This window comes from Anoplophora glabripennis, unplaced genomic scaffold (assembly GCF_000390285.2).
Source record: "Anoplophora glabripennis isolate ALB-LARVAE unplaced genomic scaffold, Agla_2.0 scaffold280, whole genome shotgun sequence".
Lineage (NCBI taxonomy): Eukaryota > Metazoa > Arthropoda > Insecta > Coleoptera > Cerambycidae > Anoplophora > Anoplophora glabripennis.
In genome coordinates, this window is record NW_019416356.1 from 392,227 (window position 1) to 459,900 (window position 67,674).

Below are 67,674 nucleotides of genomic sequence, written 5' to 3' on the forward strand. Positions count from 1 at the left end.
TCTAAAAATATCCAAAAACTGGTCCCGAAAAATAAAAATGAGCATCACTTTCAGTTTTTAGAAAATTTTCGAAAATCGCCCTTATTTAGGGTTTGAAAAGACAAAAAAATGAACAAATTAAGAATCATCAACAGTTGTAAAACCCCAAATATTTCTATGTTGTTATCAAAATAATATTATGAACGTGAAAATATCTAATTTTGTATTTGATACGGTCTTGCCCGGACTGAAAATCAACCCCTTAATACCCCTAAAGGGGTGAAACCATTCCCTAAACGCCTAAAAATGCAAAAAATATATTAAAAGTTACAATTTTTCTTTCTTTTTCTTTTATACGTGATAATTGAACCGTTAATAATCCCAATCACTAGATCCGAAAGAAAATACCCCTAAACGAGGGCAAAACCACCCCTAAGTTCAACCATATACGTATAAAAGAAAAAGAAAAAAATTTAAAGCCTACCCTGTAGGCCTGTAGGTATATTAACGCCTTATAATTCAATTGAAATTAGTTATTATTGTATTCTATGTGAGTTATTTATATTAGAATAAAAGAAAAAAAATTAAACTTTAAATGTTCAGGTCACAATTTTTATTGAAGCAATTTTGTGTTCACGAAACATTTTATCCTTTTATTCCAATATCATTTATTATTCCAATATCATTTATTATTCCATACGTCTGATTTATTTATTTTCGGGAACTGGAACCTGTAATGATGCAGTTATAAAATAGGTAGTTGGCTATGAAAAGGCGGCAGTCTAAGGGACATACACAGGGCCTATGTGGAGGAGTTTGTAACGCAATTTACTATTTTCGTTTACCTCCATACAAGAGTCGATTAGATGTAAAAGCATAAGCTCCCAGTGGAGGAGGATCTACCTTAGATCGATCTTCAATAATACGATTATAATAATAAGAAATAACAATACTTCCACATATAGCGCGTATCAACCCTCTATACGCTGGTTAAATCGGTACCCCGTGCCATTTTTTTTCAGTTCAGAGAAGGGATACACCAGAAGTTTACTGAAACGGGCATTAAATTGTTACAGTTGAGTGGAGTGGTAGGAGTATGCATAATTTTAGGGAAAATGTGTTGCAAGAGATAATAATTTCGTTTTGGGTAACAAAATGGTTCAGGGTAACTTACAGTAACGCAAAAAAGTGATATAGAAATTAATAAGTAGTAAATATATGCTAAATGAGGACTGTAGATTGGTTATATCACATCATACAAAGCTACAGTGGCCGAATATTCTTTCAGTTTTCAGAATATGTTGCAGCATACAATAAATCGTGGAATGTTTCACATGGTATGACATTTTGACTGTGGGTGGATGGGGTTGTAGTTCACAGAGTATTTGTTTCTCCTAGTTTTATTTATTTTCTTACGAATTGAAGCTATTAAAATTTTAACCTTGTCGTATATGGGAAATAATTGAAATGATTGGCCAAACTTTAATGGCGAATGCTATCTCTCAAATTAGTAAAAAATTTCCTATAAATATGTATCCGGAAAAGCTTCGTTTTCGCGATTCAATGTGTACAAAATTAAAAATAAATATGTGATTTAATTGAAATAATGAAACATAATTGAAGGAAAACTTACAAATATAATTTTGTTTCATTCATTGAATACATAATTATTGAATAAATAGGTGTTATTGTTTTTAAAAAATAATTTGATATTTTGACACATTTAGGAAAAAATATCTTAGACATCCATCATTTGTAGGTATAGGAAACAGTACATTCTAGCAAGATGTAGCAACAACATATTTTTGTAAAGTGTAAAACTTTTTGTAATAATAGCGTTTCTCAAATCTGAATTAGTTCAGAAAAAAATTGCGAAAGAACACATACGTCTATGAAAAATCAAAACCTAATACCATAAATTGCTTCAGTCGTTTTTTCAGCTTTAAAACTCTTGCATTTTTATATTTCCATTAAAAGTCATTTTTTAACTTTGTTTTGTCTTTGAATTAACAGATCTTTAGATCTAGAATTTCATCAAAAATTATTATAAACTTAAAAGAAAACCATATACCTACTTCTTATTATGATTACATTTTTGTCCAAAATACTTTTTTGTATGCGATATTATTTGTTTCAAAAAACATATATTTTATTATTAGCTCTCGTATATTTTCACTCTATTTTAACGAAATTAAGCTAATTCAAACAAATTAAAAAAATTTTTACTCAATTTGAGACTTAAAGATTTAAAAAATAAACACTTTTAAAATATACTTAAAAAACTTAAAAAATGTGTATATTAAAGTTTACTTATGTATGCAGGGTGGTCACTTTTAAAGTGTATGAGTTAGTATTTCCTGAGCTAGAAGATATACAGGGTTAGTTAAATTACAAGAAAGTTACACATTTTAAACAGAAATATCAAAATTTTCGCGTATTTTTTCATGGCTACTATGATGAAATTAAACAAATCATAAAATGGACGTTTTTTGGCCTTTAATAAAATCTCTTCACTCAAGTGGTATAATCGTTGAAATCAAATTTAAGCCTTCATCTAGTGGTGGAAAAATTCAATATGGCGTCCATAAAAAAATCTAAAGTTTGTTAAAAAAATACATAAGGATCTATCCAACAGATAGAGCATATGGCTTTATGTATACGTACCAGTTTTCATTACTCTACTTTCAATAACAAAAAATAAGAAAGTTTTCAGTTTTTTTAGCTTATTTCAGGAACGGTGCAACTTATCTCCAATTTCTGTTGATAATCCAAAATGGCATAAAATATGCAACTTTCTTGTAATTTAACCAACTCTATATATCTTCTAGTACAATGTAAGAATGACCCCTCTTTGTATATAGTACCAACGAGCTAGGTTGTTTTAGGTTTTTATTTGCTTTTTACTTTCTTTTTTATTGATGTAATTGTATTTACCTTTAAGGCGATGTTAATTAATTAATTAATTAATAAGTACATAAATAAATATTCCTGTACTCATATATAAGGAAAATATGAACTTATTCTGATTAAAATTGCACCTAGTGTTTTTAGTTTACAATGAATAATGTAGAAACCGCTAAGGACAAATAATACGAGATTTATGTACTTCGGAAAAGCTTTCGACAATACAATATTTAAGAATGTAGCTATTAACATAACAGTAATACATGCATACAGAGAGCAACAAAATTTGACTACTTATTACTTATTAGAAAGGTCATAAGATATTTTATTTAAAACAATTTGTAAAATAACACCTAAGTTATACCTGATTATATGAACATTCACTACATCGGAAAATTGATGTTACTACTGCCCAAACACATTTATTTCGGTGAAATGAAATATAGGATGGTATTTAGAAATAAAATTACACTAGCACAGGCTCCTTCGCCATTTTCTCGAATCGACCAAGAAAATTCTTTAAAAAAATTATATTTTTAGTTACAAGTGGCTGTTTTAAATTAATATTTAGTTTAGTTTTTAGAAATATAAACAAAAACTTTTCTAATGATATTTCTAAATTCGAATTTTGTTGTATTATGTAGGTGTTATAGGTATAAATTTGGAATATAAACGTGTTTTAGTGCTAAAACTGCTTCAAATAAATAGAACATAAAATTACATGAATTTTGCAATACTTAAATAAATAAACAGACAAAAAACTAAAATTGCTGCAAACAAATAACATTAAATGAATGATGATACAAGCTTTACATTTTTAACCTAATTTAAAAGTATTCGAGACTATTCTGCAAGTGATGAAATGATTTATTTTTATTTTCGATTTAGCTGATAGTATTTCATTTTAATTTTTCATTTAATTAATGTTTCAAAGTTGTTATTATTAGAAAAAATGCATTTAAATTACATATTTGTGACATATTATAGTTTACATTTTTTTAATGTAAAGTTCAGTATTTAAAAAACATATTTCTATTTCATATTAAACATTTTTTTATCTGTTTCTTGCGTTCTATTAGTATGAATGAAAAATATAACTTTATTAAAGAAAATAAAATAAATGCAACTATTTTTGTTATAATATTGTACAACTTAGCCATTTTTATAGGAAAAAAGAGGTTTTCAGTAGCTAAAGGCTCCAATAATGTTGTGGCCTCAATTTCTATTATTTTCTAAATTTATATCAAGTTTAATTTTGGAATTATTTTCTATTTATTCAACTGTGTCGCAGGCTTTTATTAAATTAAATGGCTCGTTTTTGAATAAAATGAAAGATATCTTTATTTTTCGAACCAACTAAAATTAAATGCACTTCTCCAATCTTCAAAATATTCAGTGGCATCCAATTCTATGGTTTTCAATTATGGTGTTTCCCATGCAAGACCTGATTGATAGATTTGTGCACCAACTTAGCAAATTTTTGGAAAAAATAATTATTTTTGTATCTAGAACGCGAAATGGTACTTTTGCGTTCAATAACGTAAGTTATTTCGCCGAGCTTAGCGAGGCAAAATATCCATACGAGAACGCCAAAGCCTTTCGCGTTCGAGATGTAAACAATATTTTTTCGAAAACTCAAATAAAATAAGACATTTGTGTTATACAGGGTGGGCCACCAGTAACGCCCCGATCGCTAGGGACCAAACGGCAAATGTTACAGAAACCTGTTTAGGTGGGTATGTGTAGGTTGATTACGGTTACATTTTAAAAATATTTTGAAATATACAGGGTGACCAGGAAAAGCGTACCATATCAAAGTTTTGTATTTTTATATGGAACACCTTATATTTTACTGCATTTTTGAAAGCACCGTAAGAAAATAGGTGAACTTTATTAAAGGTTCTGCATACCTAGGCCTTACAGTTTGGGAGATATTTCAATTTTAGTGAAAATGCAGGCATAGCGTAGAAATTGAATACTTATTAGCAATAAAAAAATAATTTTAAGGAAGCAGCTTTGGAGGGTCTATTTTAGATCCTTGAAGTTATAAATTGTTATATTTGTCGTCAATTAGTATTATACAGGGTGTTCAAATGACTGCTGAATACTTCTCTCAACTTTCAAACAGCAATAACTTGGTTATTTTAAATGGTACACCCAGTATATTTTTACTTTGGGAGTTAGGAAATTTAAAACTCTTTCAACCTATGTATAGGTTCCCTATACCTATCTCTAACGGTATTGGAGATATTTGTGTCGTTTCGTTCTTTATCGATTTTTTTTTTGTAAGATGTATCCACGTGTCTTTATCGAGGTCTTTATTAAATTGGTTTGGGTTCTTCTTGATGACGTCTCTTTAAATATGTTGAGAAAAATGAAGATGCAATTAGATGCTTATAAAATAATATTTTTTATTAGAAAACTTTTTTGAATATTGTCATATCTAATCCTTCCCTTCAATATCATCGCAATTAGTAGGTGGATCATTGTGTACAAGATTTTTTATATAGCTCGCAACAAAGTCCATTACGGTGAGGTCTGGACACCTACGTGGCCACTGACATGCACCATTCTTACTTATCCATTTATTACTAAAGTTTCGATTTAAATTATTTCTCATCATTGTGCTCCATATAATTGCATCCACAATTTTCTCCGTATATTTAAAGAGACGTCATCAAGAAGAACCCAAACTAATTCCATAAAGACCTCGATAAAGACACGTGGATACATCGAACAAAAAATTCGATAAAAAACGAAACGGCACAAATATCTCCAATACCGTTAGAGATAGGTATATGGAACCTGAAACAGTTTGAAAGAGTTTTAAATTTCCTAATTCTCAAAGTAAAAATATACTGGGTGTCCCATTTAAAATAACCAAGTTATTGCTGTTTAAAGTTGAGAGAAGTATTCAGCAGTTTTTTGAACACTCTGTATGATACTTAGGTGCGACAAATATAATAATTTATAACTTCGAGGATCTAGAATAGACCCTTCAAAGCTGCTTCCTTTTTTGTGCTTTCAAAAATGCAGTAAAATACAGGGTATTCCATTTAAAAATACATAACTTTGATATGGTACGCTTTTCCTGGACACCCTGTATATTTCCAAATATTTTTAAAATGTAGGCATAATCAACCTACACATACACACGTAATCAGGTTTCTGTAACATTTGCTGTTTGGTCCCTAGCGACCGAGGCGTTACTGGTGGTCCACCCTGTATATAAGTCACGTTGGGAAATGCTAATTTTCCCAAGTGACTTACATGACGTAACACACGAGTGCCATACAAAATTTTATCCAACACTTTCATAGAATTTCGTTTTAATAATAAATAAAAGTAACTTAAAATTTCAAATTGTCAAGATAAGAAAAAGTAATTTAACGAAATGAATGTATTTTTAAATATTACAAAGGATGCGAGTGTCAACCTAAATTGTGTCTGTAACCAAGGGTTTCATAACTCACTAATGACTTATGACTTATAACTCACTAGTGAGTTATTTGCCACATTATTCCTTTAAAACCAAAGAAATTGTAGTATCATTATATAGGGTGTTTCAGGATTAACTCGACAAACTTTAAGGATATTCCTCATAAAAAAATCAGAAAAAAATCAAGTATAAATTTTTTTCCATAGACGCTTCATTTTCGAGATATAGGGCGTTAAAGATTTTTAAAAAAATCCGAATTTTTTAAATAACTTCTAAATGAAGAAGGCTATTTAAGCCAAATTTGGCATCCAGAAGCACCCTTCCGAAAAATCAATTTTGCCATGAAACTATAAGAGTTAGGAAAAAAGTGAGTGTACATTTTTTGTCAATAACAAACTGTTCTATCTAAAAACAGCATTATTTTTTATTTTCAGTAGAGCCTTATTAATTTTTTTTATTATTTAATGAGTCTGAGTCCCCATAACTCCGTCACTGGTTGCTTGCGGGACTTCTACTTCTACGGGAAAATGGTATCTTATAAGAAGATGTGTCATGCCAAATTTGGCTTAAATAGCCTTCTTCATTTAGAAGTTATTTAAAAAATTCGATTTTTTTTAATCTTTAACGCCCTATATTTCAAAAATGAAGCGTCTCTGGAAAAAATTTATACTTGATTTTTTTCTTACTTTTTTTATGAGGAATATCTCCTTAAAGTTTGTCGACTTAATCCTGAAACACCCTGTATACAAGTGTTGGATAAACAATATTAAATAATTATTTGAATTTTCTGCACAAAAATTATTAAATAACGTATGTAGACAACATGTATAATTCCTCTCAGTGCAGTACGGCCTTAATTGGCGTAGATGCCAATATTTATTACTAATAATAAAAAAACATTTTTTATCGAAATACATGTTATACTTACTAATCCAACTCCAACACGATCAAACCACCTTCCCAAAGAACAAAACTCCGCCAATTTTACAAAAACTTTCAACGAAAACTGCGAATGCGAATTTCCATTTTTTCGCCCGTCCCCCCCGCGTAGCTACCTGCGTCGACACCTACCTATGAGCAGAGGACGACGCGGCGGGCTAGTCCCTACCCTCCTGACGGGGCAAGCACCGGGATATATAAACCCTCTTGGCCGCGGTGGACCACAAGCCATCTCCGACGACCAGAAAGCAACATGTGGTCCGCCAGCGTGGTTCTTGCCGTGCTTGCCGCGCTTGCCTTCGTCCAAGCTGCACCGAAAGAGGTGAGTTTTTGTGCCTTTTTCATTATTTTTCCGATGGGTTAGTTAAATCTATAAAAGATCATCTTACATGTGCTTGGGTATATATCTGCTGTTTAAAAAATATATTTTTTAATAATTCGGGGATGGGTGATAAAAATGTTGAGAAAAATTGGATGTTAATTGTTTCGTGATCAAATGCAAAGCATGTTTCTTGTACTGAAAAAAGTAACACTAATAAAAATTACACAAAATGTTACAAAGGTTTTTAAAAAGTGCACGAACAAGAAAGATGTAAATAAAAAACACACACACATTGTGCAAAGTATATTTATTTACAATGTCTTGTTATTTGTGATGTTGTACTGGTACACTTTAAAATGTATAATTTAATCTTTTACATGTTTTTACTATATTTGATATACACATAAGCCTAAATTTAAACTATTGTGTTGGTTCAACCAATTAAATTATACGCTTCCATATAAATTAACAATTTAAATAGGCAGCGATTAAAAAAAGTGTAAAGTTACATGCTTAATGTAATTTTACTTGTGTCACATAATTTTACGTAGCATTAAGGTTGTATATAAGATTTTTATGAGTGTGGAACTATTTTTTCTCGAAATATTAAATTCTTTTATTAACTATTAAAAAAGAGAATTAATGTATTTTTTCAATGCATTGTTCACATTTTTGGTAATTATTGTATGTTTAAAACTATACTAACTATACTTGTGTGTAATTTTATGTAAAATTTTTGTGAGCATGGAATGATTTTTCCCGAAAGTCTAATATTTTTTATTAACTATTAAAAAATAATAATAAACTAATGCAAACAATTAAAGAGTCAAAAGAATTTCAGAAATTTTTCCGTGATTTTTGACAGACTATTTAGGTGAAAAATGGTGGTATCGGGAACTAAAAATTTTTGAACATTTTGAAGCTCTAAGATTCTAGTTTTTAGATCTTTCGACCGAAATTTTGTAGGAGTTACGGTTATCATGCAATTCTAAAAAATAGCGCGACAAAAAAATTTTGAAAATTTTATTTTTTTTTGTGCGAGTCCACGGACTTGGAAAATTTTTTTCAGCTAATTCATTGCATGGACCAGATAGCCTGTTTATTCAGCTTCAATTTCCTTTTCTTTCAATTTCGATACGACCATTTTTCATCGAAATATCGGACTTTTAATGGAAAAGGATCTTTTTGTCTTCAATCATCGATATCTCGGCGACAAATGATCGTACAGAGAATTGAAGGGCAGTTTCGAAAACTGGAGTAAATTTCATAACATGCTACTGCAACTTTTCTGATTTTTTTATATTTTTTCACGAATTTTAAAAAACAGGAAAAAAAGTGGTAATTTATGGTTTTTATAAAATTCACGGCTAAATTATAAATATTCACGAAATGACTAATGTTAAACATGACTTTTACAGTTCGATATACCCAGAAGAACCCATCAAACTTTTGAAAAAAATTAAACGTTTTTTTAATACTTAAATACTTCATAATCATGATTAAAATGGAAAAAAAAAGTTTTTTTTAGGTTTTCTTACATTTTAACTGCAAATAACGTTTAAATTATGGGAAAAAAAATTCGAAAAATTTTCGAAAAAGTTTTTGAAAGTTGAAATTTTTTTTTGTTTTTTGAAAAACCTTCCGCATATGAAGAAAACAAAATCCAATTGTTTCTAGCACAATTCGGCTTTTTCGTTCTTTGCTTCTGTTCATCAACTTTTAATTAAATTAAATATATTTTTTTTTTCAAAACTACCCTTTTTCTTCTCTGAAAAACAAATTTCATTTTTTTTCATCAATTTAAACGTTATTTGCGGTAAAAATGTGAGAAAACCTCCATTTTAATCATGATTATGAAGTGTTTAAGCTCAAAAAACGTGACCCTTTAAATTTTTCAAAAGTTTGACTGTTTGAAACAAAGAAACGGTTCGCTAGATCGAAATTAAACTTCAGAGGGTTCTTCTGGGTATACCGAACTGTAAAAGTCATGCTTAACATGAATATTTTAAATTTAGCCGTTACTTTTCTAAAACCATAAATTTTTACTGTTTTTAAAAATTCGTGTAAAAGATGAAAAAAAATTTTTTCCGAACAGTTGCGGCAGCACGTTATAGGAAATTTATTCCAGTCTTCGAAACTGTCCTTCAATTCTCTGTACGACTATTTGTCGCCGAGATATCGATGATTGAAGACAAAAGGATCATTTTTCATTAAAAGTCCGATATCTCGTTGAAACATGGTCGTATCGAAATTTTAAAACAAGGAAATTGAAGCTGAATAAACAAGTTATCTGGTCCATGCAATGGCTTAGCTGAAAAACAAATTTCCAAGTCCGTGGAGAAAAAAAAAAAGAAAATTTGTAAAAATTTTTGTGTCGCGCTATTTCTTAGAATTGCATGATAACCGTAGTCCCTAAAAAATTTCGGCTGAAAGATCTAAAAACTATAATCTTAGAGCTCAAAATGCTTTTTTAATCCCCGATACGACCATTTTTCACTTAGATATAGTCTATCAAAAATCACGGAAAAATTTCGGAAATTCTTTTGACCCTTTAATTTTTTGCATGACTGTATTACTTTTTTCAATGCATGTTAATGTTTTTAGTAACTTTATACGTTTAATTTATAAAACTGCAAACGAATATCAATTTCTTTCTTCGTGATAACAATTTTGAAAAAAATTAAACTCAAATGTCTCATTGTCCAAAGCATATTTGTACTGAAAAAAGCAAGACAAATGTACACGTATATGTTGTCTAAAAGTATATTTACATTTTACAATGTATTTTTGAATTTTGTGTTGCACTATTTTAAATTTTAAAATGTTTTTTAAATATTTTTATTTTTTTTATCCACATATAAGTGTGAACTAATTGAATATTTTTTAAATTTTATTTTATTTTTTGCTCTCGAATTTTTGCCTTATTTTAAAGATATTAACCTAATTCCAATAAATTCAATTGCCTTTCTAAAAATCCCACCAAGGTATGCAAAAGATATTTACGTCATAGGACAAGATTTCTGACTGATAGTAGTTATTTTCCGCAATTTCATCAGTTAGGAATCTGGTCTATAAGGCTGGGGTATCGAAGAACATAACTAGACTTCATTTGACAGGATTTTTCACGGAAAAATTTGAACTTATTTAAATACGGTTCAATTAAATTGAATTGTTTTGGTTCAACCAACTAGATTTTATGCTTCGATATAAATTAAACTTTTCAATAGGCAGCAACAAAAAAGTGTAAAGGTACATACTTGATGTAATTTTACTTGTGTCAGATCATTTTACATTAATATACAGGGAGTTTTCAAAGGAAGTAGCGCAAATGGTACCTGTGAATCTACAATTAAAAAGAGCGCGTTTTGCAAAAAATTAACCTTACTTCACCCCTTAGATTTTCAACCATCCGTTCTTCGAAAATTTCTGCACCTAGGAGGTGGTTGAAATAGCATCCCCTAAGTTATTTTTTGCTACAACTGTTTGTACGTCTCAAATAGCCTGTTTTATTTTAAATCTTTTACCTTTCTTTGCCAATTTTTTGTTTTAGAACTAACCGTTTATTTTTTATTGTTTGCATACAGCAATCAAAACTGGGATTTTCCTGTATAAAAGTTAAGGTAATAATTGGATATTCGTAATTTTAGATCAGATAAGCCAGATCAGAGTTAAATTACATACTAGACATTAGAGATTGTATTTTTAATTAATGTATCGCAGATATTTCCAAAACCAGTCGATACAAAATGACAAAAAACTTTTCACAGTTCAGTTTTCTAATTAACAATTTGAAACTACTGTTGAACTTTTTAATTCTTTCCATTTTTCGGAAAAAACGATGGTATATAAATATAAACTAATTTACTCTTAAATTCAACTGAAACTATTAAACCCATTTATTCGAAATTTTGGTGGATGCGCTGGTGATCGAGGGTGTTAATGATCTGTTCTGTTAAACTTTAATGTCGGATTCTACGTCACCAATCAATAAAAAATAGTTGTATATCAAAACTTTGATAAAAATGATTTTAGATTCAACAATCGTTTTACAAAAAAAATGCAGCCTTAATTCAGTAAAAGTAAACAGATTTTGATTTAAATCATTCTATTAATCCTTTTATTCGTTCTGTATCAATATGGACACTTTCAAGAAGTTTCTGACTACGGCAAAGCATTTAAAGCTAAACACTAAATATATTGCACTTTTTTACCAACGTTTCGAGAGTTTTTTTACTTCTCTTTTCAAAAACATAGGTGAATGCACTAAACTAAAAATATATATGTATATTATGACTTCAAGTAAAAAAAACATAATTAAAAATCTTCCTTTATCTTTGAAGACAATTTTCATTATTTAAATGTTCAGCGATATTTTTATAAAATTATTATGTTTCCCTGTGTACCAGATAGTCCACAAAATTCATTTATAGGTAATTCGGAGACAAGAATGAAAACCGCGAGTTGATCGCCTATTTTAAAACAAAGTAAACGTCATCTATCCCCGCTATTTATTTTGAAGATCAAACAAGGCGAGTTTAATGGTCTCAAATGCCACTTGATCGTGCTAGGCGCTATTTGTTTTACTTAATTGTGCATTGGCTTCCACTTAATTCAATTCGGACACCTGATATGGTATATCCGGATTGCGTTCGCAGTTTTAGCGGTCTGTCGCGTTTGATCTTTTATGAATTTCGCTCGAATTAATTATCTTTATTGCGCAGATGACACTCTCACACAACCAGAATGACACTCTATCAAAATTGGTTAATTTTTTATATCAGCTATGCAATTTGTTGAATATTAATGATAAAAGCTATGATTGAAACGAAAAGCTTTTAGAAAAAATTGTATTTTGTAAAGAACGATGTCCAACCAAAGCGAGGTTAATCGCAGATAGAAACAAGAATAGGATTTACTCATTTTTTTTAAATATTATTTAATTTTTTCAATGACACCTGTCAACTATGTATTTTTTCATTTGTACAATTTGTATAGAACATTTTTATATAATATATTAAATGAACGTTATTGGGCCGATGTCGACAGTATATTTTCCGAGGGAGTTATTATCCTATAACTCCCGTGATGAATATTAATTCCTGAGGTGGTTCATTTCTTTCAATAATTTCCTTATATTTTTTGTCCATTTAATTTTTTATCAATTATTAAATAAAAGAGCAATGTACTGTTTTGCACGAATGATTTCCACTTTTTTCTCAAAATATGGGCCATTTTCACTTATCAAACAATGTTTTTAAAGAGTACACGTCAAAACGACGATTTAACAACTAAAAAACAAAATATAAAAAACAGAAAAAAAAAAAAATTAAATTTCATTCTTTTTCTCGCTTATTTTTGGGAATTTCCAAAACAAGTTATATGAAAAAGTTGTCATTTTGATACGTAATATATAGGGTTAAAAATCGCCCTGTATAGTTTATCAAAAATTGGTGAATAAACTTTGAAGGAGTAAAAGATCCAAAATATGCACATTTTAGGCCCTATCAAAAAATATATTTGAGCTTTATGCAGGGTGTCCGCAAATTTCACAGACAACATTTAACTGCTCGACGACTTCACGACGATAAAGAAATACGATCTACAAAAAAAGTTAAATAAAAACTTTTTGGTTTTTGAGTTACAGGCCTTCAAAGTTGTCAAAAATAAAACTAATTTTATTAATAACTTCATAACACTTTTGCCGATCGCGTTAAAATTTGGGACATTTATTTGGACCATTATGGCATATTATTTCTTAAAGTTTTAGTCAAATCGATATACTGGATGTTAGTTTTCTCCGGTTACATCTCCTTTTTAGCGGCCAAAACTTTTACAGTGGTCGTATTTTTTTTAAACGGGCAGCAACATTGAAAAGGTTGTTTTATATAAAAAAAATATTGTCTCTTGAGAAAATCGCTTACAGAAAGCCATTCTTGAGAAAAATGGCATTTTGAGTTCAATAGGCGACGAAAACAACATGTCGATGGCTGTGGTTATCAGGTAACGTCATTATTGTCGTGTTTCTTTAGGATTCTCATCACCCCACACATGCAAATTATGAAGTGTCCGCAGTGTACCAAAACAATGAAACATTTTCATAATTTGCATGCGTGGAGCGTTGAGAATCCTAAAGAAACACGACAATAGTGACATTATCTGATAGCCACATCAATCATCATCTTGTTTTCATCGCCTACATCGCCTGTAACTCAAAAACTAAACATTTTTTATTTATTTTTTTTTCGTAAATCGTATTTATCGTCGTGAATATGCAGTTAAACGTTGTCGGTGAAATTTGCGGACACCCTGTATAGCTTTAGTCGTATTTTTCAGGATTTTTTTTCTCTATAAATAGCATCTTATCAGCTACTTTAACAGATCGGTAAAATTAAAGTAAAATTGTGGAATTTGGTGACGAATAATAAAAAATTTCATTTATCTCTTTTCATTTTGATGTTACTACAACTACAAAACACTGACAATTTCATTTTCTTTTTTAAAGTTTTAAAAGTATGTAACTGCTTCAAAAATAATTCTTATGTAATTACCTATAAATTCTTTTATCACCTTCATACAGGGTGTTTTGACTATTCCCGTCGTTTTCGAGAAAATTAATAGCATATTCATATTCAGCATCCCAAAATTAGAAAAAAAATACTGGTTTCATACTTTTCCTTTGATGGACCAAAATTGCATGTGTTCTTTGGCCAAGTATTTTAACTACACCCTGTATTGGATTTAGAAAGTTTGTATAATTAATTTGAATTAGCTTAATGCTTCTGAGGTAACGCAAAACTAATTCCAAATTCAAGACGATTAAAACGTCGCCACCCAAACGTTATCAAATAAAAGAACAATTAAAAGAGTTTAAAGGTGGCGGATTTTTTCGGGGGCGGGAAAATTAGCAGGACATAACCGTTTACGGGTGTGATGATAATTGTCAATTATAAATCACGTCGCCGGAGGTTTGTTCTAATTCGGCGTAATTACGAAAAGGACACCTCTCGGACCCGCTCCTCAAAAAGGTGAAACTTCGTAACGAATTTAGCAGCCACCTCCGGAATATTTCAAGAGATGAAAGATAAAGGAATGTATTCTTAATACCTTGCCGCTCACCTCGAACCGAAAAAGTAGGAAACTGGTAATATATAGGCGGTCAGAGATGCCAACGCTTGTTTTGCTAACTTCTGCGCGGCGAAAAAATTGTCTAAAGTTGGCAGACGTGCCGGGAATAAGGTAAATTGATAATGCGGGGGGCGGGACGGGTTGTTCTTATTTTACTTTAAATTGCTTGTATGTGGTAGCCCTGTAATTCACCCAAAGAAACGCAAAAAGTACGAACTGTAATTTTGGACTTTTTTGCAACAATTCAAGAGATAGAAGAATATTATTTACAATATTAAAAAATATTAGCAATTGTAATCATGTAATAATACTTTCGTATAATTCCAGAAAAAAGTGGTAGTCCTTTTATGACAATAAAATTTAATGATATGGTTCTATGAATTCTACAATATACGGGATCTATTCAGAAAATAACCGAACATTTTGAATTGCGCGCTAATGGAGATATTTAATGATATGCGGTTGGCAGCACTGCGTTGCTCATAACCTCCACTGTAACCACATTAGTCCGGTCAAAATAGACATTTCAAATGACGAAAATTCCGACAGAGCTAAATTTTGGGGGAGACCTTGGGTACACCATCAGAAATAAAGTGTCAAATGTCCCCATCGATCCCATGTGTGCTAAAAAAGTTATTCGGGGTCAAAGGTCAAAATTTGAGGTTTTTTGATTTTTTTTCGAAAACGGTAAGTTTTACCAAAAAAGTAGTTGCGACAAAAATTATGGATCTTAAAATTATCTACAAAAATGTTTCTTATACTTGTTTCCTAAGAATCACCATTCCTGAGATATCGCGATTCTAATAGTTGAAGGAGTCACGTTCTACATGATATGCACACATTTCCACACCACCCGTGAGGTAGTGTACTTTGGCGCGTTTTTTTTAATATGACAGGGATAATAATCTTTTAACTGCATGATGATTATTGATATTGGTTATTGACTTTAACTGTAGTTCTATTTCTTTTGATATTTTAATCTGATTCATAGTCTTCAAAGTCGACTTCAACAGTCATGTCTTCTTCGATTTCTTCTTCTTCTTCTCCTTCTTCTTCCTCTTCTTCTTGCTGGATGTTCATAAATTGTTCAAATGAAGATGAATCAGCTGTCTCTTCATCGAAATCACATGAATCTTCGTCTGTTGTATTCAACTGGACATTTGAGCAAGACTGGCTTTGGCAATTTAGTATACGCTAGAGAACACAGTAACCCTACTCTTCTACAGCCGCATTTAGCACTACAACCTTTTTTGCAATTGTAAAAAATAGTGTTTAGGAGTTTTTCCGGAGCAGGTGGGAGTAAAGTTTGAATCGGTTCCAAAGTATTATATGTTAATTCCCAAACCCAGTCGACTAGATTCAGTTGATTGCCTAGCCATGTCTGAACTTGATAGTATACTCGATACAAGTGTTGATTAGCAGAAGCCGATGTTGGAGGAAGACAAGATAGTTGTACTTGTTTCTTGTTTCGTGTATTTTTTACAAAAGTCTTTACAATTGAGTAGCCAGATGTTATTCAAAGCCATGCGGGTAGAGGGGATTGACTAAGGGACTGAGTTTCTTTTGAGTGTATATTCTCAGAATAGTATAGTTTATACATACATGTAAAAGACACAAATAGGCATTTTTACTTGTATTAAGTGCCTGACTATGTATATACGTGGCATATACAGGGTAGGAAAGTACCGATGGTCTATCTGAAGTTACGTGAGAGCGATAAAGTAAGCCATAGAAATCCATGTGATAGACAAGGATGGGTATAGTGAAGGCGTCTAATAGTCACCGCCCATTTCGTCCTTCCACAAATAAGAAGTGGATCTTATTTGGTCAATATTGGGCATTTTGATAATTTTACACATTTTTGATAATATTTGAACTAATACTGATAGTTTCACTCATCAAATTTTATTTGTACCTACTCATACTAATAGAGGCATATTTTTTCACTCAATCGAGTGGATAGAAATTGATACATTATTGAGTGAAATTGAGTGAAAATAAGTTAAATTTTTCTTACAGTGTAAAGAAAACTAAACCACAAATAAATTTCAAACAACTATGATTTTGTGAAAAGATAGTGTGAGAGTTATTTTCGATTTATTTAGTTGTGTCGTAAATTCTGATTTTTTTTGGACTTTTGGTCTTTTTGTACTTAACTGAAGGTCCGTAATTTTTTTAGGAAGCAAAGAGGTAAATTGTTTTAAATAAGGTTTATTCTCTCACCAGGAATTATCACCCATTCGCTTCCGCAACAATGCAACAATTAATTAAGTGTGAAATCTAGATAACATATTAGGAGCTGTCAAAATAACTTGGTAATAATTGCATTCATTGTTTATATAAGTGACATTCACGTTATAAATAAAATGCAATAAAACACTATATTTATAGAAATTTGGAATTAAATTTAAATTACCTTTAGCGCACGTAAAATTGCAATAGATAATAAAAAATTTATAATTAAAATAAAATATCAAAGTGACCTTCGATCCCTAAATACAATATTTTCCGCCAATAAACTGACTTAATAAAAATAAATTTCACTTATAATGATTTAAACTGACACTTAATTTTACAGACTGCGTAAGTTTCGAGAGTATATTTTTTAAATTAAAAAAGTTGTACAACTTCAAGTCTGACTGATGCTGCCAAAACCACACTTTTTACTACGCGAAATAATGTTACGTTCAAAGGATTAATTTACTGGAATCGTTCTACTAATTTTTAATACAGAAATTAATATCCTATCGGTACTTTTTGAACGTGTAGTTTTTTATAATCGAGTAAACACGGATTTTTTAATGATTTTCAGTAAAAAAATAACGTGTAGGTTTAGTGTATCGCAACCTGACAATTTTAATGCTACTTTATTCGTCGTGGTCAACATAAAAAATAAATTCTCAAAACCATCCAAATTTTTATAAATGTATAGTGGTACATAACAACGACATACGTTATTAATAACATCGTACAGCATGTCCCGGATAATTATGATGGGTCATCGGCAATTAATATGACTAGGAGGCGCGCTGCAACCGATGCACCAGACAAACGAGCCGCAGTTATGACTTGGACGTGACGTAACCAAAATAGGTGGTTAAATAAGGGAGGGTTGTGCAGTGGCGTCAAGAAGTATGTGATTTTTTAATTGTTTTGTGCAAGGAAGATAATCTAGAACACCAAATAAAATAATTGCCATGGTTATTTTTATATACAGTGTGTCCCCAAAATTCATTTTTTTTCCAGTTGAGATTTAAAAAATCGCTGAAACAGGTCAATTATAGTCTGTTTAGAAATGAAAGAGAGTAATAAAAGCTTATTATGTATGCAAATCGTAAATAAATGTAGTACTGGTGCTTATATTCAATATTTTTTATATTATGTATTTTCCGTATAGATGAGGTGTACTTTTAAAAAAACTTTGTGCGATCGGACTGTACTAAATTGTAGCAAGTAGCTAAAATTTAATCCCCACAATCCGTCTTTGTCTATGCCGCTTCAATTTCTCGGTCCATTTCTCTTATAAGTAAACAATATAAAAACAGCATTTCAAAACATGAGGCTACTTTAAGCATCATAACCGGGTTAAGAGGGTTTTTAGTAATTCAAATAAAATTATTCAATATTATTATCAAAATATTTATTTAAATTTAATGAATTGACTTTTATTCCACACAAAAATATATGTATTTTGAAAATTCAAATTATGGTGAGTAAATGTAGTGTTGTATAAATGTACAATAAAGAAAATAAAAAAGTAGGTATATTAAAATTCATCCTCTGAATATTCTGATGAATTATCTTCGTCTCCTAGATTGATAACGATAGGTTCCACAGTAACGTCAATTAAATTATCGAGTTCCCACATTTTCTCCTCTTCTTTTTGTACATGATGTATACATCTTTGCCAGTTATCTGCAGTTACTCGTTCCAAGGAATTTTTTAACAAAATTTTCACGTCATTTAATTTAAACGTCGTATTATTTCGCGCTACATCTTCTTTTAGCTGTGCCCAAACTAATTCGATTGGGTTAAGTTCACAGTGATAAGGTGGTAACCGTAGTACCGTTATTTGGCGATTTGTTGCCATTTCATCGATAACATATTTTTTTCTGATCTTTATTAAGATTGACAAGTGTTAAAAGTTTCTTTTTCACCATATTTGTTTCAAAAGAAATGTTTTTTCCGGATAACCTTTGAATTATATCGGTATCTTGCCATACTTTTGTTACAGTATATCCCTCGTGGACCCAAGTTTCATCTACATAATAAATATTCCTCCCTTCGTCACGGAATTTTCTAATTGATCTTAAGTAGGATCTTCGCCAACAAATAATGTCATCTTTATCGATAAGAACTGACTTCCTGTTCTGCTTTTCTAAGCAAAAATTCAACTCTCGTAAGACGGCCCATAATTTGCTTCTACTGATATTTGGCAAATCGTTGTCCTCTGAAAGTTCACTTAAAATTTTGTTTAGCGTTGGTATTTCTTTTTTAAAATAAAATGAATGTACTTTTCTGCGAATGACATTTTTGAAGAAATCATCTATAACGACTTTTGACCTCCCTGTAGATGATTTTGGGGGATTTACAGTATCTTGTTCATTCTTTGTTTCCTTTAAAAGTCTGTAGATAGTCGATTTTCCAATCCCTGTCGTTTTTGTTAGCATTAGTGTTACCCGATAATTACCTGAAACGAAATATTACCAGGCCCATGGCCGGTTCTTATCTCGGGGTTTTATTACTCTCTTTCATTTCCAAACAGAGTATAGTAAATAGAAATTATTTTTTTTTGCAATATTTTCTATTTTTTATTTTTTAACCAGCCTGTAGACAATCTGCCCCCCATTTTTATGACTGTGGAAACTAATATGTTATTGTAAATAATATTTAGCATCTATAGTGATAAATTCAGCTTGCCGAAACAAAAAGTCGCGAAATGGTAATTTCCCAGCTTATTTTCCTGGCCTCATGAACAATTAGGAATCTTGCATCCGATGTCTAGACATTTATAGTCTTATTCCCTACACGATTCCTTAATATGGATTACAATGACTAAGATACTACTATTTATGACTAAAATACAATCATATACTTACTTTTCTTTTCTTTCCAGGGTTCCTCATATAGAGAAACAGCAGGAAGGAGTCCAAGTAAGTTCGCCAAAAGATTATCCCAAATACTAACACTTTTACAAACAAGCACCAAGCTACAGGGCCCTAATAATCATATTAACCTTTCGAATTTTGCGTAACGTAAATATCGACGTAATTTTAGAGCTTTTCTCCCCAGCATTCCATCTACTTTCTTTCCATATTCAGTGTAAATATTGCCGTACATGTTTATAATCTTAGCTTGCCATGCATATTGTTTTCTTTCAATACCTTTTACGCACTGTTCTTGAAATTGATATCACGCGAGGCACGGCCCAGTTTCGCACATGGCTTACGAAAAAACACCGCAAATTGTATTTGCTAGCTACACTGTTGTTTTGGCGAAAATTTTGGATAAAATATATTATGAACACTAAATAGGAAGAGTGAATCTTAAAGTAATATTTTAAACTTACAAATATTTACGGAGAAACTAGTTCTTTTAAAATCGCCCCACCCACATTACATTTTGAGAACTTCTGTCCATGAGGAACGTAATCATTTATGTGTTTGTCAAATCATGTGTCAATGAAATTATTTAGAACCAGACCTGATTTTTTTTGTTTTACAAGTTAAATCTAACTATAATGTGCCGTACCTAAGGGATTTTAGTTTATTTTTAACTAAAATTTATTAGATGGTTTATTTTTAAACTAAAATAACTGATTTTATGAAGTAGTCTTAAAGTCTTCTTGAAAAATATACTACTTAGATATTTAATTGCTATAAAATACATTTAGTCAAGAACGCAGTCAAGCTAAACGTGTTACAATCTTCCCATCACCATGAGTACAACAAAAGACAATGCTTCACAGGTTTTCATAGCAGACATAACCTCTAAATACAGCATATAAAAAATTAATAAAAAATAAATTGCAATGCACAAATCACAAATATTAAATGTGAAATGGGGAATAGATATTTTGATTTTCTACAAATATACTTTAAATAATATAAAACACCTCACTACTTGAACGATTTTGAAAGTACTGACTCGTTTACCGCAAACCGCAATACTTGTCTCGAAAATCATATGGTAAATTGAACACTGAGATTATAAACTAGATGCGAATATGTATACAGGGTGATTCAGAACTTACCCAAAAATTTTTAAATATACAGGAGACTTACAAATACAATTTTGTAAAAAAAAATTAAAAAGGGCAATTTGAAAATGAAGTGATTTAAAAATACACTTCTGCACAACACTGGAAACTGGTTCACTGTAAAATCTGACCTTACGCAGGGCAAAATATGCAGTCGGCGACCGGCACGGCGGCAAAGTGTAATAAAAAATGAACGGACAACAAATTGAAAGAATTTCTTTCCCAATGAAAGAAATAAATAAAATTTTATATCAGTAAATTCAACTGCTTTTTACATACCTGATGTTACAACTGTTCAAAATTTTGAGCCGGTTTTAGCCAGTTTCTACGAACTATCACAAATGTTGTCTTGCTTCACCATAAATTAAAACGATATCCATCAACTCCGAGTTGCTATAAACGTAAGCCATTTTTGACGCTTGAAAAACTAATGTAAACACTATCGCAACAACGATAATACTAAAATCGGATTTCAATATTCGGAATCGCTTGTGGCCACGTGGGCGAATGATGCTAGAGACTGCAGTAGCCCAGCGATGTAAAGGTTGAAAATACTACAACTTCAATAATTTTTTTCTCGGAAACAATAAGGATTTTACAAATTTTTACGATATAGACTTCATTTTTCATGAAGTATCTATTCCCAAGTTGTGAAGCATCATGTACAGCCAGAATTGTCGAAAACCATTACCGGGTAAGATTAGCCGATAAACATTTTTTTTAGAGTAATTTCTTGAACATATCGTCTAAAAAATGTTTAGTTATTTAACTTCTTCCTATTTTATATAAAAAGTTAAAAATTAAGAGTTCTGTGTAATACCGATAACATGATTCATCCTAGACAATTTATGTTATGCGTAAATATCACAGTGATGTGGGCGGTTCTCAAAAAGTTTTCTTTCTATGCACAATACTCAAAATGACGTTTTAAAATTTGTTTAAATCGCTTTTGCCGAATTTGATTGATGTTCAATCGCTAATTAAAACGGACAACTTAAGACCTTCTTATACAATAAGATTTTAATCTATATTACGCCAAATATTTATGCAGCCCTCTTCATATTATCGAAACACGCGTAAAAATCCCTAAGTACCGCAAAGGACCTCACACGGTGTGATAATATTATTCATGGCTACCTGGACAAATATTGATGGTATTGATTCGATTTGGACGGCAGCATATAATCAAATCAAGGAGGGCGGGAATGTCTTACTAAACACGAGTGTCGTCCTAATTTAACATCGTCAGCGACTAGATAACTAAGAAATATGACAGACTGCTAAGTAAATTTGTAAGGATAATACTGTAATGGACAATGGTATTAGTACATATCCCTAACAGATGTTGAATTTCCAAATCTGACCGGTTAATACTTTTCTGTAGAAAATTCTTATCCAAACATTGACAGAGTGTATATTAAATTTTTAACCAAAACATTCCATTTCCATGTTGTGAAAAAGTAAACTCTGTGTCAGTCTCCACATTTTAATAATCACCATTTCCATTCACCAAATGGGAAACACTTTTATTTATGATTTTAAGAAACAAAATTCTATTAATTTTTGAGTGACTAAATTTCAACGACAAACGGAGAGATTTGGTTAAAAGGAAAATGGCAGTTTGTGCTTTAACAAGCCAAGATTAAAAATACATTTTTGGAAAAAAATATTAATTCAACTAATAAATGCGTAGTATGCGTACATATACCGAGCCCGAGTTAAAAATATATGCATCACAATTTAAAATAAATAAAATCTGACATTTACCATATTGAACTGGAAGATTAAATTCTATAAAAATAAATGGATATTAGAATTTTTTTTTTCAAAAGTCTAAGTATAATTTTGTTTATTGAAATAACTTTTTCCAAAATGAAAATTCGTACACTTAGTGTGTGCTTATTTTGTATCAAGACAAAAAAATATATAGTCCAGTCGGCAGAGGCCGAAAAGTTACTGTTGGTGACATTTTCTTGATAACTCGGAAATAACTACACAGGAATACTTTAAATAATGAGTACAATAACAGGCTAATTTGCTGACAAAGTATTTTATCAGGAAAAAAAGTAATTAACAATTTAATCGTGAAAAAACTTTTTTTAATAGTTTTCTTTAAATAACTCAGCGGGATGACATTATACGAAAAAATGCTTAGGATATGATTTTGTTCGTAATAACAAATGCTACAAAATGGCGGTGGTCCGATTACGAAATTTGCAATAACAAAGCCGTGAGATTGAAAAAACGGTATAAAACGTAAATTTTTTAAAGTTGCTTTAAAAATGTCAGTTATAAACAAAAAGTGATAAAACTTTCGAAAACTATAGTTCAATATATATACAATAATGACGCTAAAGCCGAAAATCAGGAGAGCAAAACTTTTTGTTCTATAAGGTTTTATACATCCATCGGCATATGAAACTCGAAACTTTGCCAAATTTGATTGAAGTTTTGCTGACACTTGAGCACAATTACCTACAAGTAAAAAAAAAATAATTTTCAACGTTTACATCCTAAGCTTCTTAACATTTTGCGCCTGTTAGCCATAGTCGTACTTTATTCAACATAAAACAAAATCGTACGTGTGGGGTAAACCTTTAACTTTTCATTTTCGAGCGCGAGCTCTTCGGCGCTTGTATACTATTAGAAATATGCAACAGTAAATTTAAACAATTGTTTACTTAAAGTTAAAGGTTTACCTCACACGTACGTTTTTGTTTTATGTTATGTTGAATAATGTACGAGTATGGCTAACAGGCGCAAAATGTTAAGTAACTTAGGATTTAAACGATGAAAATATTTTTGTTTTTAAATTGTAGGTAATTGTGCTGGCTAATCTACCGTAATGGAATATTTTATAAATATACATAAATATACGCCCAAAAATTAAAAAAACGGTGACGTATAAAACTAGGGTGAAGTATAAAACCTTACCAAAACTGCAAAAATGAAGATACTTGAATTTTGCAAATTGCTTTTGGTTTCTGCATATTTACACTATGTGTGTACCAAATTTCAAGTGTCACCAAAGCTTCGAACAAATTTGGCAAAGTTTCGAGTTTCAGATTCCGATGAATGTATAATACCTTAAAGAACAAAAAGTTTTGCTCTCCGGATTTTCGGCTTTAGCGTCATTATTGTATACAGGGTGGTCCCAATTTTATGCAGGAAACTTCAAGGGCAGATAGATCTCTTTAAAATAATAGTTGTTTGCCTTATAAACATAGGTCTGGAACGGCCTCGTTTTATAGATACAGGGTGTTGAAGTTGTTAAAAAAATTTAATTTTTTGTTTATATCTCCGGAGTCTATTAACCAATCTCAATAAAATTTAGTACAGATAATGTATGACAGTAGGCCTTGCATTACCTAAAATATTAGCTCTAAAGGTTCAACCAGTGGTGTACAACTGGACAGGATCACCCTCTTTTTATAAAAAACCTACGCCACTGTATTTTTTACAAGTTATTGTAATGGATTTATATTCTAATGCACAAAATACGTAAAATAGATAACTTGCATTTTTCCGTAAATTTCACCGTTCTCAAGTTATTCATACCAATACAATCCCCTTGTGACAGATACTTCTAACCATAATATTACAATAGTATTTATGTTTATGGTTAAAAGTAAGTGCAATTTGTAAGCACTTCAACAAAATTCTTTACACTCGTCGCTTTCATCTTTTTGGATTAAAAACGTCTCGGCAACTCAGGATGAGTAAATCGAAAATTTGAAAAATTCCACATAAAGATGGTAGAAATCCGTACCATTTACAACCTGTGCAAAATTTACTTCCGGAAGATGCAGAGAGACACCTGAATTTTTGTCAGTAGTTGTTAGAGTCACAGCATAATCCAGAATTCTTACTAAAAATAATTTGGATGGAAGAAGCTACGTTCAATCCTCATGAAATTCGAACAAGATCTTTTCAAGACAAATTTTCTGTGAATTTTCGCAATAAAGTTTGTGGACCTTTCTTCTTGCTACCATCCAAATTTCCAATAATTTCTAAACTCTCTAGAAAACCATCTATTGGAATTATTACTTTCAAGCATAAACATAAATATTCTTGTAATATTATGGTTTGAAATGTCTGCCACAAGGGGATTGTATTGGTATGAACTTGAGAACGGCGATCTTAGGGAAAAAATTCTAGTTACCTTTTTTACGTATTTAGTGCATTAGAATATAAATCCGTTACAATATGTTGTAAAAAATACAGTGGCGTAGGTTTTTTTATAAAAAGAGGGCGACCCTTGTCCAGTTGTACACCACTGATTGAACCTCTAGAGCTCGCATTTTGAGAAATGCAAGGCCTACTGTCATGCATTATCTGTACCAAATTTTATTGAGATCGGTTAATAGATTCCGGAGATATAAACAAAAAATCAATTTTTTTTAACAACTTTAACACCCTGTATCTCTAAAACGAGGCCGTTCTAGACCTATATTTATAAGGCAAACACCTATTATTTTAAAGAGATCTATCTACCCTCGAAGTTTCCTGCATAAAATTCGGACCACCCTGTATATATTGAACTATAGTTTTCGAAAGTTTTATCACTTTTTATTTATAATTGACATTTTTACAGCAACTTAAAAAAATTGACGTTTTAAACAGTTTTTTCAATCTCACGCCTTTGTTATTGCAAATTTCGTAATCGGACCACCGCCATTTTGTAGCTATTTTTATTACGAACAAAATCATGTTCTAAGCATTTTTTCGTACAAAGTCATCCCGGTGAGTTATTTAAAGAAAACTACTAAAAATCAATTTTTTCACAATTAAATTGTTAATAACTTATTTTCCTGATAAAATACTTTGTCAGCAAATTAGCCTGTTATTGTACTCATCATTTAAAGTAGGCATGTGTAGTTATTTCCGGGTTATCAAGGTATGACACAGGCCGAACCACTACGAACTGGACTAATATTCGATAATTATTTTCTAGAATTACAATAAAAAAAAACTCATGCCATCTAATGACAGCACCCCATAAATAAAGACCAAGTACAAAAATGGGGTGTGCACCAACTGTTCACATGTTCCCATAAAATGAAGTAATATGTGGCAAAAAACTTGGGCCCGTATTTTTTTATTTTTGTATGAAATTAGTGTCTAACTGACAATTAAAAAAAAATTTAAAATTGATGACTTAAAGCATGTTATAATTGCGTCATCTTTTAACAGGAAGCTCAACTAAAAATCTCATACCCGTATCCTTCTGCGTTTATTTACTAATAGAGTGACAACGAGAAGTTACTTGAATAAAAAATTTTCCGTAACAAAATATCCATATTCCAGTGTAAGTCTAGTACGTTACAGGGTTCATGAGAATTTCGTACAGTTCGAATGGAGATTTTTTAAATAAAATAATAATTTATATAAAAAGTTATTAGCGAAATTGCTTGTACATTTCGAATTAACTTTAATTGTAAAATAGTATTTAGCGACAAAACACTGTTTCTTTTTTTTTTGGGGCCAATTCATGAAAATTAAAGAAATTCCTTGATAATCTCAAGTTTTCCAGATTGGTATATATCCTGATTAAATATAGGCACGAAATTTCGGTCAATGGCATATCAAATTATTTAAAGAAATTAAAAATATTTTTTGAAGTTTAACACCCTGTATCTTTCTAACGAAGCGCCCTAGATAAAAACTTTATAGGAAAGACTCCCCTTTAAATGCACCCAAGAATACGAGGTTTCATTTTTGGTCACTATTTGTGAATCGCCCTGTATATGTAATCTGGTTTTGTGACTACGCATTCCCTATTGGAAAATGTATCCTCGTAAACCCACACTTTATTTATTCATTTACTTCATACTTTTCTTGGCCATTTTCAACCTTTACTATACAAACTTTTTTCTATATGGCTACGTTCCGAATCGATGGGTCATATTTACAATTCTGCAAGATTTTCGATGTGATGTCGCGCTTGGTTCAGCCGACTGTGTCTAAATACTCAATTAACTTGGAAAATTGGCGATTAGTTCGGTCCTCAAATCGGAGCCGTTTACTGTGTGAGTTTTTTAGAACGCGACTGCTGTAGGTTACACTGTAAATAAGACGCAAAAAGTATCTTGTAGAATTTCAAAGACGATATTAAATTGTTAGTTTAGTGAATACATTATATAATTTAGGATAATGCCCAGCAGCTTTGCGTAGCTTTTCACGCATTCAAATAATCATATATGAATAGTTATTCTCCCAAATACAGGGTGATTCAGAACTTATCCAAAAAAATGAATGTACAGGGGACTCTTACAAATACAATTTTGTAAAAAAAATCAGAAAGGGCAGTATGAAAATGATTTAAAAATACACTTCTGTACGGCACTGGAAACTGGTCCACTGTGAAACAACCATTTTTGATATTTGGAAAATTAATATTAACACTATCGTAAAAACGTTAATACTAAATCGGATTTCAGTATTCGGAATCGCGCAATTTGGCATAATGCCTAGTAGCTTTGCATAGCTTTTCTCGCATTCAAATAATCATATATGGATAGTTATTATTCTCGCATATACAGGGTGATTCAGAACTTATCCAAAAAAATTGAGTGTACTGGGGACTCTTACAAATACAATTTTGTAAAAAAAAAAAAATCAGAAAGGCCAATTTTACTCGAAATCCATAAACGATATCAAAATTTTGTAAGAGGCAAAAAATCTTCTAAAATAGTGCTTAATTTTAAAAATATAATATAATTCTGTCGTTATTGGCGTATATACAAAAGAGTTACGGGATAGCCAGTGGCGCACAGGCACTAAAAAGAGAACATCCTGTATTCTCACCAAATTCTATATTTACATTGCCCTTATATAAAAAAAATATGTATACCAAAATTGACGTTTCTAAGAAAAACAGTTTTCAAATTATTTGAAAAAAACTAGGTTATCTGTTCTATATTTATACACTTTTGTATATAGGTAAGTTAGGTAAGTCTTGTTTTTATCCAAGGAACCTGTGGTTAAGCGTTGTCCATCCTTTTCAGAGACACCCTGTATAAAAAAAAGTGGTAAAAAAACAATTTTACCCTTTTTTGTTAATAACTTTCGGAGAGACAGAAATAAATAGAATTTTGCAAAAACTATTGGCCCCACATCGCCCATCTTTCGCACAGTTTTGAAGAACAATAAAACTAGTAACTTTTAGGCATATCTATAAAATTCCAACAAATAACAACCAAGTTATGGCTAATTTAAAAAATGCTGTTTTTCCAAGATTTTTTTATGTTTTTTTAAACAATTTATTCGATTCTAATCTATCAGGCGCCATTTTGAAGGTCTTCTTATTGCGCACATTTCGTCTGTTGAATATTTTCCTTTAAAACCAATAGTTTTTCCAATATATCGGAAAAACTGATTTTCGACCCAAAAAAACCATGTTGCTAATGAAAAAAAAATGACTCACGAGATGAGAGCCTTCCCCTGCACATTTCAACAATAAAATAGCGACGTCAATTAATCGATGTTCAAATATTATAGTGACGCGACTATTAACTTAACTACTCGTCGAATTTAAACTAGATGTACACTTTAAAGTTTTGCATTCTATTCAAGAACTGGGAAAACTTTCACGTATTGTCGGTCATTCTTATATATGTACGGATAATGATGCGGCTAAAGCATTTCATGGAGAAGAGCTGTTTATTCTTTGTCGAGGACTTCCACACAACAAGCTAACTTTTAAAAAACATGTTAGTATTTACTAGCGTTGGTAGATCATCCAGTTACGAAAAAAAACTACTATATAACTGTCTTTATTAACACTTTTTTAAACAAAATAAGCAACGATGGTATAAAAATACGATCACGTAGTTTATTTAATTAAACAAAAAAACAAAAAAACTGTCGAACGGTATTCATGGCTTGCTGGGTTTGTAAAACATTCTATTGGATATTTTAAATTAATTTAGAACAATATTCCAGTAAAATCAACGTTTTAGTTTTTGTAGAAAGGGTGGATATTTATATGTAATTTAAATCTAAAGGATGAAATTTAGCCCACGTCTGCTTGATTGTTGTGAATGTACGCAAAAACTTATCAAACTATCACGGTGTGATGAGGTTATGCAAAACCGTCGGTAACCTTACAGAAAATTCGTGATAAAGAGATTAAGACAATATTTGAAAGGTCTCGAAAAAAGTTTTCATCTAAATGAACGAAAGAGATTTATACAAGGTGTTTGAGGTTCATGTACATGTACTTTTACTTTCATCGCTAAAATTAAATAGCATTTCTTTGGATATTTTGTAAATATTCTCAAAAATTTATAATTTTAAGAAATGTTTTTGGTAACGCTGTATATAAAAGCTTTTAAAGTAAGTAACGTTGTAAACTGTTTATAAGCCATTCATCAAAATAAACAAGCAACATCGTATTTTGCAGATATTCACCGCCTGCAGAAACGAAGTCTAGATGGTATAGGTGGTGGAAATCTGATAGGCAGAAGTCTTGATGGAATCGGAGGGGGAAGCTTAATTGGAAGAGGTCTCGATGGCATTGGAGGAGGCACTCTAATGGGGAGGGGCCTTGATGGTATAGGTGGAGGAAATCTAATGGGAAGAAGTCTTGATGGAATCGGAGGGGGAAGCTTAATTGGAAGAGGTCTTGATGGCATTGGAGGAGGCACTCTAATGGGAAGGGGTCTAGATGGTATTGGTGGAGGAAATCTAATGGGAAGAAGTATTGACAGCATCGGAGGGGGAAGTTTAATCGGAAGAGGTCTTGACGGACTTGGAGGAAGTAGTCCAATGGGAAGGGGTCTTGATGGGATTGGAGGTGGCACTCTAATGGGAAGAGGTCTAGATGGTATGGGTGGAGGAAGTCTAATGGGCAGAAGTATTGATGGAATTGGAGGAGGTAGCTTAATTGGAAGAGGAGTAGATGGACTTGGAGGAGGCAGTCTTATGGGGAGAAGTCTAGATGGGATTGGTGGGGATGGTGGACTAATAGGAAGAAGTTTAGACGGTATTGGAGGTGGATCTTTGGTGGGAAGGAGTTTGGATGGAATTGGTGGGGGTAATTTGATAGGTCGAAGTTTAGATGGCATTGGAGGTGGCTCTTTGGTGGGGAGGAGCTTGGATGGTATTGGTGGGGGTAATTTAATTGGAAGAAGTCTGAATAACGTTAGAAGTGGAAAATGAAATTAAAATATGTGATATATGTGATGTATATTTCCGTAATAAATGATTCCAATCATCGCTTAGTTTATTTATTAAAATCTTTTTAGTTTGCAGATAAAGCTACTTTTCACAGTATTAACTCTTGGTATCTAACTCTAATGTAGCAAATAATTTTAAGGAAAAAATATTCTCTTGTTTCAAAATAGAATTACTTTCAGTAAAAACACTCGTCAATTTTCTAATCCATTCTTTAAGCATGAAAAAAACATAGATGTATATTTGTTCCACTGTCTTGAGTATGTGACTTTTAAAATATTTTAGAAAGAGAATCAAGTTCACTTGTGCTTGGAGGAAGATTTGGTAGAAGTTGTTTTCTACAAGCGGGAGGATGTTTAGGGAAAAGATCGATGAAAATACCGCAAATGAGGTAAGAAATCAAAAATATGTCCTTAATGCTACCTACCTACTATCTAATTGGTCTGTTCTCTAAATTGCTATCCAACTGCAGTCAATAATTTTTTGGAACCCACCTTACTAAAACTTCATTCGCATCTTAGTATGCCGAAATCTTCGGTGAATATTTTTAGAATAATTTTGTTACTTCATTATCACTTTTCCGACACTGTGATGTTCCAATTTCACAAAATTCATAAAATTTACAAAACAAAATAATAAACACATTGCAGCCAAACTTGACGTGACGCAAAATTAAATATTACGGCTAGGAAAATATTAGGTATATTTTAGTATCCCTCCCGTATTTCTCGAATTTTCCTTCAGACTTGCCTTACTGCAGTTTTCCTACCTTAGAAAAACAATTATGTAATTTGTTACCGTTCCACTTTGATTTTGAAACCATTTGTAAAATTCAATACAACTGGGGAAATCAGCTGTTTCGCTTCAACTTTTTTTCGATTTTCAGTCTTTTTAGGCCTTCCGAATGCGTGGTTAAAAATAATGACATTATGACTGAATCACCCTGTATGACTTTACCTGCACTCATTTAGTAGCAATTAAAAGCATGTTCATTTTACCTGCTCTTATGATGAAACAGATAATTTGAAAAATAGTTCTCCATAACACCAACTAAAACAACCCACTAAAATAATAATGTTATTTTAGCTTCAACGAAGAGATGCCATTTGATAACCAAGATATCAACGCCTTGCCCCTACAGAGGTTAACGGAAAATAATAACCGCTTCCAGTAAGTACAAGTCGTTAACACCAGGTGTCGGGAGATGTCTCGTTGTTAAGGGTAAAAGTATTGCGTGTGGTAAAGTTTTATATTGGCGTAAACATTTATCGGTTATTGTAGTTTGGGAAATAAGCAACGTTTAGTAATTTCTCTGTGGGAAGGGGCCAACTGCACGGAAGAAGCGTTTTATACTCCACCGGTCAGTAAAAACACAAAATAACTGAAGTTAATTAACGCCTTTACAATATTTGTATTTTATATAAATTTATTGATTTATATTCAAGCATTTTAATAATTGTATTGCTTCATTCTATAAATGAAGGTGAGAAAAAAGGCTAGATTTTACTTTGATTTGAAAGGTATTAACTTAATTCAAAATTTCTTAAAAACCCTTTCAAATGAAGTCAATGTTCGTAATGCTAAAAATCTAGGTATGCGAAAAATGTCTAATGTTATACACAAGATGATATTGAGGGAAACAATTATTTTACGAGCTACATGCCCCTAAAATTAAAACTGATAAATCCAAATATTATTAATTGAAAAGCACTTACATGTCATATTGAAAATTATGAAATAATTTAAATTTCCAAAGAAATATCTTTTATTTTCATTGTTCAAATCGCTTTTGACAAAGACAACACGTACGTAGATATAGCCACAATAAATAGATCTCAACAGTTTCTGCATTTCTAGGAATACTTTTTCAAATAACCTCCTTGGGAATGGGATAAACAAATATGAATAGTACAAAATTGGACATAAAGCACAAATCTTTTTAAAAATGAAATTTAGAAGTGACTGTCTAAAGTGTTGACAATTGCACGACTGATACGTAACGAAAAATCCCTAAATCTTGGCTTCACTAATATTAATGATTCGCTTACAACGAACAATGACAAAACGTTACGCCTACGCTTGAGATAATGTGATCGCTGATTGGTTGAATAGAATCTCGTGAAAAATTACACCAGTCACATCATGAAACAGAATGTTGTGTTTTAATATAATCTTAATCTTATTGTCTTAATTTTACATAATATTTAATTGCCCAACATGATAAAATAAAATCTGTTTCAAACAAAATTATTGGTCACGTGGCTTGCAATCATTTGTGAGGGCTTTGTATATGTCGCAGGTATAATGTTTATCCTTTTTATTAAAATTGTATAGTAATGAATTATATCCAATTTGTTTAGTCCTAATCATGATAATTTCTGCTTTCAGAAACGTTCCCGTGCTAGAAGAAATCAGCATGAAAGATTCGTCACGTGACGACTACCTCAACTACAAGAAATAATACTGTACTCAACCACGTAGTGATGGATTTCATAGTTTCATGGCCCTTTTCCATCCCTTGACGCGAGGCTGGTTCATTTTTGTTCAATCAGATAAAATGTTTCGTTGGGTCTGACTCAACGGAAGGAAAAAGGCCTGTCGAGAATGTTGTTCCCTATTTACTATTGCAATAAAACAAAAATCCAAATGATTGTACATCGCTTTTGTTTTTTAAAAAATAAAAAAAATTGGTGTAAATATGAAGATGAATAATGTATTGGTGTTATTCTGGCAGCACCTTTTTTCACCTTGATCCCATCCTGTGACGTCGTCAAAGGGAATTCCGTACCACGTAGTTAAATAAATTAGAAAATGTTTATGGTTTTTTAAGAAATGCAGGTAAGGTTATACAAACGAAATAGTAAAAATGTCACAAATTGTCGAAAAATATATTTGACGCAAATATAAAAATCAAGATAATAATTTCTCAACGTATGTTTGAAATTACATAGTTTCAATGTGATTATTTTATTTGTTTCTAAATGTACATCTTCTGCCTTTTGGAATAACGTCTCGTTTTAAACCCTGCGACTTAACTTTCTGTAAAACTTGCCTCTGAAGAATTTTTATAACATCAATGAGACTAAAGATGCAAAACCACGCATACAGGCAATATACTGAAATATACAAATCGTTTACTGCAACGGTATTTTGAATTCAGAATTATAGAACATTAAATTAATAATAATTTACTAAATGTTACTGATCGACTTACCTAAAACGAAAAATGTTATACTGATGTAAGCTATGGTAAAACCTAGACCCTCGTTATCCTTTTTCATAATTAAATAAATCAGTGACATATCCAGACAAATAAATAATAAGTAGAGAATGTAGAACCAACAAAATGGGTATATAAAATTTAGTTTGCACTAAAAAACATCAAATAATTGGTATATTTTCGACCCTTGGAATTAATTAAAATAATTCAATTAATTATACATATTTGCAGATAAACCAGTTGTTTACAAATCCTACCTGATAAGCTCCTATTAGAAGAAAAATACATATGAATATTTCAAGACTATAAAAAACTGCCAAGCCGATAATGTAATATTTCAAATCTGAAAATTAAAAAGGAAAATATCGATCTACATTTTCAATTGGTTTAGACAAGAAGAGATTAAATATTTGACATAAAAAATAATGTAAATACAGGGTGTTTCGGACAGAACAATGCTGTCTCTGTGCATATTTGAGAAATGAAAATGATGAATATAAAATCTTGTTTCATCGATCTTTTAAATAATATTCTTCCACGTGACGATGCATTATTAATAACCTTCATATATGAAACACCCTGTATAACGAGTCTCAAAAACACACAATAAATAACTTCATAATTAAAATTATACTGACTGTCGTATAAATTTATCCACTCAGCCAGATTTTCAAATATATATTGATTTTTAGTGACATCTTTCAACAAATCATGTAATTCACTAATACATTCTAAACCCCAAACCTGAAATATCAACCATACACTGCTCTTCAGCTGAAAGTATATTTTAAGGTAAGTATTTTCATAACTTCTTTTAGGATTTTATCACTATTAAATACTAAAAACATTAAACATGTCAACGGAAAGATTGGCTTAATTGTAATAAAGGAAAATTGTGCTAAAATACTCAAACGTTAAATAACAATAAATAAATACTCACTAGTGTTAATGTTCCTATTATAATAGCACCTAATCTTAAAGAGAACACAAAAAAGAAAGTGTGAAAAAAGGCCATGCTGTCTTTCAAACCATGTCTCTGGTATTTCTTTTAGTAAACATTAGGTACGTAATTCACTAGACAAATATTATTAAATTATGTTATGTATTCTACAAATTACTATTCTATTGATTTGATTTTATCATTTCGTTTTACACAATAGCAGTCGTTATACCAACAGATCTTATCAGAAATTATATTCATGTTATACATTATAACTGTCATAATGTAAGAAATAGAAAAATCAATTTATAATTTTGTTAAACTTTTTACGAAGTAATCACAGGAGAAATAATTAGTGTTACTAATATTACCAAGTATGTAGGTATTATTGTTTAAAGTAAATTTGTTTAAAATTATATCTTCAAATAAGAATTGGGTAATATTTTTAAGTTATGCAACTAATTATACACTATTTAATCAATGAGGTTCATCTAACCAATATGACATTTCTGACACAGTATTATGATTATGAATATGTGACCTAACCTCACATAATAAAATCTTTTTTATGTATTTTAAAACTTAAAAGCCTAATAATATATGACTATTAAATTAAAAAGCAATGTTACAATGTATGTGTCCATTGTATTAAACACCAACATAATAAACTAGAGTTGTTTCGTTGGTATTACATCTTATAATTAAAAAATGGATATTAAAGTTACTATTAATGATGTTCAAATGGAACTTGAGGTAGAATCCTATGAAAGTCCAAGTATCTCCAAAGCAACAGTTAATGATGAATCAGACGACAAAAGTGACGAAAGCGAAGATGAAGATTCAGGTAAAATAGATTCATATAAATTAGAAATACGTATTAAGTTACATGCGTTTTCCAGAACAAAAAGGGAAGAAAACTTTCAGGAAAGACCCTTCTAAATTATCGCCACACTTGAAGGGGCTCATGGGAGAAGCGAACCTCCGATACGCTAGAGGGGACAGAGAAATAGCAAAGAAAATGTGCTTTGAGGTTATAAGACAATCTCCAGATGCTTACGAACCATATTTAACTTTGTCACAGATGTACGAAAACACTAATTTGAGAAAATGTAAAGGTTTCTTGATGCTTGCCAGCCATTTGGCATCTAGCAACGTGAGCATCTGGTGTAGACTAGCAGAGGTTTTTCAACAAGAAGGCAACATTATGGAGGCAGTACGGTGTTACTCAAAAGCGATTAAATACGAACCGAAAAACATTTGGTTACATAAAAAGCGAATCGAGTTGTTAGAACACAAAGGTAATTTTTTCATGCAATTCAAGCAATACTTAAAGTTCCTTATTGGTTTATTTAAATGTAACCAAAAGAGCCTCATACAATGTTATTTTTTAATTTTAATATTGTTTCAGGTGACGTAAAAATGATTTTAATGTGTAAGCAAACATTGGCAAATAACATTCCCAAGAAACAGTATGAAACTGTACTAAATCTTGTAATGGAAGTGGCAAAGGAGCACTTTAAACAAAAGAACTATGCCAGAGCTATAGAAGCCCTAAAAATCCCCCTGAAAAGAATCCCCACCCAAGTAACAAAAGACGTTATAAATATGCTATTAGAACTACTACTATTAAACGAACGTTACTCAGAATGCTTGGACATTTTCACACAATTTTGTGGGTTTTCTTTTGATATCACCGTCACCGAAGAAAACAATATAATTGTGAATTCGTACTTAAAACCACCCGCCCTGGAAGTCGATTTGAAAATAAAATTCATCGTGTGTTTAGTCAAACTGAGAACGGAGAACCTCTTGCCCGATTTGATCGATAGTATGCTAACAGAGGACAACATTGAAGCGGTAACAGATTTATATTTAGATGTCGTTGAAGCTTTGATGCAAATGGGCTATTATCAAGATGCCCTAAAACTCCTCATACCGATGGTAAAAAATAGCACCCTTGCAGGGATTTGGCTGAAGTACGCCGAGTGTTTGGTAGGTTGCCAGATGCCCGATCAAGCCATTGAAGCGTACTTTACAGTTATGGCGTTGGCTCCCTCGCACGTAGAGCTCTTATACCCCCTTGCCATGCTTCTTCTGCAACAGGACAAGAAAAAGGAAGCCCTCGAAGTTCTTTCTCAAGACTTAACCACGAATAAACTAGATGTCGCCGTTCTAATCGAGCAAATGAAACTCCTTAAGCAGATAAACGACTGGGACAGCTACTGGAAGAGTGTCGAGTTGTTACTCTCTCGTCACTGCATCGTTTTGAAGAATCCCGAAGAGCTTCAGATTGTTTTAACGCATGCCACAGCCAAGGAGAAGGTGACCAGGTTAAAGAAAATAAGGAATTTTAGGGGCGATTACAGCGAAGTGGAAATGAATTATGAGAGCATTAGAGAACCTGGCATCGAAGAAGAGTATGGGATTTATAAGGACGTTTTGCAGCTTACCATTGATAGAAAAGAGTACAGCGTGTTGCAGAAGTTCGCTTTCATGGGGCTGTGTTCGAAGAGGTTCAATAAGTTTTTCGGTAAGTGATTAATTCTGTCGTATATAGTCTGTCCTTACTAATCTTAAAACACAAATTCTCAACGTTGATTCTAAAATTATTTTCAGATGAAATATTCCTCTTTGCACACTTTGCCTGCATATTCAACCGAGACGCCTTCCACGGTTACTCCCTGATTCGCGACATCATTCTAAAACATCCCCATAACAACTTGTGCTGGAACTGGTTCACTCTCGTCATTCAGTCCCCAGACGACTTGCGTCACTCCCGATTTCTAGAACGGTACCAATATAAAATCAGCCAAGACTATCGAGGACTGGTCATCGCAAACTTCGAGTTTTCCACGGGGAACTATGTTTCTGCCCTCAATTACTACATGAACGAGTTCAAGCAGACAAGGTCGGCATTTTCAGCTTTTATGCTGGGCGTTGCCATGCTTCAGATGTACATGCAACGCACCTTGGATAAAAACAAGAAGAAAGTTATCGCCGAAACTGTAACTTACCTGTTTTTGAATTATAGTAAGACTAGAGGTCCACTTATGGAGCAGGAGAGTTGTTATAACTTGGGCAGGATGTATCATCAGCTTGGAATTATGTATTTGGCAGAGTACTATTACAGAAAGGCCTTGAAAGTCACAAATGAGTTGATAGAAACGTATCCTGATATTTTGTGCTTGAAGAGAGAAGCAGCTTTCAATTTGCATCTTATTTATAAAAATTCAGGCAATTTTATTGCTGCCAGGAATATTCTAATGGTGCATATTGTTATTTAATTATGTATATTAAGTGTAAATATATTATTTTTTACTAAATTCTACGTTTATGTGAGATTTTAAAATTTAAAAATTCTGTCAGTTGTCAATTGTCATAAGTTCCTTCCTTAATCCTTAAAGATTAGTTCGCATGATATAAAACTGCCATAAATTCAGAACGGAACGGAACAGCCGTTCACTATTTGATTGGTCACAAAGACATATGAATTATGAATATTCTGTTACGTTTCCGTGCTATGCAGACGTGCCTTAAAATCCCACATAGAAAGAGACAGATAACGTTCAAAGCGGTTCCCTCTCCTTTTATTTTCCACAATTACAAATTTATTGGCACATTCTATTCAAATTATTGGTCTAGTAACTTTCATTTTATATCTAACAGTTACCGTTACTGTTTTATTTTCATTTCAATTTCAAATCAAATTTAAAATTGGTTTCGTTATTGTTGAGGTTATATTGCAATTGCTGTTTGATTAAAGTGATATATATTCTACTGGGAAGATATTAAATATAAATGAAAATGTCTAACACAATCGACATAGAAATTATCCTAAATGCGTACATGTAAGAAATCTTTCCATTAAAGGAATAAATCCTAATTTTTTTCTTTCAGTGCGAACATCTCTAAAAAATCTATTATCGACGTTGTCCAGTGCTATTTGGAAAAAAACAATGTCCGTCCTAACAGCGTGATAAGTAATTTTGATCACCCTATCCTTCACAATGATGTTAAAACTATAATCGTTGGAGACACCCCTAATTACGTGAGTATTAACTAGTTACAATTTTTGACTTGTTACACATTTACCTTCTAGACTAAGGCGTTTATAGACTTTAATACATTGGAAGTAAAATGGTATGTTTACAACTTGGACAACTATGGCCCTATGACACATAGTGAAACCGATGCAAACGATGAAGAACTTGTGTTAGCAACACACTTGTCTCTGCCTTCGGCCAGTCTTATAAATCTATGGGAAAATTTATATTACGATAACAACGTAAAACTAAACGTAAGTTGTTAAAAACTTTAAAAACCCAAGCTTATTTTAAATCGCTTCCAGTTATTGAAATATTCCCAAACCATGATGGAATTCTCCGACAAAGGAGTGGATTGCAACGTTGTTAGTTGCAATAGAGTTATCTTATTGCATGGGCCCCCAGGCACTGGGAAAACCTCTCTGTGTAAAGCATTGGCACATAAGTTAACAATCAGAATGAGTGAAAGGTTCACGTCTGGACTTTTGATTGAAATAAACAGTCACAGCTTGTTTTCAAAGTGGTTTTCTGAGGTACGTGTCATTTCTTGTAGTTTTTTGTTTATTGCTTACGTTTGAATCCTTTTAGAGTGGTAAACTTGTTACAAAGATGTTTACTAAGATCAAAGAGATCCTTGAAGACAACAACATATTAGTCTGTGTTTTAATCGATGAGGTAGAATCATTAGCACATGCTCGAGACCAGTGTGTTTCTGGTATGTTTTCAAATATTTTATTGTTCAATATTTATATGTTTTTGTTTGTAGGTAATGAACCCTCAGATTCAATTCGTGTAGTAAATGCAGTTTTAACACAGGTAGATCAAATAAAATTATATCCCAACGTTTTGATATTAGCTACTTCGAACATGACGGAGACTATTGACATCGCTTTTGTCGACAGAGCCGATATTAAGCAATATTTAGGCAATCCATCTGGACCGGCTATTTATAAAATTTATTATTCTTGTATCCAGGAGTTATTTAAGGTAAATAATATTATTTAGACTACTGTGTGTTTAATAGAGCGTTTTTAGGCACAGATAATTCGTGAGCAAGCATTGGAGCCTATAGAAAGTTTAGTAAGTGGCCAGGACACTGAATTTATCGAAGAATCTAGGCAACTGTTGAGAGTTTGCGAGAAGAGCTTGGGTCTGAGCGGGAGATCTTTAAGAAAAATACCGTTTTTAGCACACGCTCTGTTTATAGATAAATCGCTAGTGACTCTAACGGAGTTTTTAGTAGCTATGGAGAAGGCTGTGGAAAACGAACATGCAGAACGACACTATTTTAAGAATTTCAAGGTAGAGAAGTAACAAAAATATTTAGTGTTTGATAATGTATTTTAGTACTCAAATTTATTAATTTGTTAAAAGTTTTGTATTCTGTCTGAATAAATTGTTAAGATTTTTGAGAAATTATTTCTTACTACACGAAAGATTTTGCAGATTTTTATAAAATTTGATTGGTCGTGTCGTAGTGTAATTATTTTATTTAGCCGCAACACAATGTTTGTAAATTTTCGAAACTATTTTTATTAAATATGACAAGAAGTTATAAATATATTTTACATTCATAATTATGATGAAATTTTAAATGCTTAATAAATAATACATTCAAAACTAAAATAACTAAGAAAAAATTCACTCAACTTATTATTTTGCCGAAATCCTAGTTTTAACCTCCTTCAACTGGTAAATCTTCTCGATAGTCTCCTTCAGCTGTGTCTGCACATTCACTGCCTGCACAGCCCACTGTAAAGCTTGCCTGAACATATTTTGAGCGTAATTCAGGTTCTGAGGTACAAGGATACCAAACCACCTAATAGGGTCTTGCACCGTTTCTTCAGATTTCTGGGTTAAATGTAGCTCATAAGACGTTTGTCCAAAGAGTTTTTCTTCTTCATTGGAATACACTTTAGCTACAGCCATAAAATCCGGACTGTTCTCTGTGGGAAGTTGCAAAGAAGACACGTTATTCTGCCCCATTATGTACCTAGCTTTCGCTAGATGGGCCTCGCCCCCGCACATAGCATTCTCAGTGTTTAAAGTCAGTTTAATTTTTTCTTCCATGAGGGTGAGTGCGTCCAAAGTCAACTTATCCAGTGTGTCACAAATCCTGTCGAGATCTTCAGTATCCTGTGCCATTTCTGCACTTTTTTTTTGGTAGAGAACTGTTGATTTGACGTTTGAGGTTATGTTTTTATTTAGTTTTTAACCTTGATGTCATATGACCAGTAAGGTAAAATCGAATATCGATAGATGGCGCGGCGTCAGTCCGTAGTCCATATATAAAGTCCTTAGATGGGTACCACAATACCAAAGTTGCAAAATATATAGCTTACCTTTGAATTTGAAGCCTATTTATAATTTTTTACTTAAAAATAAACAGATACACATACAGACATTTAACAAAGCATGTTTTAAATGTTATTGTTACATTTTTTACAGAATTGAGTTTCATTGTCTTAATTCACTTGGAGTCTGTGCAAATCGGACTGATTTATCTTTTATCTATTGAGGTATTCAATTGATTTGATTATACGCAAGCATTCTTTTAATTATTTATTGCGATTGGAGAATCGACCGATCCAGTTACTAATAAATTTATTGATCAACGTACAGAGGATCTCTATCTTCTTAAACAAAAATGAGATAGCTTGTAACGCATATTTCCGAAAGTAGTAAGAAACGTTTTTGACAGATTTTGGACAGCACCTTGTAAATTTATAATTATTTTTTCGAAAACCTCAATGTCGTTCTGTTTTACAATAAATAAAGGTCTTTCGCATTCCCTCTGCATGCCACTGAAGTTATAAGTTGCACCAGAAGTCAGAATTTAAAGCCCGCACAAATAACTACATGTTTTGTTTGCAAAAAAACATTACTCCTACGCCTCTGGTTACCTGTTGATATATCATCTCGTGGTTCGTGACGTCACCGAACCATTCGCGAGGTCCAAGGTGGAAAGCTCCGTTACAGATGTCCCCAAAAAAGGCTTTGCGGGGGTTGGCCGGCGATCTGGGTGAATTACGGCTCTATCAGCCTGTAATTAACCACCTGTGGGACGCATTCAATCGATCGCACTCGCGAATATCTTGGTAGAGTCAGCCTGGCGCAAAATTAGTTAACAGGTTGCGAATCGCGGCGACACCGACGACCTTCGATCATGGCAACCGAGATTAATTTTGCGGATTTGCTGGAATCAAGCCAAGTTCAAGAGTTTTATTGCATATGCACACATATGAGTTTCGCCAGCTTAGAATTATCAAATAAAAAGAACGACTTTTACAAAGAACTGAACTGATGAGACCTGGTGTTTTTGTTAATACAATGTATTTAAAATGGGTATCTCTAAAAAATAAAAAAATCCTCTTAAACAGGGTGTTTTAACTTGATATTCTTGTAAATGGTTTTGGAATACCTATGTCCAAAACGTCTAAAAATAAATTAATTAAAATGTACTCAGTGATAACGCTTTTTATCCTTTGTAGACAAATATACCAAAATAATTCAGGGGCGGTAAAATGGCTGTGACCAAATAAAACTTTGCTCTATCTTTCTTGGTGTGATATTTTTTTAATTTTTTTAATTACTTATAAAACTTTTTTTTACAAAAAGTGTATTACATATATATAAAATGAGGAAAATCTTTGCTTGTAGGTATCGGTTTATAGTTTATAATAGGTAGGTACCATTGTCTTTGAATTTTGTATTGTAATAATATAAATAATGATGATAATTTTCCTGAATGGTCATTATTTATATTCTAAAGTAGAGATAAATTTGAAATACAAAGGGTGCTCAGGACCAATGAAACTCATGAAACCAAAAAGTGTTCAGATTTTTTATGTTTTATGTCGGCAAGTCGCTGATTACATGACTTTTTTAGAATCAAACGAAAAATTGTTTGTTTTGAAATTTTATATCGGTAAGTTGCTGATTGTGTGACTTTTTTTTAGAATCAAACGAAAAAATGTTAGGTTTTGAAATTTAACATCGGTAAGTTGCTGATTGCGTAAACTTTTTTTCTAAGAAAAAGGGCGTTCCTAGAGCTTGCAGTCCTAGGCTCCACCATAGGTTAATACGGCCCCGATGGCACTGACATATCCAAAATGTTAAAGTCCTTCCTGAATTAATAATAAATTTATATTTAATAGAATTAAACTATTTCTTTAGACATACAAAATTTATATACATCATATGATTGACTATTGTCGCATCTATGTTCTCGTTTGCCCTAAAATGTCAATTGACATGTCATTTTGTGCTAATAGTATACAGGGTGTTCCAGTTCGAGTGAATCTAACTTTAACCATAAATAGAACGTAATACGTAATTCAGAATTGCCTTATAAAGCAAGCGTCTAAGTCTCACCGTTTTCACTGTACAGGGTTCACAATGATTGGTCATTGGCGTAGAAGTTGGAGTAAAAAAGTCCCGCTTTACTACCCATTCCGACGCCACTGACCTACAAAAATTTGTAAATTTTACAGTAAATTATGCACACCAAATTTGAATCGATTTGTTACAAGCATACCAAAGATTTCTTAAATAATATAATTTTAATAACCGACCAATACGACCCTGTACATTGAAAATGGTGAGACTTATAAGGCAATTCTGAATTATTTATTGAGTTCTAGTTATGGTTAAAGTTTGATTCACTCGAACTGAAACACCCTGTATAAAGAAATCTATTACAATTTAGTAGTTTTGGTATTTCATATAGAAATAATGAGATAGTGTATAATGACTTGTTCAAAATAGAATTGTGAAAAATGTATTAAAAATTCAAGCTTATTAAGATTGGCAATTGGGATTTTACCCTAAATGGCAGTTGATTGTGGTACTTTATCAATATCATGTTCTCTAACTGGAATATTGGGGTGTTTGCCATGTATTTGTTTTTCTCATACCTTTATGTTGGGTGGGGTAATATTATTTATTTACGAGTACATCGAAATCCTCGTAATCTGCAGGCATTGTTAGGACTCTAGATTTTCACTGTTTCTGTATCGTTTCGCCGCTTCTAGGACGCAAGCAGTGGACTCGCATGAAATTTTAAACAATGTTGTGAATGGCAAACAAGTTCAAGGTATCGAAAGGTAATGAATATGCTTGATTTCGCTTAAAAAAGGTTTTAGCTTTTTTTAGTTATCATTTAAGATTTTTCCTGAGCACGGCTCTGAACGCTTTCAAAATATGTATTGGAGGAAGTCATAACAGTATAAAAGTCAATACAGCCCAAAATATCTAACATTTTTTTTTAATCACTAGGTAATTTAAAACAGTTGTTTGTACCTAATAAAAAAATTATACGAATTTATGAAATGTTTTATTATTTCTAATTATACAGGGTGAGTCAGAAAGAATGGGTCAACAGTAAACTGGAGATACTAGACACCAAAATATTATGTTTGAGCTCATCATGCCTTATACGAATGTAGCTGGTTTAAGAAATACGGGGTGTTTAAGGTTTAAATTATATTTTGAAATTTCTCAATAATTGGGAAAGTTTTAATAGCATGACTCTGAAAATTGGTACTAATGGGTTTTTTTGGTGTGAGAATTATGAATTTGAAGCTTATTTTGACGTTGCTCCTAGAGGGCGCTAGTTCCGCCATATTATTTAGGTAAATCAAAACATATTTTTTTTATTAGTTGACCTATGCTTAAGAAAAGTTAAAAATCTAAAAGAACGTCCAATTCTACATAAAAAATATACTCTTGTTTAGGTCGCCTAACTTTATCGGTTTCTAAGTTATTTGCATTTAAAAGTTTCAATGTATGTATTTTGTGGTGATTTTTTATTCTCAATTATTGACAATAGTAATAATAACAAACCTTAAATCAAATGCTGGATGTGTCCACCACCTACCTCAATACATTTTACTATACACTCTCTTAAATGTCTCTGAATATTAAACAAAATGTCCCTATTATTTTTAAATGCATTCGCGGCTACTTGTATTTTCTGCCGCAACTCCTCAACAGAATTAATTTCTTCCCGATACACCACATCCTTCAAGTTTGACCATACTGAGAAGTCCAGAGGGTTTAAGTCTGGACTTCTCGGTGGCCAACAAAATTCACTCCCACGGCCAATCCACCGATGAGGAAAATGTTCATTTAAATACTGGCGTACCGGCAAGGCAAAATGTGGTGGCGCACCGTCGTGCATAAACCACATACTTTCTCTTAAAGCGAGTGGTACATCATCTAGAAGCTCGTTTAAATTATGTTGAAGAAAGTTTAAATAATGAGGTCCAGTTAGATTGGGTGATAATTCAAAAGGTCCTATGAAAAAACCAGAAATTAAACCACACCAAATATTCACCTTAAACTCATGCTGAAAATGTTTTTCTTTTACAGCATGCGGATTTTCGGAATCCCACAAATGATTGTTCTTCCAATTGAAAACTCCCCGTCTAGTAAATGTCGCCTCATCGGTAAATAGAATCCTATTGAGGAAATCTGGGTTTTCCATTTGCATATTTTGTACAAACTGAGCAAATTGTAGGCGAGCTGGTAAATCTTGAGGCAATAACTGCTGAACCGGAGTATAATGATATGGATGGAGCATTTCTTTTTTCAAAATTCTACAAATGGACGATTGGCTTACCCCCGTTGCCGCACTTAACCGACGAGTACTCATACCGGAGTTTTCTGAAACACGAATTAAAATTTCCTCTTCTTCATCGACTGTGATCGATTTTGGAGTACCATGGTTACTTTTTGGTCGAAAAGATCCAGATTCGCCTAAGCGGTTGTAAAGATTTCTAAATAGTTTATAATTAGGTTGCAATCTATTTGGGTACATGTGTTCATATCTTCGGGCCGCCGCATGTCCATTAAAATTAGCCTGGGCAAAAACACAAATCATATCACGCATCTCACTGTTTGAAAAATTATTATGTCGTGGCATTTTTTGAGCACTAACTAACAATTTTGAACGAATAATAAAATCACACGCATGCAAAATACGCTAATATTTATTGACATGAAAATTTGACACAAGCCTACTTAGAAAAGAAATAGCAATATCGACGCTTGAAAGAAAATCACCACAAAATACATTGAAACTTTTAAATGCAAATAACTCAGAAACCGATAAAGTTAGGTGACCTAAACAAAAGTACACTTTTTATGTAGAATTGAACGTTCTTTTAGATTTTTAACTTTTCTGAAGCATAGGTCAACAGATAAAAAAAATATGTTTTGATTTACCTAAATAATACGGCGAAACTAGCGCCCTCTAGGAGCAACGTCAAAATAAGCTTCAAATTCATAATTCTCACACCAAAAAACCCAATAGTACCAATTTTCAGAGTCATGCTATTAAAACTTTCCCAATTATTGAGAAATTTCAAAATAAAATTTAAATCTTAAACACCCTGTATTTCTTAAACCAGCGACATTCGTATAATGCATGATGAGCTCAAACATAATATTTTGGTGTCTAGTATCTCCAGTTTACTGTTGACCCATTCTTTCTGACTCACCCTGTATAGTGGTAAAAAAAAATATTGGATATTTTGTGCTGTATTGACTTTTATACTGTTATGACTTCCTCCAATAGATATGAAAGCGTTCAGAGCCCTACTCAAGAAAAATTTTAAATGATAACCTTTTTACAATAGTAATATCATCTAATTCAGAATTAAAAATCACTTTAGATTTTGTCATAAAAATAGCAGCGACGTATTTAAAAAAATTAAGCTGATGATGGTCCCTCGAAGACGAATTTCGGGTTTTTCCGGATATCTCCGAATATCTTCCGTTTCAAAAGGTCTCCAAAATACCATGTTGTAATAATATTAGTAAACAAAATACCCCTCTTATTTCTCCCTACCGCAATTGTAACATGAATGATTAATAGAAGGTGCCTATAATAAATTAAAATTACCTGAATCACACCAAATTTCGCATTGCTGCACTGCATTGTTAGGCCATTTGTTGACAACTAAATTTATTGCCAAGGCGCCCGGTGTGGTTGTGTTTGTGCCGCGTTTGCCCGCACGCTCATTCTTCAACTGGGCGGCCAGACCTGTATATGTATGGGTATGGCTAAATAAATATGGGAACAAGTTTTTCGAATATTTCAATGCCGAGTTACTGCGTGCAATTTTCTTGCTTATATTTTGCATTTTTTAAATAAATTAAAACAACTTTATTATACTGAACACTGGTTATAACCAGAAAAGTCGGTGCTCTCAAAAACTTGGAAGAAATATAAAATCTCTGTAACATTTTTTTTTAGTCACCTTTATAGTGATTGCTTACACTAACAGATGTCGCTAACTTCGAGAATTTCGCAATACATTCGCTGTCACCAACTGTGTATAGCAAAAAAAAAATTCGTCTACTGTGTATATGTATTGCAAGATAAAGTAAAACATAACTTCGTCCGGCGCAATACGAAAAGGAAACGTGGATGTGTCGGTGCCTGTTATTTAACTAGTTATTTTTATTTTAAGAGACAAGATTGCACAGATAGTACCGGCAGTGGGCGTCTCCTTATTGTTACGAAATTTGCATGTAGTAAATCAATGTCGTAACACCCATATATCCAGCTTCTAATTTGGGGTAAACCGCTTAAAGCCTCATATAATAAACAGTTCTATTTTTATTATTGTTTTAACGCATTACATCACCGTGTACCACACGAGAACCGCCCATCTTTTTGCGGTTTTATTAATTCATCAATGTTTATAGCACACGCGGCTGGTATCGTTCTTGAAGTGGACACAGATTTATGGAAAAAGTGGGCTAAGGCTAATTGTATAATTTAGCTTCATTTGAACCAATTTCGACGAATCAAAACGGATTGTGCTAAATCAGAAATTATATGTCGGTACTATCGTTACGTTCAAATTACTGAGTAGCATTGTTAGCTTATTATATTTGCCCAACGATTTGGCCTTACTATTTTACAACTACATCCTGTATTAGCGGTGCCCGTTTCAAATAAGTTAATATTTTAATGAAGGGGTCCGAACTAAATAAGTTGGTCACCGAATTCTTGAAAGTAAGAAAAAAAAGTAGTTTCTGGGATGATAGTGATGAAGAAAGTTTATCTAAACGTCTAAAGATAAACAAATGAAAATTTATTTAGATATTTAATTTTTTAATCTTTTATAAGTTAAAAAGGAGGCTAAGTGATTTTTTTTTACTTATTGAGGATTATAAGATTTATTATTTGTCATACAACAAAACATTTTAACATAATCAGTTTTAGAATTTTGAGAACCAACTGGTCTAAAAATCAGTCGGTGTTTGAATGTGTTTGTCTCATTCGCATAAAATTCTACCCACCTTATCTTTTTTATCTTTCTGTCTGGGAAAAAATTGTAAGGAAGACAGTTTTAGGAAATTTTTTTGCGATTTTAAGGCAATAAAATATTAAAAAAGACAATTGCCTGTTCCATTTCGAAGATATAAACCAAACTTTTGTTTTTTTCAAATGAAATACCCTGTATATTTGTCGTTTTTTGAATTCCTGTCTTTTTTTATTGCAATGATATACAGTGTATCCCACCGAGAATCGCCGCGATCGATATCTGGAAAAGTACTTATTTGATAAATTTGAAAATTTGGCAACTTATCAGTCAGTGGGGGAAACGCAACTAAAATATTTTCAAGGTCATAACACTCCCGGTTATACCGGAAGTCGACACCATATTCGTTATTTTAAATGGAAAACCCTATAAATTTTTGCATATTTGGATTCTACTTGAAATTTTAAGGTCACTTTGTATAACAAACCTAGTTCCTAAAATTTATAGTTTTTGAGATATCGACATTTTCATGAAAAATTTGACAGGTGCAAGGTTGTGCGGGATCCTTTGTATTTTATTCCAGCAACTAGATATCAATTTGAGATTCGGTATGTGAGTAGAACACGTATGGAGCAACCTTACACAATATCCATAAATTAGAAAATATGATACCGAGTGTTTAATTTTCGACTGTACTTTTTGATAACTTCAAAGAGTTATAACTTTGTTAACTTAAATGGAACACCCTGTATTTTTTTGGCCTATCTTGTGCAGTAATTAATTATCTTTCACGTGATGTAGGCATTGTAGGGGATGTGGTCACAACTTTTAGAGATAATTGCAATTGTTTACTTTTATCTTTATCAATTTTTATATAACTTTATAAACGTGATACATTTGCAGCGCGATATCCAGACAAACAAAACCCCTAAAGCAGAGTATAGTAAAGCGTCTGGTAGAAACTTTTTGACATTTCGACTCTGTCATAGTAAAACCAGACAGAGGAGTATCTGTTGTTGATAGCTAAAATGTCGAAATTTCAATATTCTAATTACTTCAGGACATTTCCAACTACATATTATGTGAATGAAGCAAACGGTTCGCAAATTTCAAAAATTTTCTGTCAGACGCTTTACTATACTCCGCTTTAGGGGTTTACTTTGTTTAGATATCGCGCTGCAGATGTATAAGGTTCTTGATATTGCTTTGTTACTTTGTCCGTAAATAATAAACAAATTAAAAAAATCTCATTACTAAAATGTTACTACACACTATAAACTACAAATAATAATTTGACAGTTCGTTGTTTAATAGTTTGATTGTCAATAACGATTGTTCGTACTCATAGACCTCTTGATAAAATTATGTCAAAATTAAAAAATAAAAGTAAAAATTGCAATTATCTCAAAAAGTTGTAACCACAGCCCCTACATGCCTACATCACGTGAAATATAATTGATTACTGCACAAGATAGGCCAAAAAAATACAGGGTGTTCCATTTAAGTTAACAAAGTTATAACTCTTTGAAGTTATCAAAATGTACAGTCGAAAATTAAACACTCGGTATCATATTTTCTAATTTATGGATATTGTGTAAGGTTGCTCCATACGTGTTCTACTCACATACCGACTCTCAAATTGATATCTGGTTGCTGGAATAAACTACAAAAGATCCCGCACAACCTTGCACCTGTCAAATTTTTCATGAAAATGTCGATATCTCAAAAACTATAAATTTTAGGAACTAGGTTTGTTATACAAAGTGACCTTAAAATTTCAAGTAGAATCCAAATATGCAAAAATATATAGGTTGTTCCATTTAAAATAACGAAGATGGTGTCGACTTCCGGTATAACCGGAAGTGCTATGACCTCGAAAATATTTTAGTTGCGTTTCCCCCGCTGACTTTGATAAGTTGCCAAATTTTCAAATTTTTCAAATAAATACTTTTCCAGATATCGATCGCGGCGATTCCCAGTGGGATACACTGTATACATATCATATATTTGCTTTGTTTTCACAATATTGTGATTTACAAACAGAATATTTTTGTGTGATTGACGAGCATTGACGACAAAAAAAGGAGCAATCATTTGTCATTAAGTACCCCCGACGCAGATACAAGCCCCTAAAGGATGCCCCTGAAAATCCATATTTTATAATAACTTTTATAAATTGATCCATGAAAACAATTTGGCTTATTTGGTTTATCAGGGACGGACTAGCTGTAACACAGTAATTCAATAAATTTTTTGACACCCTTTACGATAAAGGCACAAAAATTTTTAGATAGCTTGAACACTAATCTAAAAAAAAGCACTCTTGGTTGATATCGATAAAATGAACCGTTTTCGAGAAAAAACTATTTTTGTTTATAGTCGAGGAAATAAAGCACTGAATCTCCGAAAATTTTCTATCAAGTCGTGTCTAGATGAGGTTTTTTGCATTCGGTTTCTAAAATTATGTGAAACAAATGTAGCAACCTTGTATTATGTTTATCGGCCAAATTGCATTTGTGCATCCGGAAAGTCACTTAGACAAAATTCATAACTCGGTTAATAATGCCTGGAATGGACTCAAATCAGGTTCCTGGGGGTTTTCGAGGTCGCTGATCCCGAATATGACCTTCAAATTGGTCTATCTCGAATCTGACATCGGCGACCACCCCCCCGGACACCTGGTGCACCGGAACCTGGACCTTGAAATCGGCGTCATCGCCAGAAAAATCAATAAACAGTGAATTTTCAATATATTTCAATAAGCGTCATATGATGATTTCGAGAAGAGCGCCTCGAAAAATCTCCTAATGCGATTTTCGGCTCGTTTACGCGAATTTTACAGGAAAACTCCCGGAGATGACGTCCATGTCCAGGTTCCGGTGCAACAGGTGTCCGCGGGGTGCTCGCCGATGCCAGATCAGGAATCAGCGATTAGAAAAACCCCCGGGCGTCAAGTCTCGTTGCATTTAAGAGTGAAATTCAGGAGAAGCCTCGGAAATGACGTTCATCATCAATCCTAAGCTCCAGGTCGGCGATGGGTCAATTTGAAGGACATTCCAGGCATTACACAGACCCACAAAAAAAAAAGTTGAAAATACCAGAGATTAGACCCACCTATCCTTATGTATTTTGACGCTCTGAAACTGAATCCGGAGTCAAAATTGCTCTCCAGTTTTTTTTTAAATCGCGAAAAACTACCCCAAAACACGGAAAATCTTCAAATTATCGCTTGAGCACGGGTCCGAAGGTTGAGATAAACCTGAGAACCAGCACAATAAGACTATTTTACATGTATTTTGATGAGCTAAAACCGAATCTGGAGCCAAAATTGCTCCATCACCCTCCAGTTTTTAAATTGGGAAAATCATCCCAAAAATACGGAAAATCGCGTGTTATTGTCTCGGATCTTAACATTCTCTCTTTTTTTTGATCGTACTCTTTTATCTTCAAAAGATCTGTGTAGTGGATACCTTTTTTTTTCTGCTATCTGGCCCGTTTAAGGACAGAACAAAAATCTGCCATCATATTAACATCCCATCGTCCTTGGTACCGGCGCGGCGTTCCATTTCCTTAATGTTTTAAATAAAGATGACTTATGCTACATTTATGGTAAATTTGAATTTTCTAAAAAAGGGATTGTATCTGAGGATTCGGTTGTCATCATTGTAAACAGAAAAGGGAGATAATTCCAATAAACGACAAATATACAGGACGTCTTTTTAAGAAAAAATTGGTTTATATCTTTGAAACTCAGAAGTCAATTGTTTCAATCGTAACAAATGTTCTTACAACTTTGGTCTTCACCATTTTTTTCTAGACAGAAAGGTAAAAAAGATAAAGGTCCACCCCATATCACTGAGTGATTTTTATATTTTTACTTTATAACATATTTTTTGAAATATTTTATGAAGTTTTTAAATAGTTAAATATTGATCTTTTTTAATAGATGAACGAACACGAATTGTATTATCAAGGTTTTTACATGTAACATTATGTATTTGAATATCATTAAATGTAGGTGGACCAACATTGTAAGAGAGAAAGCAATAAAGTTAGAATAATTAAGAATTAAACAATTGTTACTTAACCACTATTATAATAATTGTAATTCTATATATTAACCGTATAACCCGTTTTCTGTATATATTTATGTATCTTTCCAGTTGTCTGCTTGAAATATGATAGAGGTATCATCCGCGTAGGAAATTATCTTGCCTTGTTAAATAAATATATTTACAATTTCATTAATATACATAAAAAGTGTATATTGATATTAAATTTAATTTTTTAGGTAATATTTTTATGTTTAATAAAAAGGTAGGTTTTGTTATACTAGGCCAGTCATTATAGGTTTTTTTCGGGAAAAAAATACTATTAGAAGTTTCTCTGCGGAATATTGTTCCGAAACGTGTTATAAACAAAATATCAAAAAATCAACTCGAGACTACTTGGGAAACTTTGTTGAAACAATGGTCAAAATTATGGAAAACTGGATTTTTGACTCGCGTAAAAAAACTGTTGTTCACAGAGAAAAAAGGTTTAAACAAAAAAGGTAGGTATTAAATAAATCTGTACAATAAAACAAGTCCGATTAAATTCCGATAATTTGTTTATGCGCAAGAGCTCAAAAATGGTCGAAATTGTCCGCTTTTTTCAATTTGCTAATAATTAATGCAATTTTCATCGCAGACACTTGTAATTCAGGATGTTTGAGGCTTTCTGCACCCTTAATAAGTAGTAAAAATTTCAGCCCAAAAGCTTCATTAGCTTGGCGTTGGCGGAATTGATTATTATCTAAGAAGATGCTATTTTCAATTCATTTTTCCCAAGCTCACAGGCGTTGTAGGATTTCAATCATTAGTTGTTTTTGTACCTAAATAGTTGTATTGACATATGCATTTACTGATAATTTAATTTTTTTAAAAATGACTGAAAAAATGTTAATATTTATTAAATTGTTAAGCGCACATGCTCCGCCTCGCTCTCCCCACTCGTTCGCTAGACCAAGTAATAGAACGCATCGCCGCTATCTTCGTTTTCGCAATTAAATAGTTGAATTCACCTTAATGTTAATGTAAGACATGAAAATATAGCTCTTAATGTATACTTTCTTCAAATTTCGGCTCTTAATATTAATAATTAAGGTCACTGCGATTAAATAAAAAAAAACAAATATCTCAGCTTCTAATCAACTTACAACAACGATTTTTTTTTTTAATTCGAAGAAAATTAAAGTATAGAGGTTACCATTTTATTTTATAATAATTACCTATCTTAACAATTTAATAAATATTAACATTTTTTTCAGTCATTTTTAAACAAATTAAATTTGAAAAAATAAATTCTCAGTCAATACAACTATTTAGGTACAAAAACAACTAATGATCGAAACTCTACAACGCCTGTGAGTTTGGGAAAAATGTATTGAAAAAAGCATCTTCTTAGATAACAAATTCCGCCAACGTCAAACCAATGAAGCTTTCGGGCTGAAATTTTTATCACTTATTAAGGGTGTAAAAAGCCTCAAAAATCCAGAATTACAAGTGTCTACGATGAAAATTGCACTAATTATTAGCAATTGAAAAAAACGGCCATTTTCGACCATTTTTGAGCTCTTGCGCATACCTAAACAAATTATCCGAATTTAATCGGACTTGTCTCATTTTAAAGGTTTATTTAATACCTACCTTTTTTGTATAAACCTCTTTTCGCTATGAATAATAGTTTTTTTACGCGAGTTAAAAAACCACTTCTCCATAACTTTGACCATTGTTTAAATAAAGTTTCCCAACTAGTCTCGAGTTGATTTTTTGATATTTTATTTATAACACATTTCCGAACAATATTCCGCAGAAAAACTTCTAATAGTATTTTTTTCCCGAAACAGGCTGTTCCATGTCTATAATGACTGGACTATACCTACTGGCTGCTATGGTACGTTGTTAATTATCAATTATTTAATAAACAATTCTGTCTGAATTTGGTACAAATGCAAGAAAGTAATTGCCTTCCTGTGGCAGGAGGAAGCTCAAGAAGCAATTTTCCATTTATTGCCAGCGAAATCCAGGGAACATTACGAAAAAGTGTTCGCCGAATTTAACGAATGGAGGGAAAAACGGAGAGTAATGACAATAAATGAAGAAGTCATGCTATCCTACTTTTTAAATTTGAAGAAAAAATATGCAATTTCATCTATGTGGTCGAAGTATTCGATGTTGAAGGCTACTATAAAGGTCTACAAAAATATAGATATTGGAAAATATAACACTTTTACATGTTATTAGGTATAACATTGCACTAATAATGGGGGTTTGTGCTACCTGTCGATGCTGTGAATTGACAAATTTGAAAATTAGTGATGTACAGGACGTTGGCAGTTACCTACTTGTTTCAATACCTGACACCAAAATTTACAATTATAGAAGAAGGATTTTGCGTGAATGCTGTTGAAATATGCAGAAAATATATTTCTCAGCGCCCAATTCGCCTAACACAAGACATAGATATTCTTTTTAAGATACATCAACCAAAAATGTACTTCTCAGCCTGTTGGAATCAACACATTGGCGAAGGTATCCTCAATAGTTGCTTCATTCCTGAATATCGCAAATCCAGAAGCATTCCAGTCATTGTATGAGGCGCACTTCAACAACTTTATTGGCCAATAAAGATGGTGATCTTAAACCATCAAACGACATGGAAGAGCTCCTCTGTAGCAGAAAGTTATATCTAACAAATTTGATATTGCAAGGAAAATCCAAGGAAAATATAGCTGTTCCTTACAAGAAGAGACATCCGTAACTTGTGTAAATTCTCCACAAACTTCGGCAGATATCATGCGTTCCGAAAATGATGGCAACAATGCTACAAGGGTTGTTATTAACAGAAAGGAAATTAAATGTGATAAAACAAAATTCTATTACTATAAATGTAAATGTTAACGTTAATTAGTAAATAAATTAAATTTGATTTATTATAGGTTAATTATTTTTTCATTATTCTTCTAGTGAAATAAAGTTACTTTATTCCACTAGTGGATAAAGTATCATTTTAGACGGTTCATATGTGTGGATAAAAGTCCGATTATAAGGAGATTGTGGATAAACACATTTTATCAGGTAGCAAATAGATAATAAGACGCATTTTTTACTCCCTAATCTTTGGTTTCGAATATGTCAGAATCATCTATTGGTTTATGATTTCAAATTTATCTCAACTTTCCAAGATAAATAACAACCAATCATGGAAAGTATTGTAAACTGATACAAACGAAGATGTTCTTCATTTTAATTTTCGACTGGACTAGAAATTAATTAATTATATTCATATTACGAACAGTAAATTGCTCACTTTTTTTCTGAATAAATAGGAATTGCAAAAAACGTTTGCGTGAGTGGCAAACCAAATCTGACGCCTTGGTAAAACTTCTTGGATTCACAGGTGTTGTATGTCTCAAACGTTTATTTAGCGTTAAAAATTAAATAAAATTGATAATTACATTCTTAGAAGCCGTAGCAATCAAGAAAAACAATTGCGCAACTTCAAATGTTTCTCTACGCTGCCTTATCCAAAGGTGCTACATTTGTTTTATTGAAAATCGTGCGTGATATCGCAAACGTATTTCGTATACGATTTCCTTGGATTCCATACCAGAACGGGTGTAAATTTTTATGCAACTTGTGGCATTAAGTGACTAACAAGTGACAGTGCATGGCCCACTACGTAACAGTTAATGTTTTGCTAAGCATGTGCATAAGGAGATCGGGCCGTGACGTCACCCATCCAACACCCACTTGATCGACTTGGTAAAGAGGTGTAGCTCCTTATTGGGACGTCGCCTACTCCGTAGCCACCGATTATTCCAGATATTTTGCTCTTTTATTGGAAATGTCGCGCCGAACGTGTAAATTGTTACGTTTACAATGTGGATGTTGGCAGATAAAGATCGAGCATGAAATGTCCCATTTTGGTCATATTTAGCGCTATCTAAAATATTGGTAAAGTATGGGTCCTCCAAGTAATACTTTTTAATTAGTAGTATATGCTGAAATGCGATGGCGACAATATTAAAATTAAAACAACTAGTATTTTTAACAAAAATTTTTGTGAGATTATCATACAGAGTGTCCTTTTTAAACTTTGCGCCCCTTCAGTTCATAAAATGCGTTCAAATAATAAGAAAAATTTATCAAAATGTAAAAATGTAAATGTTGTGCAAAATTTCTAGTCCTAGGCCTACTTTAAGGATTGGTTTGATATCAGATTTTTCTCATTAGTAAAGGAGCTTTTGCTAAATTTAATCTACTGGTACAAATAATACAATGTAAAAAATAATTAAAAAAGGTTTACGCACATTCAATATTTTTTAATCAGTGGCAATTTTTAATTATTGCGTTTGTCCCAATTTATTAAATAAAAGTGATTAATGTAAGTTTATTCACCTTATTGACCACGGTCTTTTAGGTTATGTTATACCATGGGTAATTTTTCTCCACAAAACACGTTATGGAATATGAAAGCTCTTTTTAATCCAGTACTCCAGGAAAATACACCATTTCTATTTTGAATCGTTCGAATATTCCTCTCCTAGAAATCGTTTGTTGAAATTGATTGATTAATTTTTGGTGTATTCATTTATATTCAGAAACTGAGACCCATCATGTGAAGACTCTCTGAGCACCTAACTTCCTACAAAGAAAAAAAAATCATAAAAATTAACGCAGTTGTATATAAAATTGAGATAGGAACAAATTGTATTAAACTTTCAAACAATGTTGTTAGAAATTCGAGAAAATCTGCAATTCGTTGGTAATAATTTCACAATTATAAAAATAATCACAAAGTAGTGTCGAATTTTCACACAATTTGTTCCTGTCACGATTTTAGGAATAATTGTGTGAATTTTTATGACAATGGTTTTCCGTGCAGTGGTTCTTCAGGTTTTTCGGATCGCTTATTAGTCCAATTAACTAAGCCTTTAAATCGAAATTTTGCCAACTTGGCTGAATTTTTGATATGAGTTAGTTTAAGGTATATTATAACAATAAGTGAGAGTAATTTTTTGTTCAACCCCCGGCCAAGGGTGGAAAAAGATAAAACAAAGGGCTTTTTCAAGATAACTCAAAAAGGGTAAGAGCTAGAAAAAAAAGTTTTTCATGAAAGTTGTAAAGCAGACAATTCTACATAAAAATGGCCTCTTAACTTTTTCTTGTACTATTACAATTAACAGAGTTAGGGAGGCTAGAAGTTAAGGGAAGATTTCAGAAATTTAAAAAAAATCATAACAAACAGAAAAATGATTGAATTTTGTAATTTTTTTTTTCAATCTGCTCTAAAATATGTAACTTTTCTTTTCAGAGAAATAGATATATTTTTTAATTTTTAATAAGAAAGTTATAACAAAAAATCAAATTTTTAATCGTTAATTTTAATGATTTAACAAAATTAAATTTCTGAAATCTTCCCTTAACTTCTAGCCTCCCTAACTCTGTTAATTTTAATAGTACAAGAAAAAGCTAAGAGACCATTTTTATGTAGAATTGTCTGCTTTACAACTTTCATGAAAAACTTTTTTTTCTAGCTCTTACCCTTTTTGAGTTATCTTGAAAAAGCCCTTTGTTTTATCTTTTTCCACCCTTGGCCGGGGGTTGAACAAAAAATTACTCTCACTTATTGTTATAATATACCTTAAACTAACTCGTATCAAAAATTCAGCCAAGTTGGCAAAATTTCGATTTAAAGGCTTAGTTAATTGGACTATTATTACGAATATGAAGCCATAGTTACAAAATTCTAATAGCAATTTTCTTATTCCATTGGCCATATATTCGTCACTTTGAATTGTGTAATTCTGATATCAGGTTCGTAATCAGCGACCCCGAATATTTGAAGAATCAGCGGTAATTTGATTCTTTTTTATTTTTTTCTTAACCTTAACGCAAGTTTCGAATATCGGTACATTAACCAAACTAATCAATTTGAAGAAACGATTTCTTGGAGAGGAAAGAAGATATTCCAATGATTCAAAATGGATTTTGAAGGGGAATAGTAGTTCTTACAAATGCCATAATAAGTTTTGCATGTCAATTACTTCGTGATGTAACATAACTTCAAATATAGCGAAAAACCGTGTTTTTCGCAACGTTTAGGTTACGATATCTCGAAAACCTAAGGTGCTGGAATAATTCTGAGGTTGAATTCGGATTCAGTGTACAAAAACTTCGGAAAAGACAAATAAATTTAACATTTTATCCGTCTGTGTTATTTACAGCACAAGTACAGACGAGGATAAAAAAGCAAGACTATTAAAATTTATAAACTTGAAATTAATAAAAAAGCAATGAAAAAAATACATTTATTACTTATTCAGATCTTCCCTTTGATAATAATTTATAATGTTATCACCTTTTATGTACCGTTACAAATTTCGCTGATTTGAATCGATATAATTACTTTACCTTATACAGTACGTTTTACATTATTGGTAAGGTAATTAATCCAAATTCTCATCAATTAGAATCATATGTGTACTAGAAGCAACACATGGATAAACAGCAAAAGTTAACAAAATAATAATTTCTTACTCATAAGGAAAGAGAGTTTGGAAAATAATTAACAATTAATTGTTTTAGGTGTTCTACGATTAATCGTTTCGGGCGATCGGTAAATACCCATTTCAAAAACGAAAATGACCGTTCAACATTTACCGAGGTCACAGACGCATATGCAAAATAGTCGCAGTTTTTAATAGATGCTATTTTTAATAATGGTGGCTAAGCATCAACTACTTCACATTTAAGTAATCTCACTATCTGCGTCATTGTAAAATAACATGAACATGTCTGCCTCTTATCTGAAGCTGCGCATCGATCAATTTATTCGATACATCTGCATCCTTGGCCATAGCCTATAACTGCTACTACAATCAGTATTATCGCTTACTAGCATAGTATAGATTACCATTGTTTATTTATTTGATTGTCGCCACAAAGTTATAGGTGTTTACTCTCTGGGAACGCAGATCTTGGTATATCAGGTGCAAAAACCTTTAGAAATGGTCTTCGAGTCGGAACAGAAGAAAGAAATTACTAAAGTTATTTCTTTGTGACACAGATTTCTTCTTTTATTTATTGGATATTTTACAAACTGGGAAAAAATTTTAAACTTTGGACAATTCCTTCTACGTTTTGTTTGTGAGATCATTCACATCTTCGGTACTGACGTGGTTAAGGTCTCATTCATTTTCATTAAGCCTAATCGTAGAAACCCACGACAATTAAATTTGAATAACATTCATTGACAAAAGTGCATATTCACACCTTTGACTGGTGCCCCGTTCTATTTCTAATAGCATTTTACATTAATATTAATTATCAATTAATGAATATGAGTAGACGTAATGTTCGCAGTAGGCCGTACATTGTTTACTGTTTACTTTCAGCTGCGATCCGATTCATGAACAAAACTTATTCCGATCTGGAGATATGTTAATGCGGCAGTAATCAGTGTTATTTTTATGAAATTATAAATAGCAAAGGCGCGGGGGTGTTTTAGACAAATCCTACTTGCGTTTGACATTGGGAGACTAAATAATTTTTTATGACAATACAAATTGTGTGTCGATTTATTTAGAACTAGGTGTTTCTTTCTTACGTACCACGGAATTATTCGTACGCACAAACACAAAAGAATGTGTGGTGAATTGTTTAAAAATAGAGAATTTCATTATTATGTTGCCGATATGTATGTCCTTAATCAACCAAGCAAAAAATATAAATCAGAGACACCAAAAGTCGCTTGACTATTCACTCTCTCATAAATTTGCAGTAGATACTCTGGGAATTTGAAAAAAAGCACTAAAAGTATGAGGAAGCTATAAACGTTTAAAATATCATTGCACTTGGCCAATTGTCAGCCAGATGACTAGAACTAGAAAGTAAAAAGTGTCCGGTTTCATTATTAATAGTACGGGCTAGCATTATTTGTTGTGATAGAATGCCAACGAGTGCTAAATATAATATAAACATGGCCCACACAGAGCGTACCACGCCTTTTTCATTGTTGTAAAAAAATGTATGGATTTAACACGTAAATCATACCGATTTGCATTGGCAATATCGGGAGTGATACTTTATTTACGTATCACTTGACTTTAGACACTCGGGATGCCAAGAGTACAACTATTTTTAGCGAACCACTTTATTTGTTCATATAGAGATCCTAATCTATGAAATCTTTCATGATCGATATCTATACAGGGTGGTCCGTAAGTAATGGTCCATAGAGACATACTAGATTTTTTACTTCAAAATATTACGATTGGAGCCAACATGCCTTAATAAAATGTTGAAAACAAAAAAGATACAGGGTGTCAAAGTTGGAAATTAAGAATTGAATTTTCGTAATAATTATAATATTTTTTAGTGTATGAACGTGAAAATTTAGGGGTAGATGTTTCTGTATACGAGAAATCATAATTTGTTATCTATTTCGATGTATCTTCTAGAGGGCGCCACATACGCCGTGTTTATGACGTAAATACGAGCATAATTTTTTTATCCACAACGTTAACGCTTCTTTTTTTTAAAAATCTTAAACCTACATTATTTTCGTGAAAAAATGGTATACTTGTCATTAGCTCTAGAAATTGTCCGTTTTCAAGAAAAACGCATTTCAACAATCTGCTGCATGTTTCATTACAGGAAATTTTATCGTAGTGTGCGACAATGCCAAGACAGTTTTGACAATTAGAAAAAATCATTGTGACAGTTAGCAATTATTTCAAATTGTATTTATTAATTTTTGGTAAAAATCAATTAAGTATTTAAAAGAAAATAACGAATTATGCCGAGACATAATAATTTCTCGAATTTGGAAATGAGAGATATGACGGTTGTTTATTGTCAACAAAATTTCAATGGACGTGCTGCGCAACGTGAATATTGCCGAAGATTTCCAAACAGATTGCAACCTGGTAAACGACTGTTTCAAAATCTATTCAGAAACTTAGGCGAAAGTGGTTCATTTCGTCCTAAACGTGATAATTTAGGTCGACCAAAAATGATTACGCCTGACCAGGAAGACGAAATACTAATTCGCATTGCAGATGATCCACAAACTAGTTCAAGACGATTAGCTGCAGCCACGGGAATTAATAAAACATCAATTTTAAAGACATTACATGAAGAAAAATATCATCCATATCATTTTACACCAGTTCAAAATTTATTACCTGTCGATCTTCCTTCAAGATATCAATTTGCAAGTGATATTCGGAACAAGCAGAATACTGACTATACATTTGTCAACAGAATATTGTTTACAGATGAAGCGACATTTACTCGCCGAGGTATTTTCAATTTAAGAAATAAGCATTGTTGGGAAGTTCAAAATCCTCATGTAACTCGAGAACGGCACTTTCAACATGAATTTAAGATTAATGTTTGGTGTGGGATCATTGGAAACCATTTTCTAGGTCCATATGAGTTGCCAGGAAATTTAAATGGTACAAGTTATTTAAATTTTTTAGAAAATAGCTTTGTTGATCTATTGGATGCGTTACCACTGAATTTGAGGCAAAATATGTGGTTCATGCAAGATGGCGCTCCGCCACATTTTACTCATCAAGTAAGAACATATCTAAACCAACACTTTCCTGAACGTTGGATTGGCCGTGGTAGTATATTTCCTTGGCCGCCACGTAGTCCAGACTTCAACCCTTTAGATTTTGGTGTATGGGGCACAATGAAGGAAATTGTTTATAAAAACACTATAAATACTCGCGTCCAACTTTGGCAAGAAATTAGTAATGCCTCAACTTTTTTTGATCCAATGGTATTATTTAATATTAGACGATCTTTCATAAATCGTATGGACAAGTGCATCGAGGTGAATGGTGGACATATTGAAAATTTACTTTGAAACATTTCCTATTTTTCCTTAGGTACATATTCAGTTTTTTACTTGTTAAACGCTTGATAAAATCATAGTTTTGTTTAATTAAATTTCTCCTTTAACTGGTTTTGTAAATAAAATTTATCAACTTGATAATTTGTATTTTAATGTGTACAAAGGGATAATGTTTAATTGTCAAAATTAATGTTTTCATTAGCGCACACTACGATAAAATTTCCTGTAATGAAACATGCAGCAGATTGTTGAAATGCGTTTTTCTTGAAAACGGACAATTTCTAGAGCTAATGACAAGTATACCATTTTTTCACGAAAATAATGTAGGTTTAAGATTTTTAAAAAAAAGAAGCGTTAACGTTGTGGATAAAAAAATTATGCTCGTATTTACGTCATAAACACGGCGTATGTGGCGCCCTCTAGAAGATACATCGAAATAGATAACAAATTATGATTTCTCGTATACAAAAACATCTACCCCTAAATTTTCACGTTCATACACTCAAAAATATTATAATTATTACGAAAATTCAATTTTTAATTTCCAACTTTGACACCCTGTATCTTTTTTGTTATCAACATTTTATTAAGGCATATTGGCTTAAATCGTAATATTTTGAAGTAAAAAATCTAGTATGTCTCTATGGACCATTACTTACGGACCACCCTGTATATGGCTTTGTTTAGATTTTGTAACTATTGGAAAGTTTGTTTATTTTTATTCTTAGCCACTTAATATAGTCCAGTGATAGTGAACTAAACTGTTTATGCATTTTCCTCAGTGACTAAAAGAGTTTGAGAAGCGCTGGTGTAGACGAGAAAACTCTAAAGGAACTGAATCTCAATGTCCCAACTTTTACCATTAAAATTCAGGAATCCATAAAGTAAAAATAATAGACATCACATCTTTTCTGAGATACAGGGCGATAAAGTTAAAAATATGTTTTATCCATGCATATTTTCTGAAAAAATGAAGATAATGACGGAATTTTATGTATACAATACTTGGATAAAGTCACATTCAACCCGAAAAAAATAAATTTCATTTGAAACCAATAGTGTAGATATGAGGTATGAATATTGTTTTGTCATTTTTTTCAAAAGAATGATTTCTTGACTGTTTTTACACAAATTACCGTTTAGGCACAAATTATCAATTTAATTTGTAAAAAGGACACATGTAGATAAACACAAAATTTATTTGAATTATTTTAAAAAATGTTCACTATATGGCGTAATTGTGCACAAGTACACTTCGATATGTCCATCTACTTATTTCCATTTCTGTGTTCTGATGAATCTGCTGAAAGTTTTTTTAATTTAACACCCTATACGAAGGCTTCAAGAACAATTCTTGATACAGCATACAATTTTTCCATAGAAGTAGAAGTCCCGCAAGCAACCAGTGGCAGAGTTATGGGGACTCAGACTCATTAAATTATAAAAAACTTAATACGGCCCTACTGAATATAAAAAATGATGCTGTTTTTAGATAGAACAGTTTGTTATTGACAAAAAGTGTACATTCGAATTCGAATTTAAAAAAAAAATCTTTAACGCCTTATATTTCGAAAATGAAGCGTCTCTGGAAAAAAAATTGTACTTGATTTTTTTCTTATTTTTTTATGAGGAATATATCCTTAAAGTTTGTCGACTTAATCCTGAAACATCCTGTAGATCTTAGTTAATTTCAAAGCTAAGAAAATAAATCCAAATGGCAGTTATGGTACACTTTACAGTTTATTTTATAGCAGGCAAATAAAAATTGTGTAAATCGATTTCTATCAGATCTAATTGAATTACTACTTTGAAAAAAATATGTAATAATTATCTATGATTTGCCCAACAGCATGCCAAGTTTCATTAAAATCCAAGAGGTGCAACATGTCGAAAAAAAATTTAAAGTGACTGGACTACCTTACGATTACTATGTTGACGCTTTTAATTTGCATTATATTTCAATAATCTTTGGAAAAATTGCGTTTTGACAGCTCATAAAAAGTATATCAACGCTTGGTGGTGTCAACTAGCCTATTTTTTGATCTACTTTTATAGTGATTAGCGAATAACTCCTAAATTAACTAAGATATAGGGCTAATATCTACTCGATCAACTACTATTAGCGCCCTCTACAATATAACATAGGTTATGTTACGATATAGGTACCTATTGGGGGCAGTTTCGCTATGGAAGTACGGCTAGACCCTTTGTAGATGCATAAAAAAGTTTGTTTGAAAGCAGTTTATTTTTATCTCCACTGATAAACATATCTTTTAAGACAGGTTAATAATAATTAGTTGTTTTTTAGATTTTTAAATCGTTTAAATTGGTTACATTGTTTAGTTTGTGTTAGATTGATTAGTTTGTTTTTAAAAAGTATGTCAACTCTATTTGCAGTAAAATTGCTAATTAAACGAAATTTAAAATTGTAATTGCACTGTTTTCTTTAAAGGCATATTTCTCGCTAATAAACGATTGCTCATAATTTCGTTTATGAAGTATTTATACATACACACAGGTTACAGGTTTCAAAATCTTCATTTGTCCAGAAGATATTTAGAAACAAAATATTTTTTATTTGAAAATTGTAACACCCTGTATCTCAAAAACGATGGTTTTGAAAAGAAAAGTTTGCGCACCTAAATTTTAATAGAAACACTTAGGACACCTTGTAGGTACTTGTTTTTGTTATATTTGTTTGCGATGGTCCATGTATTGTCCTCTGAATACGAGCACAATGGTTTCACAACGCAGAATAAGACGACACAAATGATTTACTCCGCTGCGGCCTATCCGACATTGACCCATAACCATATAAGTCGTCACTTTTTTTTAAACATTTCACTTCAGTCATCGGCGTCTGGCTCAGAGGTTGTCCGTGGCACCATACGCTGAATACATTCATCACCCTGGAGAACCAGGCCAGTCTCTGAATCACGACGATATGTACACTAGGAATTAACTCGCATATGGTGACAGAATTTTATTAAAAAAAGTAAATACGACACTAAAGTGACAATAAGTGTTAAATAATAGGTCGTGAAAACATTACACCGTAGGTACTTCCTAAATTCCAAACGAAAAATCAATTGGTATTATACCAAGAAGTTTTGGCGGACACTCTATTCTATTTTTAACAGTTTGAAAAAACTAAAATGTGAAGCATCATCCTACCGAAATCAAATAAATGGATATAACACAGAACAAGCTAAAATGTTTAATTAAATTGAGATATACGAGTACATTTCTGTTCAGGTTTAAATCTTACAACATTTCAGTTAAATAAAAAAAAAAACGTATGTTGTCGCATTCATCTAGAGTTTAATTACTCTTATGCCTAATTATAGGCGCCAGAACTTATAAATTGCTGTGGTTGCTCAAATCGTAAATAATAGTAAAAGTATAGAGTGCCGGGAAACTAACAAAACAATAGACAACTTGCATGAAAATGAATGTAATTCATGAATGCATGAATACAGGGTGTCCCGTAAAGTATGTTACAAACTTTGGGTGGTGATAGTACATAAAAAAATATGACTAAAAACTCTAATAAACATAACCTCTTAAACGCACCATTTTGAAGTTACAGACCTTCAAAGGTGCAACTATAAAAGTAGTTTTTATGACGTAACTCTTTGTTGGAAAAAGAAAACTTAATGAAATTTTCAGGGGCTAATCAGCTTTAGGAAATCAATAAATAATGCGGATATGAATAAAATCGAGAAAGCAGAAGGGTGTTTTTTTATCACCCTGTATCCTATTTTTTGCTAAAAAAAATTTTTCTGCAAAGGTACAGCAAGTATCATAAGATTTTTAGAAAGACCATTAAATTTAGAAATTTTTTTGTCTCTTGTGTTTTTTATGTAAAATGTTTAGTTTTCTAGTAAATTTACAAAATGCAGAGAGATGAGTGCTTCCGAATTATTTACATACATTTCTTAAGCCTAGTGAATTTTTAAGAATACAATCAATTTCCAAAATAATTTTTTTAATTAAGTAACCAAAACAGAACTAAAACAAAATATGTTATTATAATAAATGTTGAAATTGACCTCCTTCTGCATCGATACATGCTGTCAGTCTCTTTATAAAGTTAAATCTGACTCTTTGGAATATGAATAGACTATTTCTTATTAAATTAAAGGTTTCTACAATTCGCAGTCTAAGTTGATCTTCTGTATCAACAGGGGTTGCATAAACTTGAGATTTCGCGTGTCCCCAAAGATAAAAATCGACAGGATTCAAGTCCGGTGATCGCGGTGGCCAGGCTATTGGTGCATTATATCCTCTTCCAATCCATCGATTAGGAAACCGCATATGTAGATACTCTCTAACATGAACACTGAAATGCGCAGGTGCCCCGTCATGGAGGTACCACATGTATTGTCTCAAATTTAAAGGAACATTTTCCATTAACTCAGGGAGATGGTTTTCTAGGAAGTTTAAATATTCTACTGCATCAAGCCTTTGAGGTAGAAAGAAAGGCCCGAGCAAATAGTCACCTATTATTCCAGCCCATACGTTGACTGAGAATCGGTGTTGGTGATGACTATCAATGGTAGCATGAGGATTTTCGTCTGACCATGCATGTGCATTGTGCAAGTTCAGTAAACCATCTCGTGTAAAGGTGGCTTCATCGGTAAATAAAATGGAGCTAATAAATTCCACATTATGTTGGTGATGGTTAAGTATTATTCGGCAGAATTCTAGGCGTCGGGGAAGATCTTCAGGCATTAAATGTTGCACTTTTTGGAGATGGTAGGCATAAAGGCCGTTTTCCTTCAAAACACGCCAAACTGACATTCTGGAAAGCTGTAACTGATTAGCTGCCCTTCGCACACTTTCTCCCGGATTTTGTTCAAAAGATCTCAAAATTTGTTCATCTTGCGCGGGTAGTCTTCTAGCAATTCTACCACAATGTATGTAACGGGGTACCACACTACCAGTTTCAATAATCCGTCTGTGAATCCGAGTAAATAATTGTGTAGACGGCTGACGTCTCTGCGGATAACGTTCTATGTATGTTCTTCGAGCAGCTGTTGCATTTCCATTACATAATCCATAAATAAAATGCATTTCGGCATATTCTTGATTAGTAAAACGATTGTTATCCGCCATTGTACTCACAAATTAATAATTCGTCAACAGACACGATTAAAATATGGTAACAAATGTCAACTATGTTAAAAGTGACAGGCGCCTACTTTTTGAATACGTCAAATTTAACACCTAGCGGTGAGTAAACTCCCTTTGCATTTTGTAAATTTATTAGAAAACTAATCATTTTACATAAAAAATGCAAGAGACAAAAAAATTTCTAAATTCAATGGTCTTTCTAAAAATCTTATGATATTTGCTGTATCTTTGCAGAAAAATTTTTTTTGGCAAAAAATAGGATACAGGGTGATAAAAAAACACCCTTCCGCTTTCTCAATTTTATTAATATCCACATTATTTATTGGCTTCCTAAAGCTGACTAGTCCCTGAAAATTTCATTATGTTTTCTTTTTCCAACAAAGAGTTACGTCACAAAAACTACTTTTGTAGTTGCACCTTTTAAGGCCTATAACTTCAAAACGGTGCGTTTAAGAGGTTATGTTTATTAGAGTTTTTAGTCATATTTTTTTATGTACTATCACCACCCAAAGTTTGTAACATACTTTACGGGACACCCTGTATAATTGGTTTTAGAACTACATTTTGTAATTTATATCCGATAACAACTAACAGTGGTAAAATAATTAATCTGTTTAATTTGACTATTTTTAGATTTTTGTTACTTGCTATGCTTGTACTGTTGGGTCCTCCTCTCCCTGTCCTTCATCTTCTCCATTATCGATCGCACTAAATGATGTCATGACTTAGAGCGCCAGCAATAATCCTTTTAAAAACTTTATTCTGCACCTTAAACTTATAATTAATTATTAATTAACGACCTCTTAGATATTTCTAATATTTTCATTATACGATTATAAGGTTATAGATTATTTCATACATTTAAAAATATATATGCCAGTTATCATTTAAGGAACAATTCTACCCAGAAATTTCTAATAAAAAAGATGTTGCAAGCTGCTATGACGATTTTTCGAAAACTCAACACTGACAGAGCTACATAACCTCAAAGTGATTTTGTTACCA

At 32.1% G+C, this 67,674-nt stretch overlaps 5 protein-coding genes across 6 annotated transcripts; 3 read left to right on the forward strand and 2 right to left on the reverse strand.

Annotated features, from left to right (window-relative positions):
• Positions 1 to 7,495: 7,495 nt before the first annotated feature.
• On the forward strand, positions 7,496 to 30,186 carry LOC108910679 (glycine-rich protein 23-like). 2 transcript variants are annotated; one of them, XM_023454241.1, is made up of 4 exons: positions 7,496 to 7,583; positions 19,825 to 19,861; positions 29,372 to 29,845; positions 29,885 to 30,186. In XM_023454241.1, exons 1-4 carry the CDS (start codon positions 7,515 to 7,517, stop codon positions 30,127 to 30,129), a joined length of 825 nt encoding a protein of 274 aa, XP_023310009.1. In that variant the 5' UTR covers positions 7,496 to 7,514; the 3' UTR covers positions 30,130 to 30,186. The 2 variants fall into 2 exon arrangements, with proteins under 2 accessions (XP_023310009.1, XP_023310008.1); XM_023454240.1 differs by having other exon boundaries at positions 29,372 to 30,186.
• Positions 30,187 to 34,871: 4,685 nt separating this feature from the next.
• On the forward strand, positions 34,872 to 37,621 carry LOC108910678 (general transcription factor 3C polypeptide 3). The gene is made up of 4 exons (XM_018715369.1): positions 34,872 to 35,148; positions 35,204 to 35,602; positions 35,713 to 36,834; positions 36,921 to 37,621. Exons 1-4 carry the CDS (start codon positions 35,013 to 35,015, stop codon positions 37,586 to 37,588), a joined length of 2,325 nt encoding a protein of 774 aa, XP_018570885.1. The 5' UTR covers positions 34,872 to 35,012; the 3' UTR covers positions 37,589 to 37,621.
• A 429-nt stretch (positions 37,622 to 38,050) lies between these two features.
• On the forward strand, positions 38,051 to 39,685 carry LOC108910697 (pachytene checkpoint protein 2 homolog). Its single transcript, XM_018715395.2, has 7 exons — positions 38,051 to 38,152; positions 38,202 to 38,352; positions 38,404 to 38,601; positions 38,653 to 38,880; positions 38,936 to 39,062; positions 39,114 to 39,334; positions 39,383 to 39,685. The coding sequence occupies exons 1-7, from the start codon at positions 38,103 to 38,105 to the stop codon at positions 39,659 to 39,661; spliced, it is 1,254 nt and encodes a 417-aa protein (XP_018570911.1). The 5' UTR covers positions 38,051 to 38,102; the 3' UTR covers positions 39,662 to 39,685.
• Positions 39,686 to 39,904: 219 nt separating this feature from the next.
• LOC108910682 (coiled-coil domain-containing protein 115-like) lies at positions 39,905 to 40,829 on the reverse strand. The gene has a single exon (XM_018715375.2). It carries the CDS (start codon positions 40,490 to 40,492, stop codon positions 40,001 to 40,003), a length of 492 nt encoding a protein of 163 aa, XP_018570891.1. The 5' UTR covers positions 40,493 to 40,829; the 3' UTR covers positions 39,905 to 40,000.
• A 1,596-nt stretch (positions 40,830 to 42,425) lies between these two features.
• Positions 42,426 to 45,548, reverse strand: LOC111691430. The gene is made up of 2 exons (XM_023454239.1): positions 44,656 to 45,548; positions 42,426 to 42,474 (listed from the first exon to the last, which is right to left on the reverse strand). The coding sequence occupies exons 1-2, from the start codon at positions 45,270 to 45,272 to the stop codon at positions 42,426 to 42,428; spliced, it is 666 nt and encodes a 221-aa protein (XP_023310007.1). The 5' UTR covers positions 45,273 to 45,548.
• Positions 45,549 to 67,674: the final 22,126 nt, after the last annotated feature.

What these genes read in the sequence shown, in the direction of transcription:
- LOC108910679 (XM_023454240.1), top strand. Translation starts at nt 7,515, where the DNA reads ATGTGGTCCGCCAGCGTGGTTCTTGCCGTGCTTGCCGCGCTTGCCTTC. An exon ending in TCCAAGCTGCACCGAAAGAG is followed by an intron (nt 7,584 to 19,824) that starts GTGAGTTTTTGT and finishes TTTTCTTTCCAG; the next exon opens with GGTTCCTCATATAGAGAAAC. An exon ending in AACAGCAGGAAGGAGTCCAA is followed by an intron (nt 19,862 to 29,371) that starts GTAAGTTCGCCA and finishes CGTATTTTGCAG; the next exon opens with ATATTCACCGCCTGCAGAAA.
- LOC108910678 (XM_018715369.1), top strand. Translation starts at nt 35,013, where the DNA reads ATGGATATTAAAGTTACTATTAATGATGTTCAAATGGAACTTGAGGTA. An exon ending in AAGCGAAGATGAAGATTCAG is followed by an intron (nt 35,149 to 35,203) that starts GTAAAATAGATT and finishes TGCGTTTTCCAG; the next exon opens with AACAAAAAGGGAAGAAAACT. An exon ending in CGAGTTGTTAGAACACAAAG is followed by an intron (nt 35,603 to 35,712) that starts GTAATTTTTTCA and finishes ATATTGTTTCAG; the next exon opens with GTGACGTAAAAATGATTTTA.
- LOC108910697 (XM_018715395.2), top strand. Translation starts at nt 38,103, where the DNA reads ATGAAAATGTCTAACACAATCGACATAGAAATTATCCTAAATGCGTAC. An exon ending in TTGGAGACACCCCTAATTAC is followed by an intron (nt 38,353 to 38,403) that starts GTGAGTATTAAC and finishes TTTACCTTCTAG; the next exon opens with ACTAAGGCGTTTATAGACTT. An exon ending in ATAACAACGTAAAACTAAAC is followed by an intron (nt 38,602 to 38,652) that starts GTAAGTTGTTAA and finishes AATCGCTTCCAG; the next exon opens with TTATTGAAATATTCCCAAAC.
- LOC108910682 (XM_018715375.2), bottom strand. Translation starts at nt 40,492, where the DNA reads ATGGCACAGGATACTGAAGATCTCGACAGGATTTGTGACACACTGGAT.
- LOC111691430 (XM_023454239.1), bottom strand. Translation starts at nt 45,272, where the DNA reads ATGCCACGACATAATAATTTTTCAAACAGTGAGATGCGTGATATGATT. An exon ending in TGGTGTGGTTTAATTTCTGG is followed by an intron (nt 42,475 to 44,655) that starts TTTTTTCATAGG and finishes TTATTAATTCAG; the next exon opens with GAAGGACTTTAACATTTTGG.